General features: G+C 41.1%; 1 non-coding gene across 1 annotated transcript; it reads left to right on the top strand.

Moving 5' to 3' along the window:
• Positions 1 to 37,285: 37,285 nt before the first annotated feature.
• Positions 37,286 to 37,392, top strand: LOC141636958 (small nucleolar RNA R71). The gene has a single exon (XR_012541523.1). It is a non-coding gene; the product is annotated as a small nucleolar RNA R71 (small nucleolar RNA).
• Positions 37,393 to 72,089: the final 34,697 nt, after the last annotated feature.

The following is a 72,089-nucleotide window of genomic DNA, read 5'->3' as shown; positions in this document are numbered from 1 at the left end:
GATTGTTTCCAACCTACCTAGTTTGCTGCCGCCGAAACTATAGTGAACCGATCATCCTTGCACCCTTTTTATTTCTTGATTTTATCCGTTTATTTAGGTTACTGTCTTTATTTGCCTTTACCTATAAACCAAATCAACTCAACCGCCATGCACTGTTACCTTAGACTGAAATTAGAGATCTAATAATTACATCTGCCTCTCTGTGGTTCGACCCTGTTACCACTAGCTTTTGTTAGTCTTAATAGGAAATATAAATTTTATTTTTGGTACTCACAATGACGGGTATCATCTGCAACTGTCGAGGTACATCATCATCCTCCTCCTCCTCATCGGAGTCAACACCCACCACCACCGGATCTAACGGCTCTGTCGGTGGGAGGTGCTCAGGAGCCGGGATCTTCATCCAACTCATACCCCACACCCTCCAAGCTAGGCTGCCATCAGCTAAAGTTCTCAACCATTTCAGGTCGAGGTAGTAGTCTCTGTCCATCGTAGGCACCGGAGTAGATAGAGGCACGTACTCCGAAGAAGCCTCAAAGGAGGCTAGCTTTTCAGCTTGCCGAGTGGCGATAGCACCACAACTCAGGTACCGGGTGGTGGAAGTAGCCATCAAGGCCAGGCTAGCGCAGACCATGGCGGGAGCATTAAAGACCCCCCCTCCCTCTCGGTCCGCTCTGAGTTCAGATAAGACATCAAAAGCAACAGTTCATGATTGTTTAGCTTACTCATATCCGGCCTCTCGTAAAGGAGGTTTGACAAAGAACGAAGGAAGATCCTCAAAGTAACATGTTGAACATCATTAATCAACATGTTGCTAGAGGTGGGAGCTGGCTTTCCGGAAATACAAGGCATGAGTCGGCAGACACCGCACTCGGATGGGATCTCACTGATGGAATCCTTGGGAGGCTTGGCCAACCCAAGGTGAGAAGCAAAATGGTCCATGGTCAACACGAAGCTCGTGTTCATCAAACGAAACTCAATAGTTTGTGCAGCTGGCTCGTAATTAAACGAGCTCATAAACTCTAAAGTCAGAAAAGGGTAAGAATGGTTCCTCAACCGATATAACCCCATAAACCCCAAAGTCTAAAAGATGTGACGGACATCCGTCTCAATTCCCAAGTCCTCAAGAAGTGTGGTATCCACACAACGGTTAGGCCTCATTTTGCGTTTTTGCAACGCCACAAATCGCTCTCTCTATTTAAAGTCTACAAACACCATTGAAGGGTATTCCGGTACCACGGGTACAACGAGTCCACTACCCTCCCCAACTTCGGGCTGTGAAGCCCTCCCCCTTTTGCACTGACGGGTCCCTATGTTCAGTCTCGGCATCTGTTTCAGCATGCGGTTTAAATAAACATGCATAGGTACTTAAACACATACTTTACACAATTGAACATTGAATATACATCTAGGTACACACTTTTACCAACAAATCCCAATTGGATACATAAATTCAGTTTATAGTAACTCAGACGATCTCTATAGCTGTAAAAACTTTAACATAATAAACATAATCTACTCGACCAATTCGGATATCATGGCATGGCTCAAATGCTGCCTCATGTAATTACTTGATAACATGTGAAATATTCATATATGGTCATAGAAAGGCAACTTAAAACATGTCATCATCAACTTTCAACATTAGAAGCAAACAACTCAAGTACACTAGTCAGATGGTCTCTACAGCTGTAACGATTTTGACACATTCCTCAAGAGTTAACATCGCCACTACTAATTTAAGAGTTTAACTCTAGCATATATATTCATATCCAATACAAAACCTTAGTCATAGGAAACGAATTTCAATTTGGGGCACTTTTAAGACGGAGTTTTAAGGCAAATTTTAAGGTGAAAATTACCAAAATCCAACTTCTAACATAACATATGTAACATATAGTACTCAATTTCATCATCCAACATATAGAAAACAATCAAAAATCAATTTTGATTTTGCAAACCCTAGAAAATTCGCCCCCAATTTTGCAATTTCTACTCTACTTTTAGCACAATTAACATCAATAATCATTAAAGGGAAGCATATGAATCACATTACAACGATTACAAGCAATTTTTGTCCATATGAATCGAAATTTTCGAACTATTCTATCATTCTAATAGATTCAAAGTGATAAAACATGTAGATAGGGAAGAAATTCATACCTTGATTAGATGGAAGGTAAAAGAATGCAATTAAACAAGGAAAAACAACCCAAATCAATCACTACCACCACAAGATTATGAGTGTTTTTAAGGAATTTTAGAGCTTAGGATTCGAATAAAGGAGAAAGAATGAGAGGAATAAGAAGAAATAAGGGTTTTAAGAAACCTGTAAGAGCCTCTGTACTGTAGCCTACTCGATCGAGTGCCTAGGGTACTCGATCGAGTGCCCTCTACTTGATCGAAATACAAAATTAATTGAAGATTTCTGCAAAAACAATATCGCGTGTCGATTCCAAACCAAGTTCGGAATTCGTCACTGGTTACCGTACCTACTTCTATATCATCATTATTATTTAAACATATAATACCGACTCATCAGATAAGATTCATATCATATCACGGTACAAAAAATTCACACAACACGGTTTACCTGCTACCGAGTCATTCGTATACACATTTACGTCACCATATCATACCTAGACTCGTCTCACCACATTGCTAGCAAACTTATGCTCACGTCAATATAAAACATATAATTAACGGTGGATATCCTCATGCCATCCAGGTATATTCTACATAAACAAATTAAAGCCTATCATGTTCCAATATCAACATAAAAAATTATTCTACATAAACTGATCATCACGCAGCGGAAAGTTTCAACCATTAAACAATGCATCCACGCATCACCGTTTGCTACTTCTCACATCGTAACTCAACACTTCTTTAACTATCATTACTATAGCTACGGTAGGACTTATAAACTCATATAGGTTCACCATTACTAATAACCTTAAGCAAACACCACATGTTCACTTTTCACACATATCTATTAAATAACCCCTTTTTACGTTTCTCATACTCATCGCATAAGCTCACTAATTCTACCAAGCTTCACCACATATGATCCAATTCAACTATCATACCTATATCAACTTTAACAAAGACTCGACTACAGATAGCTCCAACGAAATCCACATTCACATTAAGCACATACTCACGGACTCCACATTCCCATACCCAGTGACTGATTTAAGTACAATGGGGCCAAGATTTTGAAATGAGGGCGCCTACTCACCCAAAATCTAGCATCAGCTGGGGCTCCCATTACACATACACCAGGTTCACTTTATTAGACTCACTACGTTCATTAGGTTCATTTGTTACAGTTTCCAAAATCGTCGCTCTGATACCACTTTGTAACACCCCCATATTCTGAGGAGCCTTAACTAGGCCTTCCTTAGCATATAAGAGCGTTACCATCTCGGTTGCCCGAGGTAAGTAATCATCAAAAGTCGATAAAAGAACAACTATTGTTATATTACAAGCGTGACAACCAACTTAACAAAATAAAGGTACAACTCATCGGCTGCACTCTATTACTATCAGAACTCGTGAAGACTCATCCCTGCCCGGACTCCAGCTATCAACGACATCAACACCTGCTAAGACAGACTCCTCACCATAAGGGATCACGACAGACACATAAACAAACAAGACAACCACACAAGGTCAGTAACTGGGGCAAGACTCAACATAAACTAATAACAATTATCAATACATTACAAACACAACCAGTCACACGCAATCACACCCACTCCAATCAATCTCCGTCACCAACTGTCCACTGGACCAGCCCTGCCAGTGGGGGACCGTAGCCGTACCCACCAAATATCCGCTCATCATACCGAGCGATAACCTTGTCCCATTAATGTGCACATCCCCTCCCGTGGCGGGTTCCACGGAGGGCGAAACTAGGGTGTGAAGCCACTCCCGCAAGTGACTCCACTCAGCCGAGGCCGCACCTCGAGAACCAGAGACAAACAGTCACAGACAGCTGCAATACAACAACAACCAACAAACTATATACACCAACCGACTACTGCATATACGCTGCCACACAACACAACCACACAACAACAACCAAGACACAATAACCGACACACTAAACCATCCACAGGAAATGAGTAGGCGAACCTACCTTTAAGCTACTGCAACGATTCCACGCTCATACATGCAAAACCCAGCAATCAAGCAACACCTATACACATAACACAACCATATATCACTACCAAGCAAACCCTAACTGCAAAGATAAGGATACGGATGATGATGACGAAGACATACCTACAAGAAGAAACCTGGCAAAGGACCGCTACCCGACTCAAGCTATGCTCTCCTAAGGCACAAGGACCTTCAAAGGCTTCCATGGAGGTTATATGGTGAAGGGAAGGGAAAGAGGCGACCTAAGGATCTGAAGAAATGAGGCGGAAATGATTGCGGATATAACAAAACGCGATTATAAACCCTCGCTGAAAACACAATACTCGATCGAGTGGCCTACCTACTCGATCGAGTGTCCCTTACTCGATCGATTATCAAAGCTACTCGATCGAGTAGCCTCTACTCTATCGAGTACCACCCCTAACTCACAACATAAGATCACTTTAGTACGTACTTCTAAGGACCATTACCACCCCCGAGGTCGGTCAACGCTGGTCGACAGGTCTCTAAAAGAGCGGGTATTACAACGACCTCCCATGTTGCTGGCTGGTTTAGGGAGGTCGTTAATTCACGTCATCTTATAAGTTTTCCAAGACTACCTCATCTTTTCTCGTCAGTTTGCATTTTCTTTCCCTATTTTTGGTACAATATGGGCATTGTACGATTTGGTTTGGGGAGAGAATGCATCCATATCTGTGTCTGCATGTTGTTTTATTTATTGCATTTCAGTTTGCACGTTTATTTTCGCATGCACTGTTGTTTTATTTCAAAAATATCAAAAAAAATTCAAAAATCTCACGTTTACTTTTGCATTTCGGTTGAGTCGGAACCTTGGAACTTTTATGCTACTTTGAGTCTTTCACCCTTGCCTTGCACATTTTTAACATTTTTGTTGTCATGGTAATGTGTGTAATCTACGAGTTTTGGTTTAAACTTATCTGAACGAATAGACTTGACTCTCTTATTGGCAAGTTACATATACTTTCTAAGGTTTAGAGCTTGATAAACTGGTGACATTCATGGCCAGTTTCATATAGGATGTGAGTAGTACTCTCTATAAGACATGTAACATCAATTTGCACGTGCATGACATTCTTTTCTTAGTACCTGTATGCATTCGATTTGCGGTGGTGACACACGTGGAGAGGTAACTTACAATCCTTCTTTCATTACTACCCATTAACTTCACATTAGCCAAATTTGCCTTTTAACTCCCTAACTACATCCAAATTTAGCCTACCCTGTCAAGCTAGTTGCGTGGTTATTATGGGTATGCTATTATCCATGTTAGATTTGGTTTGCTTCAAAAGATTTGAAGTTGGTCGTGAATGAAAAAGAGGAAAAGTGAAATGAGAAAGAAATGAAAAAAAAAATTTAAAGGAATGAAAAAAGAAAGAAAAAGAAAAATCATATGGAAAAAGATCGTTGAATAATAATCCCATGTTTATCATTATTTCTTATGGGGAGTCTTTTGTTGATGTGAGTGATGTTTTTCCACAATGGCATGGTTTTGCGTTTTGTATTGAGTAGTGAAGCGAAATGTGATGATTATTTGGTTTTGGTTGTACTAACTTGGCTTTACCTCCACTTATCCAAATTTATTTTGCCCCTTATTACCCAATTGCCTCACCTCACATTATATGTAAGTCCTCGGCGTATGTCTTGGTCCTGATTGGTTGGAATGCATATGTACAGCCAGTGGAAATCGATTTCATGTTAGTTGCATGCATGTCATTATAGGTCGAGTTAGGTGAGCGTCCTTACTTCTTTCTATCTCATACATTTATACTCACCTTGTGCTTAATATGTGTGATGAGCGACCCGCGAAAGTCCGATATCTTTGAGTCTTGCAAGGTCGATGGTTCAATAGTTTAAAGCATTGATTTAATTCGTTTGCACTTACCTTTCGCCACTTTGTTAGTTGTTGCATTAAATTGATTTTGGTGGACAATTTGTAGCCGATAAGTTAGTCCCATTCCACTGGCTGTCTTTAGCTGCATTCATAGTTTGCTTGGGGACAAGAAAAGGTTTGGTTTTGGGAGGCTTGATGCGTGTATTTTATATAAGGTTTTGACCCTATTTTTACACGCATTTTTATGTTATTTATGTGGCATCTAGCAACAAATATTCTCCGAATAGTCTACTTTGGTCTATCTTGTGTTAATTGCAGAAAGGAGCCACAAGGAGCATAATCGAGCCTAAACTTGCCCCGTTTCCATGCATTTCGGAGAAAGAAGAATCGGAGCCCGGATATTGTTGCCTAAGGATGCGTGAAGTGGTTTCGGAAGATGCTTTAAGTGCGTTTACGCTGATATGGTGCTATTGTTCTTGATCGACCAGAGTGGTTGCCTATACCAGTCGATCGACCAGAGTGGTTGCTTACTCGATCGAGTTGGGTGTTTATTGAGTTCCTCGATCGAGTACTTGTATTACTCGATCGAGAGGTTTGCTTCTTGTTCTTCTTGATCGAGGAGTTTAATTTTACTCAATCGAGAGGTTTAGTCTTATACACAATCTTTCAGCACCTTTTGGATATTTTATTTTGTAACTTAGAATAAATAAGGAATAATAGAAAAACGACAGGACAACTTCTTCTCTTCTCTCGGATTTTCCTTCTCTTAGAACTCTACTCTTAAAAACCTAATTACTCCATTGCTACTCTTTTGTATTCGGTATTTCTAATCCCTATTTCGATTAATTATTATTGCAATTTCATTCTTGTTTTCATCTCTTCTATTGATTTCTCCTTCCCTTGTCTCTTTGTTAATTAGTATGTTTAATTTGTTTGTTGTGCTATTTATTATTTCCCCAATATCTATTATGCATAGCTAATCTTCTATGCTAGGGCATAGGGGAGCCATGGTAATTAGGGAATTATGAATAGGTGACTAGGGTTTGGTGCAAATTAGGTTTGTGTTGTTAATCATTGCATTTAATAGAGATTAGTTGCTTGAGTCGACGCATTTAGCTAATTGAATTGGTACACCTTGACCTAGATCGAGAGTTTGGAAGGGGTAAGACCTGAAATGAACATTAGGGGCATGCTAGTGAGGGCGAAATCTAAGCTAGTATTGTTTTAGGGCGAATTATGGTCACTCCCAATTTTTTCGATACCCTTAATCCCTCCACTAAAATCTCAATTTCTTCCCCTAATTTACCGATCAAATTACCCAAATACATTTCCAAGCATCAATTAAATCATTTACCCTTATTTGCATTATCAATTTTCGACTAATTTGGGGCAATTTTCGAAATTAGGGTCCTAACATTGCTAGTCATTCTGAGCCGACAGCTGATTCTATTCCTAAGGGTTTCAAGTTTGCAACCGATGAGGGGAGTACCTTCGATATTCGTCCCTCCTATATTAATCTGGTGGAGAGAAACCTGTTTAGAGTAGTAGCTGGTGAGGATCCGAGGAAGCATATGGAGGTCTTCACGGATTATTGTTCTACTATCCCTGCTACTAAGGGAGTAACCCAAAAGAAGATTAAGGAAGTCTTGTTTCCTTTTTCTCTTATTGATGGATCCCGAGAGTGGTTGACTGACCTGGATAGGACCGCAGTAGAGATCACCGATTGGAACACCTTGGCTCTTGCTTTTTATAAGAGATACTACCCTCCGCAGAGAAATAATGCATTGCGAGGGCAGATTACAAGTTTTAAACAGAATCCGGCCGAGAACTTGTATGAAGCATGGTGCAGGTTTAAGAAGCTGGTTAGGTCTGTCCCACATCACGGGTTTGGCCAGTGGTTTTTGTGCAACTAGTTCTACAATGGGTTGTATAATGATCACCGTGCTATTTTAGATCCTGCAGCCAATGGAAGATTTCAGAAAAACATTGATGATGATAAGGGCTGGCATATTATAGAGGAGATGGCTACCCATTGTGCTGAATATGGGAATCCAAAGAGTGGCACTAGAACAGTTGCTACAGATAATAGTGTACTTGTGGCTCAACTGGAAGCTATGAATAAAAGGTTTGATAAGTTAGAATTGTAGGCTGTGGGAAATCAACAGACGGTTCACTTATTGTCTAGACAAGAGACCGTCTCATGTGAGAGATGTGGTACTGATGGCCATAATTCAGTGGAGTGTTTAGCTGAGAAGAAGCAAGTATTTGCTTTTCAACAATTCAGGCAAGGAGGTTCTTATTTTAATAACCAAGCTGGAGTTCATCCAAATTTGAGGTGGTCTAGCCAGAATGTGTTGAATCCTACACCTCCACCACAACAACAACAAACTTATGTACCACCTTATCGGAATCAACAACAAGGCTTTCAAAAGCCTCCTTCTTTCCCACCGCCGCATCAGCAAGATGCCTCTTCTAGTGCAAATAATGACATAGCTGAGCTGAAGTCACTAGTGCAAACACTTGCATTTCAGATGCAGAAGATTGAACAAACGAGAGATCCCTCTATTAAAATGCTTGAGTCCTAGTTAGCTCAATCGGCTACCAAGCAATCTTCAAGACAACTGGGCCAATTACCATCATAACATGACAAGAAACAACATAAGACGGTAAATTTGATCAATTTAAGGAGTGCTCTTTCCTATGAAGGACCCAAAATGCTAACTGAGAAGGCTGAATTTCCAGACTCGGGAGTTGAAGTTGCTGTTCATGAAAAGGCGTCTTTTGACGAAAAAGTGATTAATTCACGAGGTGTACTCGATCAACCAGTTTCTGATGGTCGATCGAGTAAATTTCTTTGAGGAAGTATTCGATCGAGGAGAAATAAGTGATCAATCGAGCGGTGCAGAAAATAGGCCTCTTGATCGAGTAACCCAAATGGCTCGATCGAGCAAAAATTATGAGAAAACCTCTCGATCGAGTGGTGATGTTACTCAATTGAGCACTATTGCTGCTGAGGATGATAAATTGTCGTCTAAATCTAATTTTGACGATAATTCTGCTAAAAATGTTAATCCCTATAAGCCCCAAGTTCCATTTCCGGGCGCTACGGAGGACAAAGCGGAACAACAATTCGGCAGATTTTTCGATCTTTTGAAGAGTCTTAAAGTCAACATTCCATTTTCCGAGCTACTCACCCAGGTACCCTCTTACTCAAAATTTATGAAAGAAATTCTTTTACATAAGAGGAATGTAGATGAAACTGAAATGGTGGCTTTGAGTGAGGAGTGCTCCACATTTATCCAGAATAAGACTCCCCCGAAATTGGCTGACCTGGGTAGTTTCTCTATTCCCTGTCATATTGGAACTTATTTAATTGATAATGCGTTGTGTGACCTAGGAGCTAGAGTAAGCGTCCTACCTCTGTCTCGCGCAAAGAGACTTGGTTTGACGAAATTTCAATGCACCAACATGACCGTACAGATGGCCAATCGCTCATTATCACGGCTGTTAGGAGTCTATGAGGACATCCTTGTTAGGATCGGGAAATTCTTTATTCCCGGTTATTTCGTTGTCTTAGACATACCCGAGGACTCATACACTCTCTTTATTTTGGGAAGACCATTTTTGCATACTGCTCATGCAATAATCGAGATGTCGGGGCTAAGACTTTAACCTTTTAGGTGGGTGGGGAGGATTTGACTTTCACCCAGTCCAGTGTTCGCAGGGCAGCCATGCAAGTCATGCCCTGCAACGCTATTCCCTCTATAGACTGCGACATGGATCTTTCGAGTACTGTTATTGAGTCATACCCTACTGTTATCACACCTCCGCCCCAGTCTGGGAGCGAATTGGAAGACCATTCTGTTATTTTTGCTTCTGCGGGACCTGGCGGAATGGATAGTGGAGATCCTGTGAACGAACTTGGTGCATTACAATTAGAGCCTAGCTTTGATGACGCTACAGATCACAGGGATCATAGGAAGAAAAAGTCGGACAAAGAAAAGAGGAAGGATGCAGACTACAAGAAATGATGTTCTCCTTCTGATGGCTCAATTGTTTGGAGACCGAAGACGGAGGTCACTAATGCTGAAGGGACCTCGTCGAGCCAGAAGTCCAGTTTTGGGCTATTTAATTGCTTTGAAAGATGATACGGGACGCTATCCCATTTGTAACATTTTGTAATTTGAATTTTCGTTAGACATTTATTTGCTTGTTAGTTATTGACTATAGTATTAGCTTAGATAGATTTAATTCACTTAGGACTGAATATAGACTGCGTACTGTTATTTTGGTATTTTTGCGGGAAGTATTATTGCGTTTTATGCATGTTTAGGGAGAATTACTGATCATTGGGAAGCGTGCCCAGAAGAAAGCCCTCGATCGAACACTTTATGTGATCGATCGAGCAAATGGCCAAGCAAAAGTCCTCGATCGAGTGGTTTCAACCTCTCGATCGAGCAACCAATTTCAGGGGTTTTCGATCGAGTACTCAGATCACTCGATCGAGCAAATGAAGGGAGAAAGCTCTCCATCGAGCAGTTTCAAACAACTCGATCGAGTAGTTCAAGAGCTTAAACACACGAGGGAGTTCCTTCTTCCTCACTTATTTTCATTTGCTTAATATTTTGTTCTTCCCAAATTTTTTCGATACCCTTAATCCCTCTACTAAAATCTCAATTTCTTCCCCTAATTTACCGATCAAATTACCCAAATACATTTCCAAGCATCAATTAAATCATTTACCCTTATTTGCATTATCAATTTTCGACTAATTTGGGGCAATTTTCGAAATTAGGGTCCTAACATTGCTAGTCATTCTGAGCCGACAGCTGATTCTATTCCTAAGGGTTTCAAGTTTGTAACCGATGAGGGGAGTGCCTTCGATATTCGTCCCTCCTATATTAATCTGGTGGAGAGAAACCTGTTTAGAGCAATAACTGGTGAGGATCCAAGGAAGCATATGGAGGTCTTCACGGATTATTGTTCTACTATCCCTGCTACTAAGGGAGTGACCCAAAAGAAGATTAAGGAAGTCTTGTTTCCTTTTTCTCTTATTGATGGATCCCGAGAGTGGTTGACTGACCTGGGTAGGACCGCAGTAGAAATCACCGATTGGAACACCCTGGCTCTTGCTTTCTACAAGAGATACTACCCTCCGCAGAGAAATAATGCATTGCGAGGGCATATTACAAGTTTTAAACAGAATCCAGCCGAGAACTTGTATGAAGCATGGTGCAGGTTTAAGAAGCTGGTTAGGTCTGTCCCACATCACGGGTTTGGCCAGTGGTTTTTGTGCAACTAGTTCTACAATGGGTTGTATGATGATCACTGTGCTATTTTAGATCCTGCAACCAATGGAAGATTTCAGAAAAACATTGATGATGATAAGGGCTGGCATATTATAGAGGAGATGGCTACCCATTCTGCTGAATATGGGAATCCAAGGAGTGGTACTAGAAAAGTTGCTACAGATAATAGTGCACTTGTGGCTCAACTGGAAGCCATGAATGAAAGATTTGATAAGTTAGAATTGCAGACTGCAGGAATTCAACAGACGGTTCACTTTTTTTCTAGACAAGAGACAGTTTCATGTGAGAGATGTAGTACTGATGGCCATAATGCAGTGGAGTGTTTAACTGAGAAGGAGCAAGTCTTTGCTTTTCAACAATTCAGGCAAGGAGGTTCTAATTTTCATAACCAAGATGGAGTTCATCCAAGTTTGAGGTGGTCTAGCCAGAATGTGTTGAATCCTACACCTCCACCGCAACAACAACAAACTTATGTACCACCTCATCGGAATCAACAATAAGGCTTTTAAAAGCCTCCTTCTTTCCCACCGCCGCATTAGTAAGGTGCCTCTTCTAGTGGAAATAATGGCATTGCTGAGCTGAAGTCACTAGTGCAAACACTTGCACTTTAGATGTAGAAGAATGAACAAATGAGAGATGCCTCTATTAAATTGTTTGAGTCCCAGTTAGCTGAATTGGCTACCAAGCAATCTTCAAGACAACCGGGCCAATTACCATCACAACCTGACAAGAAACCACATGAGATGGTAAATTTGATCAGTTTTAGGATTGGTCTTTCTTATGAAGGACCCAAAATGCCAACTGAGAAGGCTGAATTTCCAGACTTGGGAGTTGAAGTTGTTGTTCATGAAAAGGCGTCTTTTGACGAAAAATTGATTAATTCACGAGATGTACTCGATCGAACGGTTTCTGATGGTCGATTGAGCAAATTTGCTGAGGAAGTACTTGATTGAGGAAAAAGAAATGATCGATCGAGCGGTGCATAAAACAGGCCTCTCGATCGAGTAACCCAAATTGCTCGATCGAGCAAAAATTATGAGAAAACCTCTCGATCGAGTGGTGATGTTACTCGATCGAGCACTATTGCTGCTGAGGATGATAAATTGTCGTCTAAATCTAATATGGATGATAATTCTGCTAATAAGGTTAATCCCTATAAGCCCCAAGTTCCATTTCCAAGGCGGCTACGGAGGACAAAGGCGGAACAACAATTCGACAGATTTGTCGATCTTTTGAAGAGTCTTAAAGTCAACATTCCGTTAGCCGAGCTACTCATCCAGGTACCCTCTTACTCTAAATTTATGAAAGAAATTCTTTTACGTAAGAGGAATGTAGATGAAACTGAAACGGTTGCTTAGATTGAGGAGTTTCTCTATTCCCTTTCATATTGGAACTTATTTAATTGATAATGCGTTGTGTGACCTATGAACTAGTGTAAGCGTCTGATACATGCATTTTATATAGTCTTTTTAAGCCTTTTATGCACGTATTTCTATGCGATTCTCGTAAGTTTTATACTACGAAATGCCTCGAATAGTCTACTTTGGTTCATTTGGCTTTAATTGGAGGAATGGACCTGAAAGTAGCGGAATCATGCCTTTTACTATCCCATTAGCTTGAATTTTTGGAGATGGAAGAATTGGAGCAAGATTGCCTCTCCCTCGGGAAGCGTGAAGTTGTCTCAGAAGCCAAAACAACGAGCTATGTGCAGATTCAGTGCTGGTTCACTCGATCGAAGGCTTTTGTTGGCCTAACTGTTTGATCGAGTGCCGAGGGTGAAGGGAAGACCTCGATCAAAAGGTTTGCTGTCTTCGATCGAGAGGTGCTATTTTGGAGGTCCTCGATCGAGTATATTAAGTACTCGATCGAGAGGTTTTGCTGGAAGAATGTTCGATCGAGGAGTCTAATAGTGATCGATTGAGCACTTTGCTATCTGATGCGAGATTTTCTCGTGTAATCTTATTTACTTAATATCCTATTTTCGTTTTTAGGTTAAATAAGTATCTCGCCTATATAAAGGAGGGACTTAATTAGGTTTAAGTACACTTCATTATCTGATACTTTTACTCTTAATCATTCAGTAGACACATTTCTTCTCTTGTTCGACGTTCATATTTCCGGATCTTAAACTTTTGTAATCTCTCTTTATTTAATTTAATTCCCCTTTGCATACTTTATTTTGTTGTCTTGAATTTCTGCTTTATTAGTGTTGTTATTAGTTTATGCAATTTCTTCTTATTAATCTCTATATCATGTCTTCTATTATTTCATCAATCGTTGTTGTTTCATTTACTGATATGCGTAGCTTAATCCCTTAGTGCTAAGATTAGGGGAGCCATGATAGTAAAACGATGATGTTATAATTAGATTAGAAGGTTTATATGTGAGAATTGAATCATAGCAATTTAATGGTAATTGTTTAGTTGAGTGCACGCTTCTAAATTAATTAATCCGGTTAAATTCAGACCTAGATCGGAAGATTGGAATGAACATACTTGTTATGAACAATAGACTACTCTAATGAGGGCGGAAGCTAAGTTAGTAGTATTTTAGGGCGGATAGCAGAACGGAAGGACCTTTCCTCTACCCTTATCACATTAGACCGATTGACCTTACCTTTAGCAGAATTGTGTGATATCATGGTGAACCGACATCCCGGCATTTCTCTCTTTATTTGATCAATTTCTTTTTTCGTCTTTTCCTTTTTATTATTCTTTCTCTGCTTTATTTTCAATTCAGTAGTTTAGAAATCAAATCAAGCACCCCAATTTGTTACCGTGATGGACTAGAATAACAAGTAGATACAATAGATTCCCTGTGGAGTACGATACCCAACTTACCTTTTCTATATTAGTTAGAGCCGTTTGGTTTATTTTTGATTGGATTGTGACAGCCGTGTCAAATTTTGGCTCCGTTGCCGGGGAGGCAATTAGTTTATTTACTTGTCTTATTTTAGTTTGTCTTAGTCTCAAGGGATTTCTAATTCCTTAAGACAGTTCTTATTTATTTTCTCTTAGTTTTGTTTATGCCCAGGTCAAACAGATCGGAATTAATACCAGCTGATCCTGAACCGGAGCGGACTTTTCGCCGTAGACAGAACTTGTTGAGAAAGATTCGTCAAGAGGAAATCTTGAGTACTCTTGAACCTGTTCTTGAAAACTTTACATTTGCAGAAGATCAGTCTTTAGAGGAAGACACTTCTATTTCTGCAACCAAATCTGCGAATATGCCTAACATTGCTAGTCATTCTAAGCCGACAGTTGATTCTATTCCGAAAGGTTTCAAGCTTTGGACTGATGATGAGGGGAATACCATTGATATTCGGCCCTCCTATATTAATCTGGTGGAGAGAAACCTGTACAGAGTAGTAGCTGGTGAGGATCCGAGGAAGCATATGGAGGTCTTTACAGATTATTGCTCCACCATTCCCGCTACTAAGGGAGTGACACAAGACAAGATAAAGGAAGTTATGTTTCCTTTTTCTCTTACTGATAGTGCCCGAGAGTGGTTAATTGATCTGGATAGGGCTGCAGTTGGGATTACTGATTGGGAGACCTTGGCTCTTGCTTTCTACAAAAGATACTACCCTCCGCAGAGAACTAACGCATTGAGAGGGCAGATTACGAGTTTCAAGCAAACTCCGACTGAGAATTTCTATGATGCATGGGGTAGATTTAAAAAGTTGGTTCGGTCTGTCCCACATCACGGGTTTAACCAGTGGTTTTTGTGCAACCAGTTCTACAATGGGTTGTACGATGACAACCGTGCTATTTTAGATGCTGCAGCCAATGGTAGATTTCAGAAGAACATTGATGATGATAAGGGCTAGGGTATTATAGAAGAGAAGGCTACCCATTGTGCTGAATATGGGAATCCTAGAAGTGGTACTAGAACGGTCTCTACAGATAATAGTGCACTTGTGGCTCAACTGGAAGCCATGAATGCAAGATTTGATAAGTTCGAGTTGCAAGCCGCGGGGAATCAACAAACAGTTCACTTGTTGACTAAACAAGAGGTCGTCTCATGTGAGAGATGTGGTGGTGCTGATGGTCATTCTGCAGTGGAATGCTTAGCTGAGAAGAAGCAAGTCTATGCCTTTTAACAATATAGGCAAGGAGGCTCCTATTATAACAACCAAGCCAGATTCATCCAAATTTGAGGTGGACTAGCCAGAATGTTTTGAATCCTACACCTCCACCGCAGCAACAACAAGCTTATGTACCGCCTCATAAAGCTCAACAACAATTCTTTCAAAAGCCTCCTTCTTTCCCACCACCGCAACAAGGTGCCTCTTCTAGTGGCATAAGTGAAATAGCTGAGTTGAAGTCAATGTTGCAATCACTGATGATTCAATTGCAGAAAAGTGACCAAGCAAAGGATACTTCTATTAAGTAACTTGAATCCCAGATGGCTCAACTAGCTACCAATCAAGCTTCAAGACAACCGGATCATTTACCGTCACAACCTGACAAGAAACCACATGAGACGGTAAATCTGATTCGTCTAAGGAGTGGTCTTTCCTATGAGGGACCCAAAATGGCAAGGGAAGATGCTGAAATTTCTGACTCGGAGACTGAATCTACTGCTCAAGAAAAGGCGTCTTTTGACGAAAGTACGACCGTATCACGTGAAGTACTCGATCGAGGGATTTCTGGTGTTCGATCGATTACATATGCTGAAAAAGTGATCGATCGAGGGAATGAAAGTGCTCGATCAAGCACTGAGGAAAAGAGAGATCTCGATCGAGTGGATCAACATGCTCGATCGAGCACTATTGCTGAGAAAAGTTCTCAATCGAGAGGTACTGTTGCTCGATCAAGTGATTCTAATGCTGAACGCGACAATTCGTTATCGAAGAAAAATGAAGGCCTAGCTATTCCAATTCGGTCCCATTTCCAGGAAGATTGCAGGACAAGAAGATTGAGCAACCATTCGGTAAGTTCGCCGAAATTTTGAAAAGTCTTCATGTTACCGTACCATTTGCTGAGTTACTAACCCAGGTACCCTCCTATATGAAATTTATGAAAGACATTTTAGCACGTAGGAGGCATATAAATGACCATGACACGGTGGCTTTGACTGAAGCAGACTCTGCTCGTTTTCAAAATAAGACCGCACCTAAGTTGTCTGACCCGAGTAGTTTCTCTATACCATGTCACATTGGGACCCATTTAATTGATAATGCTTTATGCGACTTGGGAGCTAGCGTGAGTGTTTTACCATTGTCTCTTACTAAGAGGCTTGGTTTAACCAAATTTGACTGTACTAATATGTCCGTACAGATGGCCGATCGTACTGTATCACGGCCTTTAGGTGAATTAGAGAACATACCTGTCAAGATCGGGAAGTTCTTTATTCCCGTCGACTTCGTAGTCTTAGATATCCCCGAAGACTCATATACTCCTATTATTTTAGGACGACCATTTCTATATACCGCTCGTGCAGTAATAGATGTCGGGGGTAGACTTTGACTTTTCAGGTAGGTGATGAGGAACTAACCTTTTGCCAGTCTAATGTTCGTAGGGCCCATATGCAAGTCAAGCCCTGCAATGCTATTCCCTCTAAAGACCCTGATACGGAATCTTCAACTGCTAATGTTGAAACATGTGATGTTATGTTAACACCTCCGCCCCAGATTGGGGGCAATATGAATGTAACACCCCCATACTCCAAGTGTCTTACCAGGACCACTTAAGGCATGAGAGTGCTACCATCTCGGTTACCCGAGGCAATGATAATCAAATAGACAATAACGAAACGTACTTTAATAATAATAAAGTTTAAAGCGATACAACCAAAACCGAAACTGATAAAAGAAAATACAAAGGATCTCAAAAGCTAAACCAACTAGCTAAAGAACAACGTTTGACACAACGGAAGACTTCTAAAACAGCTCGTGATGACTCAACCCAGCTATCCCGTGCACATTAATCATACCTGCTCAATAACTGCTCACCACACCCGAATGGATCACCACAGTTTTTAAAACATTTAAATGGGGTCAGTACTAATTACACGAAATCAACAGCTGCAATGAAACGATAATACAAACAACTCAAATCCACACATCTCAGTCACCACATCTCCACCCTATCTCCATATATCTGACTACACACTGAAGTGTGTAGTCCTGCCAGAGTACCCGTCGCAACAAGTACGCCTCACTGCCAGTGGGGGACCGCAGCCGTTCCCACCTAAGCCCTGCTCATCTTATCCGAGCGATAAACCCAAGTCCATTAATGTGCACACCCTTCTGTGCCGGGTTCCACAGAAGGCGAATCAAGGGCGTGAAGCCACTCCCGTAAGTGACTCCACTCAGCCAGGGATGCACATTGAAGATCACAGACAGTTATACGATAATCACAATACATCTAACAACAAACACCAAATCAGAATCCAATACGATAATTACTCAACAACAACAACATTAACACCAACAAAGCCATGTAACTAATACTGAGTAGGGAAACCCTACCTGAAATGCAAAAACCACAGACGGTCTTAGCAGCTAATCAGAATCTTTCCTCAACGAAACCTCCTCCTATAACATACATACATACATACAATTACTACCACATACATACAAATCACCCCGAAACCCCCAAAATCACCCAATTAGGGTTTTAATGAAACTCAACCAAACGCTATAAAAATTATACAAAGAACTTACCCTTGACACGATGATCACAACGGCGTAAAGAACGAGATGATCCGACGAACCTAAGCTTGGGGATTTGCCAACAACGCAACGAGAGAGAACTACGTAACTTCTTCTTGTTTTGAAAGGTTTAGAAAGGTGAAAAAGTGATTAAAGAAAATGACGGAAACCTTTTATATTAATCTCGCGTTATTAGCAAAACCCGTCAAAACAACCCCGTAAAACACACTTACTTGATCGAGTAAGTGACTTACTCGATCGAGTGACTCTTACTCGATAGAGTCCCCAACTTCGCTCGATCGAGTACCCTACAGGCAGACTACTGTTTTGCGTAAAAAGCTACTTACTCGACAGAGTAAGCCCCACTCGATAGAGTACCCAGAGACACATAAAACCGTAGTATTACAGTCTTCCCTCCTTAAAAAGAACTTCGTTCCCGAAATTCAACCCATAAAGAAACAAAACCACACTAACACCACTCCGACACAACAACATAACCAAAATTCAAAACAAAACTCCAACCTACAGATCATGAACTCGTAACACCATTTCCACCAACTGTTCCTGCCTCCACAACATGGCTCACGATATCGTACCAACTACATTATATCTCTCTCGACAATAACTCCATACACTACCAATTACCGTCCACAAACGCTGCTAGCTCCATAACAATATAATCCACTAGAAAATCCAATATCAAGACACTCATAAACATCAAACGGAATGTTACAATGGAGGACCATCCTGTCATTTCTGTTGTTACAGGTCTTGGTGGATTGGAAATTGGAGATCCTGGTGATAAGAGTACATTGGGATTTGAGCTCGTTGCTAAAGACGATGTCAAAGGCGAGAAAGGCACGAAAGAAAAAGAGAAGGATAGGCCCGATAAAGTAAAAAAGGGAGTGAAGGCATATGTGGATGCAGGCTACTCTCCTTTGATCAATTCAAGTACATAGAGGCCTAAAGGGACGGTCCGCGATGCTGAAGGGACCTCCTCCAGTCATAAGCCCTCTTTCGGGCTTTTCAAGTGTTTTGGAAGATGAGTCGTAGTGCTATTCGGCTTGGAAAAACAATTTGTATTTTGGATTTGTTAGACTTCTTTATTGCGTTTAGACAATAGTAATAGCTTAGCTAGTTTTAGCTTAAGACAGAATATAGACTGCATACAGTGGATTTGGTATTTTTGCGGCTAGTATTTTTGCGTTTTATGCAGGTTTTGGGAAGATAATGATCATTGCGTACAGTGGATTTGCTATTCGTCCTCGACGTTTACTCCCACTCATAACATCATCATCCAACTGTCAACATTATCGAACTCATAAACATCCTCACCCAACTGTCAACACTATCTTACTCATAAACATCCTCACCCAACTGTCAACACTATCGAAGAATTCTCACACTCATGGACATCACACTACTACAAGCACGGCCATGGCCTTTTAACAATATCAACCACAATACAAATCAATCCTTTATTCTTCACTAAGACTCGAACTTCCAAATCTACTACAACATCAACAACCATCAAACTCTCTTTGCCTCATCCTACTCCTCTTAAGATAAATGTTACGTCCTCGTATCTCACTAATACTATATCCTTGGACATATCTTCTCATTATCCTTATCACCACCGCATGTCAAAGATGACCGCCTATAATCTAAACACTCACCATTCCTATATCCAAGGCTCTCTTACTTAAACAGCTCTCGTACCTCAATTCATTCTGCACTCCATCTAACCAATACCACAAAATGCTTATCATAACCAATACTCCAACTCTTCCACATTACCGAAACACGACATACCTCTCTATATAAACTATATAAAACTCCTATCGCCAAAAGCATAACTCACAATCCACACTTGTTAAGTACACTCACACTAGATCCTCAAGTTCTTTTCTTTCATTACCACAAAACTCATACATGACTTAACATGACACCACTTCCCAACACCCTACACTCACTGTCTCAACAAAAGATTAAGAACCACCTACAGCTTTTAGATCATTACAACACATGTTCCACGAATCACTCGCCGTGACTATGACTACCGATGCCTCATCTTAAATCAAGATCAAACTTACTGTAACAACCTCTCACAACTGTGTCCCATCAACAGAATATCGCTATACCATGCCGGCAACAGAAACATACACAACTCTCTTCCATATCATACTCTACCCTCACTCCCAAGCTGAAACTCACAGGAAACAACAGCAAACAAAACAACAACTATGTATAACTGATATGTACTTTCGAGACTCAAATCGTAATCATTGATAAGTAGCATTTTAGTCGTATTTTGCCCCGCATTTAGACTTTATTCCGATTCGATTTTGTGTGCTTAATTGTCTAATAAGCTCATTTAATTACTAATTTATAATAATTAGTCGTATTAGTTATATTTAATAATTAGTCGGTTTTATATTATATTAGTATTATTTTAATATTATTATATTAATTTAATGTGTAGGTGAAACGGGAAAGCCAGGCGGAATAATAAGAATCAAGACGAGTCAAAGTGACGGGTCAAAGCTACAAGTCATAAAGGAGGGAAATTAAGGTCAAACTTTGACCTCCAATTACCAAAGTCAACCCCTTGCAACTCTTCTTCAACCTCCATTCATACCACCACTTCATCCCCATTTTCGACATCACCATCAAACTCATCCTCCATTCACCATTCATTCACTCACTTCACCTATTTTCTCCTTTATTCACCACCATCAACCACCACAACCTCCTTTTGCCTTGTCGGAGTTCCGAGCAGCCAACAATCGAACCCATTTCGAGAACACCAGCAGCTTCAACCTGCATTTCACCTCCATTTCCTCCGTCATCATCACTACCCCTCACACATTCAGTCACCATAAACTCTATCCTCAACCATTAACAACCTCCATCTTCACCAAGCAACCAACAAACCCGACACCAACCTGCAACAACAATACAACCACCATCATACCCGCTACTTCCATTAACTAACCTCTATTCCGACCACCATATCACATACAAACCACCACGAGCTCGCTGCACCTTCACTCCACCTGCGACAGACCACTTGCATTACCGGCAGCCTTAACAGCCACCCCACAGCACCGCCCAAGCTCCACCAATTCTACCCCATCAATCACCAATTCAATTCAACAAATATGAAGCAGATGTACTCCATACCGGTTCACCGGCATCCGACCCGTCGACCGGCAGGCACACACACTCAATTTTACTCCAATTAATTGTGTGCTCGCTACCGGTCATGACCCCGGCAGCCGCCTCACCGGCACACAACACCTCCCTCACTCAAATCGTGTAAACCCACGATTGTAATTAATTCCCTACCGGTGGCCCTTCTTGTAGGGTAATATCCGTATAAAACCCCTTAAAACTAAGGACTATAACGTAATTTATCATGTGATTAATGGTCATAAACGAAAAACAAGAGAAACGATAAAAGAATAAGAATCAACCTCGGGTCCTGTGTAAAATCGGCCTAAGAACAGAAATCAACGCAGATTTCCTCCTAATCGTTGCACCCAAGATCGTCTGAGACTATGCCCCTTGTGCTAGAAATTGCTCTCTGATTGCCTTGCAATATTGAGAGAGCTTTTGTGAGTTTTTCTGATGTGAGATCTAGAATTTCAGAGAAAAAGGCTCCAAAACCCTAATTTTTCTTCAAAATGAGAATGATTAGGTCAAAAGGAGAGAAGGACTCTTCTTTTGTTCTATTCGGTCGACCGAATGCTAAGGGACGGAGTGGGCTTTCCACTTTCTCCTTATTTAACTCGTGGTCCGACTCGTTTTGCTAAATGTATATGACGGATTTTAATCATAAATCGTTATCCGTTATCGGATATTAAAATATCGACTCATAACATGAATCAGTCGACATGTTAATACTTGTCCGACAATGACAATATTGTATAATTAATTAATTCAATATACATTAATTAAATATAATCGTTTATATTCAATTTCCGAATTAACCGCTTAATTCACCTTAGCCAGTATTATTTAATCCGTATTAAATAATTATCTCAACATCGCGTTTGACTAATTATTAGTCAATAACTCCGACTAACCGCTTAGTCAAATTAGGCATCAACATGACTGTATTTTCATACCGTCACATCTCTCAAACGTATCCTATAGGTGTGATGTTAGGGACCAGGTTGATCACCGCCATCCGTATGACAATAACGTCAAACTTATCTAGCAAGCCAACCGTTATTGATAAACGTGGACCAACTGATAATAATACAAAAGTATACCCTTTAATCCTTTTAGAGATTTAAATGTCATTGCACTAACTGTGGAGGACACCAGCCCCAACAAGCTCCCACTTGTCCGTACAAGTGTACGTTCAATAACGTTATCCGCACTAACTGGAGGACACCGGCTCCAACAAACTCCCACTTGTCCGTACAAGTGTATGTGCGATAACCGATTCTCATATCCATTTAAAATTTCTCCCACTCAATGTAAAACAATTTGTAGATCCGTATCCGCAAAGGTCGTATTTTACAATCGATCTGTATCAAGAGTGGTTTCCCCGACTAGAGAGTAACTTAATTGATAAAACGAATCCGTATTCGAGCATGGCCATGCATTTCGATTCTGACTCCTCGAGTGGCCCCGAGAAATATCGAGTACGATAAAGGCTGAATATTTCCTTCAACTCGACTCCTGCCGATCTAAGCACAGTATGAAATGACCCAGAAAAAATCTACTTGGCCCCCTGTTACGGATGACCGTGAGAAAGAAACCAAAGTCACCCAAAATCTGCCTTAATCTCAAGAGACAGTCGATAGTCAAAAGAATCAACTCTTAGGATCACCATGGAGGTCCTATCGACGACCTGGCACCGAATGTTATAAAACATTTAGGACTCCACGTCGTTGTCACAATTGTGTCCTACGAGATATCCGTATAACTCGCCTCTGTGATTGGTCAGTCAACCGTTTGACTTATGGCTCGTTGAACCCACCATCAACCAACGTCACAAAATAATTGCCAGGGTTATCAGCTCACTTGGGCAATTAAGGACCAAAAATATAATGTTTGTTCAGTTCACTTTGTGGTGTTCAAGATTGTCGTACAACTCCACATGAAAAACAGAATATATAAATATCAAAACGATGATGTCGTATAGAGTACACGAGAAAATGAATCTAATCCATAAAAGAGTACTACAACTCAGGAACATGTTTAATTCCCATGGAAATAACATGCCCTTCATGCTTATCTTGTCGTAATGGTTTAGTGAGAGGATCTGCTATATTATCATGTGTAGCAATCTTTTCTATCACTACCTCCTTTTTCTCCACGTAATCTCGGATTAGATGAGCTTTCCGTTGTACATGTCTAGACTTGTTGCTAGACTTAGGCTCCTTAGCTTGGAAGATGGCACCTCTATTGTCGCAATAGATGGTGATCGGGTCATTCGAACTAGGCACTACAGATAGTCCTTGTAAGAATTGACGCATCCATATCGCTTCCTTTGCAGCTTCAGACGCGGCATAGTACTCGGACTCAGTCGTAGAATCTGCTGTAACACATTGTTTGGAACTCTTCCAGCCAACTGCAGCGCCATTAAGAGTAAAAACGAATCCAGACTGAGATTTCGAGTCATCTCGATCCGTTTGGAAGCTAGCATCTGCGTAACCGGTTGCGCATAGCTTTTGACGCCTCCATAAGTCAATGGCCAATCTTTAGTCCTCCGTAGGTACTTAAGAATGTTCTTGATAGCCATCCAATGTGATTCACCTGGATGCTGTTGGAATCGACTTGTCATACTCAATGCATATGCTACGTCCGGACGTGTGCATATCATGGCATACATGATTGATCCTATAGCCGAAGCATAAGGAATCCGGGTCATGCGCTCTATCTCTTCCGGTGTCTTTGGTGCCTGAGACTTGCTCAAATGCGCCCCTGGAGCCATAGGAAGAAACCCCTTTTTGGAGTTAGTCATGCTGAATCTCTCTAGAATCTTGTCTATATAAGACTTCTAACTGAGAGATAACATCCGACGTGATCTATCTCGATAGATACGGATGCCCTAAATTCTTTGTGCCTCACCCAGATCTTTCATCTGGAAATGGTTCTTCAACCATACTTTTACCGAAGTTAAGAGAGGTATGTCATTCCCAATCAGGAGTATATCATCAACATACAATATTAGGAAGACAATCTTGCTCCCACTCGACTTGATATATAGACATGGTTCCTCGACCGATCGAGTAAATCCATTTTCTTTTATCACTTGGTCGAAACGATGATTCCAACTCCGAGAAGCTTGCTTAAGTCCATAAATGGAACTCTTAAGCTTGCAAACTTTCTTAGGATGTTCAGGATCGATAAAACCTTCGGGTTGTACCATGTACAACTCTTCCTCAAAATAACCGTTTAAGAAGGCGGTTTTCACATCCATCTGCCAAATTTCATAATCATGAAAAGCGGCAATCGCTAAGATAATCCAAATGGAACGCAGCATGACTACGGGTACAAAAATTTCATCGTAGTGCAAACCTGGCACTTGGGTGAAACCTTTAGCAACTAGTCGTGCTTTATTGATATCTTGTTGACCTTCCACAGAATGCTTTATCTTGTAAAGCCATTTGCATTGAAGGGGAAGAACCTTAGCAGGCAAGTCAACAAGATCCCATACGTTGTTCTCATACATGGAGTCCATCCCGGATTGCATGGCCTCAAGCCATAGCTTTGAGTCGGAACTAGTCATGGCACCTTTATAGGTTGCGGGTTCACTGCTCGTTAAGAGCAGAATGTCATCTATGTCATGTTCCTCGACCATACCAATGTATCTGTCCTGAGGAATAGAGACTCTACCCGACCTCCTAGGTTCCTCAGGAATACTAACCGCAGCCGGGATTGAAGGAACTGGTTCCTCCAATGGTTGCTCGGCATTTGGTTCTGGAATCTCTGACAGCTCGAAGGTTCTATTACTCCTCGCGTTCTCGAGAAACTCCTTCTCTAAGAATGTCGCACTAGCCGCAACAAATACACGTTGTACGGTTGGCGAATAGAAGTAATGACCAAATGTTCCTTTAGGATAACCTATAAAGTATGTCTTGACCAATCGCGGGCCGAGCTTATCCTCGTGTCTCCACTTGACATAAGCCTCGCAGCCCCATACCCGTATAAAGGACAAGTTGGGGACCGTTCTCTTCCATAGTTCATATGGAGTCTTGTCTACAGCTTTAGACGGACTTCGGTTAAGTATTAGAGCAGCTGACAGAAGAGCATAACCCCACAATGAATCAGGCAATACGGTGTGACTCATCATGGATCGAACCATATCAAGTAGTGTTCGATTTCTCCGTTCGGACACACCATTCAACTGAGGTGTTCCAGGTGGAGTTAACTGTAAGACAATCCCACAGTCCTTAAGGTGTTGATCAAACTCGTGTGAAAGATACTCGCCACCACGGTCTGATCGTAGTGCTTTAATCTTTCTACCCAGTTGGTTCTGTACCCGATTCTGGTATTCTTTGAATTTCTCAAAGGACTCACTTTTATGCTTCATCAAGTAGACATAGCCATATCTACTTAAATCGTCCGTGAAAGTGATGAAATACCTATAGCCTTCTCGTGCGGTGATTGACATAGGTCCACACACATCCGTATGTATGAGTCCTAATAGGTCAGCAGCGCGCATTCCAACACCTTTGAAGGAAATTCGAGTCATCTTACCATTGAGACATGATTCACACGTGCCAAATGATTCAAAATCAAAGGCCGAGATAGCTCCATTCTGTATGAGCTGTTTAACGCGTTTCTCATTAATGTGTCCCATACGGCAGTGCCATAGATAAGTTTGATCTTTGTCACCAACCTTTAACCTTTTATTCATTACGTGCAATATTTCAGTGGTCTGATCTAAAACATAAATTCCATTCATCCTTGCACGTGATTGTTTCCGACCTACCTAGTTTGCTGCCGCCGAAACTATAGTGAACCGATCATCCTTGCACCCTTTTTATTTCTTGATTTTATCCGTTTATTTAGGTTACTGTCTTTATTTGCCTTTAGCTATAGACCAAATCAACTCAACCCCCATGCACTGTTACCTTAGACTGAAATTAGAGATCTAATAATTACATCTGCCTCTCTGTGGTTCGACCCTGTTACCACTAGCTTTTGTTAGTCTTAATAGGAAATATAAATTTTATTTTTGATACTCACAATGACGGGTATCATCTGCAACTATCGAGGTACATCATCATCCTCCTCCTCCTCACCGGAGTCAACAGCCACCACCACCGGATCTAACGGCTCTGTCGGTGGGAGGTGCTCAGGAGCCGGGATCTTCATCCAGCTCATACCCCACACCCTCCAAGCTAGGCTGCCATCAGCTAAAGTTCTCAACCATTTCAGGTCGAGGTAGTAGTCTCTGTCCATCGTAGGCACCGGAGTAGATAGAGGCACGTACTCCGAAGAAGCCTCAAAGGAGGCTAGCTTTTCAGCTTGCCGAGTGGCGATAGCACCACAACTCAGGTACCGGGTGGTGGAAGTAGCCATCAAGGCCAGGCTAGCGCAGACCATGGCGGGAGCATTAAAGACCCCCCTCCCTCTCGGTCCGCTCTGAGTTCAGATAAGACATCAAAAGCAACAGTTCATGATTGTTTAGCTTACTCATATCCGGCCTCTCGTAAAGGAGGTTTGACAAAGAACGAAGGAAGATCCTCAAAGTAACATGTTGAACATCATTAATCAACATGTTGCTAGAGGTGAGAGCTGGCTTTCCGGAAATACAAGGCATGAGTCGGCAGACACCGCACTCGGATGGGATCTCACTGATGGAATCCTTGGGAGGCTTGGCCAACCCAAGGTGAGAAGCAAAAAGGTCCATGGTCAACACGAAGCTCGTGTTCATCAAACGAAACTCAATAGTTTGTGCAGCTGGCTCGTAATTAAACGAGCTCATAAACTCTAAAGTCAGAAAAGGGTAAGAATGCTTCCTCAACCGATATAACCCCATAAACCCCAAAGTCTAAAAGATGTGACGGACATCCGTCTCAATTCCCAAGTCCTCAAGAAGTGTGGTATCCACACAACGGTTAGGCCTCATTTTGCGTTTTTGCAACGCCACAAATCGCTCTCTCTATTTAAAGTCTACAAACACCACTGAAGGGTATTCCGGTACCACGGGTACAACGAGTCCACTACCCTCCCCAACTTCGGGCTGTGAAGCCCTCCCCCTTTTGCACTGATGGGTCCCTATGTTCAGTCTCGGCATCTGTTTCAGCATGCGGTTTAAATAAACTTGCATCGGTACTTAAACACATACTTTACACAATTGAACATTGAATATACATCTAGGTACACACTTTTACCAACAAATCCCAATTGGATACATAAATTCAGTTTATAGTAACTCAGACGATCTCTATAGCTGTAAAAACTTTAACATAATAAACATAATCTACTCGACCAATTCGGATATCATGACATGGCTCAAATGCTGCCTCATGTAATTACTTGATAACATGTGAAATATTCATATATGGTCATAGAAAAGCAACTTAAAACATGTCATCATCAACTTTCAACATTAGAAGCAAACAACTCAATTACACTAGTCAGACGGTCTCTACAGCTGTAACGATTTTGACACATTCCTCAAGAGTTAACATCGCCACTACTAATTTAAGAGTTTAACTCTAGCATATATATTCATATCCAATACAAAACCTTAGTCATAGGAAACGAATTTCAATTTGGGGCACTTTTAAGACGGAGTTTTAAGGCAAATTTTAAGGTGAAAATTACCAAAATCCAACTTCTAACATAACATATGTAACATATAGTACTCAATTTCATCATCCAACATATAGAAAACAATCAAAAATCAATTTTGATTTTGCAAACCCTAGAAAATTCGCCCCCAATTTTGCAATTTCTACTCTACCTTTAGCACAATTAACATCAATAATCATTAAAGGGAAGCATATGAATCACATTACAACGATTACAAGCAATTTTTGTCCATATGAATCGAAATTTTCGAACTATTCTATCATTCTAATAGATTCAAAGTGATAAAACATGTAGATAGGGAAGAAATTCATACCTTGATTAGATGGAAGGTAAAAGAATGCAATTAAACAAGGAAAAACAACCCAAATCAATCACTACCACCACAAGATTATGAGAGTTTTTGAGGAATTTTAGAGCTTAGGATTTGAATAAAGGAGAAAGAATGAGAGGAATAAGAAGAAATAAGGGTTTTAAGAAACCCGTAAGAGCCTCTGTACTGTAGCCTACTCGATCGAGTGCCTAGGGTACTCGATCGAGTGCCCTCTACTTGATCGAAATACAAAATTAATTGAAGATTTCTGCAAAAACAATATCGCGTGTCGATTCCAAACCAAGTTCGGAATTCGTCACTGGTTACCGTACCTACTTCTATATCATCATTATTATTTAAACATATAATACCGACTCATCAGATAAGATTCATATCATATCACGGTACAACAAATTCACACAACACGGTTTACCTGCTACCGAGTCATTCGTATACACATTTACGTCACCATATCATACCTAGACTCGTCTCACCACATTGCTAGCAAACTTATGCTCACGTCAATATAAAACATATAATTAACGGTGGATATCCTCATGCCATCCAGGTATATTCTACATAAACAAATTAAAGCCTATCATGTTCCAATATCAACATAAAAAATTATTCTACATAAACTGATCATCACGCAGCGGAAAGTTTCAACCATTAAACAATGCATCCATGCATCACCGTTTGCTACTTCTCACATCGTAACTCAACACTTCTTTAACTATTGATCGAGGCCATTTCGTGTTCACAATTAAGCATATGTGGTCGTTGGTCAATGGTCGATACAAAACACAATTTATACTCCACAAACAACTCTACAATTAGTAAAGAGGCAAGTAAAGGTCGGATCCCAAGGGACGGGTATTGAAATGAGAATTCTATTGTAACTAGTAGTGTCTAGGGGTGTCACAAATTGAGTTGGTGTAGAAGGTCACTAAACTAAAATAGCAATGAAAATAAACTAGCAAGATGAATAGAATAAGGGGTGTAAACAATTGATTAAAGGCACTAGGGTGTTATGGGTTCATAGGGAAATCATGGGATATGATCATACAAACATGTTATCAAATTATAAGCAAGCAATTATTGTTGTGATGGATTGAGTTGGGTTATATCTTACAATCCTAGGAAATTTTGGGTCCCGGAGCCGAATCGATTAGATTGTACAACACCTACAAGTCGACTTAATCTTTCCTACTCAACACATGCATGGTCTAACAAGACTCGAGTTGGGTTATGTCTTACAAGTCAAGTTGAAAAGATAGAAGATGATAGTAAATGCAAGGATTCATAGGCTTAGCATTTCATCAAATATAACATGTGCATGTATTAAGATCAAAACAAGCAAGCAAATAAGATATGAAAGCATATTGATTTAAGCATGAATCATTCCCCATGTTGGTTTCCCCTAATCACCCATTAAACCCTAGCTAAGAGACTACTCACTCATTATCATGTTGATCATGCTAGAAAGGTTGTCAATCATACTAACATAATGAAACATGATGAATAAATAAAAGTAATTAACAATAATTAAAAAGGGATTAAGAGATTATACCTACTAATGATTCCAATAATAAAGCAAGAATAATAGAAGTACTTGAATCCTAGATTGAGAGGTTGTCAATCTCCCAATAATAACCCAAATAATCTTCAATTACCCAAAATAAAGGAAGAACAAGAGAGAGATTAAAGAACTAAAACTTGGATTAAAACTTGATTAATACTTGATTACAATATTGAAGAGAGATTTGATTGATATTAACTACACTAATTATTGATAAGAAGAACATGCTCCTCTAATTAGCTTAATGGGGTATTTATAGTGAAAATTAGGGAGGATGCATTAGGGTTAACTAAGGGCTAAACTAGTAATTACACTTTTTAAGTTGAGCAAGGAGGACCCGGTATTTTCTGAGAGAAGGGCTTCTCTTTTCGTAGCTTGAAGAATGAAATCCGTGCTGTACTGAAATCCGTGCGGATTAGAGTCGGGACGGCCGGAATTGGGCTGGGCAATCCGAGCGGATTCAGGAGAGGGACGCTCGGATTATTGAGGGGGAATCCGAGCGGATTCCAAGGAGGGACGCTCGGATTGTTGAGGCTGGACGAACGGATTGTCTGCAATCCGTTCGGATTGTTGGTCAGCGTCAATTCTTCTTCTTTTCTTCCCTTTTCTTCATAAATTCCTTGGGGATTTCCTTGGGGACGCAAGGATCCTTTCTCAACATTGCTCTTCTACTATAATATGTACAAAGGCCTTCTAGTCTTGTCTCTTCTTGATGCTTGGTCATTGAATACAATCAATTTAGCCTCGTTTTGCCATGAAAATGCAAGATTCTTACTCCTTTCTTACCAAGGGATCAAAATCTCAAAGAATATGCAAAACAAAGAACTAAAGATAAGAAATGACCCAAATAGGCACTAAAAAGCCTGGAAACAATGGTAATTCGGGGGCTAAATATGCGCCAATTATGGTCACATCAAATATCCCCAAACCGAACCTTTGCTCGTCCCGAGTAAAGAGGTGACAAAGACTAGGACCAAAACTAACCTATCCTAATAATAATAGCCGATATGAGACAATTAGCGGGTCTCACTCCGCCCCTTCAACTCACAACAAGACAACCATGAGGTAGGATGCCTTCTTGCAAGGCAAGGTGGGTCTTGCCAAAATGGCGACACATCCAAACATTAAAGCACATAAAATCACATAATGGATGCATCTACAAAAAGAATAGCCACTTTCCTCATCTAAGTGGCGGAAATTATCTACAGGGGAAGCAATTCAAGGGTACACAATCCTTCATAGATGCAATTTGTTCAAACTACTAAGCCTAGAAGGATACCAATAAATCACCTCCAAGTTGTGTCAAGCTGGGGTACCTTTGTCCTCAATCGTTAAATGCTTTTGTCAAGAGTAGACTCCCTATGGTGTTAGAAACACTGGAGGATCGCGGAATTCCCCCTCTTGCCTAGACAAGAAGAAGGGTCGTCCCCTCTCTACCATGCACAAAAATGGATACGATAAATAAAGGGCTCAATAGATATTTGAGTTTCATTTTGGGAGTTTGCTTTTGTTTTTGTTTTTTTCCCCCCCAATTTCATTTGGCATTTGACATTTGAGAACACTTTCTTGCCATTTCTTTTTGATTTTTGGCTTTTCAATACTTGACAACTTTTTTGCATTTCTTTTTTTGAACATTTTCAAAGTCACCCCAATTAGTAACGAGGGTGCCTTGTATTTGAAGCTTAGGAGTTCTATTTTTGCTCCTCTTTTCATTTGATGCATTTTTGCAAACTTTCTTTCACTTTTCATTTCATTGAACTCAAATTGATTTCTTTTTGTGCCCATTCCCTTTGATGACAAAAATGTGGTAGAACATGGATGAATGATAGATGTATGCATGGTTTCAAGGGTCACCTTGGAATAAACGGTAGCCAAGGAGTTATCACACCACAAGGTACTATTGACTAGGCCTTAAACCAAGGGTCAAAGGATACTAGCATGACACATCCTAGGGTGTTTTACAAGCATTCTAACAAGCAAAGTCTTAAGAATAAAAAGCATCTACTAGGGCCTATATATATACTTGTCAAGCTTCCCAAATAGACGGTTTCGCAAAATTTTTCTAACATGCAACTACATGCCATGATGCAACTAACATATACACATCCTAATTCAAATGATTCTACCAACTAATATGCCATATAAACTAAATGCAATCCTAAATTCACATTGTTTTTACCGCATCAATCAAAATAAAGCCACATAGTCATTAACATAAAGAGGAAAAAGGAGATTGGAAAGATCATACCATGCGGTCTTCAATATCCTCATGTCTCGGATGTGGCGTAGTCAATCAAAGTGAACAAGGATAAACAAACACAATATATACAAGACAATATATACTAAGGAAATGAACTTGTTTTTGGTTTTTCAATTTTTTCAATTTTTATGATTTTTGAAATTTTTCAATTTTTATGGGTTTTTTGAATAAAAGTTAAGTGTTAGAATTCCCATCCCCACACTAATATGGGCATTGTCCTCAATGGCCAAAATGATGGAAATTATGCAAAGATGATGCATGATTTCTATACTAAATGCAATTCTACACTAAGCTATACTACATGATGCATGGTTTTTGTTATGACGGAGAGGATAATTTAGATTACCTCCCGTTGTGTATGCATTAACTTCCCCAAACCAAATAAGACACTATTGCTAATGTCAAGGATGGGTATAGTTCATGCACACACTATGCTATGCATGAAACTAGATTGTTATTTTGGATTTTACAAATGGGAACAATAAAGAACACCTCAATGGTACCGAGGTGTGAGTCCTTTGATGTTGCTAGACTAAACCAACAATGATCAAAATGAAATAAAATACAAAGAGATATAGACAAACTATGGGAGTGTAGGAGTCTCCAAGGCTAGTCTTCCATCATGCTATCATCATCATCACTTCCCTCATGAGAAGTGGTCACATTGCCACTTTCCTTGGCACTTTCTTCATCACTTTCTTCATTATCTTGCTCATCATCATCTTCACCATCTCTTTCTCCATCTCCACTTGCTTCTTCCTCAATATTATCATCAATTTCTTCACCATTTCCAATAACCTCATTGTCTTCCACCACGTCCCTAGATGCACCCGGAAACAAGGCTTCTTTATCCGCCCAACTAGGCAAAGGACAAGATGGATCAAGGAGTCCTTGCCTAGCTAAATGTAAGAGGGGAGGATATTGAGCCAAATAAGCATTCTTCCGATCTTCATAAGCTTGCTTGTGCATGGCTTGCATAAGAAGAGTGACATAGTCTTTCCCAATTTCAACTCCTTGCGGTTTGAACTCTTCATACACAAAGGGGTAAGGCGGTATAACAATGGAAGAGGAGGGAGTTTCATGATCACCCTTTTGTTGTTGAATGATGTACTCGGCTTCTTCGGATAGGGAAGTAAATAGTTGGTCCGGTGGACACTTAGACGACAAATCTTTGCGGGTAAAGTGAATGATCGAGCCTCACTAGTAAGCCATCCACACTTGGTGTCAAGGGGGTTTTGAGCAACCCACTTGAACTTGTTAATCATGATAGGCATATCAATAAGATGGCCACCTTCCTTTGCCTTGTACTTGCTATCCTTATTGAAATTAGGATCAAAGTGCTTGGCTAGGACCGTGACTAGGCCGCCATTAACAATAACGGTTGTACCCTTCTTCCCACTATCAACATGGAGCCATCTATCAACCAATAGCCTCAAAGAATTGAAAGGCTTGGTATGGATTCTTCCGATATTCAAAGCCGATTCAAGGAGAATAAAATCAAGTCTTGTGAAATGATTGGTGTCTTTCCTAGCAATTATGGTATTTCCCACAACTATGTGCCATACTCTTATGCCCGGATGATGGACCAAAAGAGCACGACAGGCATGAAAATCATCAAATTTCTTCCCGGAGATTGCCTCCCAAAGAGGCTCGGGGTCATATTTTCCATAATGCTTAAAATATCTCGATTCATCGCTAAGACCCAAAATTTCACCCAATTCCTTAAAGGTAATGCGTCTACTAATGTTAGCTAGACTAAACTCAAGATTTTCCCTATTCTCAACTTTGGTGACTTTTAAAGAACTTAAGAATTCCAAGACAAGGGAAGGGTATGTCAATTCCTTTGTTTCAAACAATTTCTTCAAACCCATGGCATTGAAAAAGGCTTTTGTTTGTTCAAGAACACCCAATTTCTCCAAAGCATCTTTACATATGAATTTGGTGGATTGAATTGATTTCATAGCAAACTTGGCAAATGTCTTTCTATGGGTATCGAAAATAAAAGTTACCTCCAGATAATGCAAGAGTTGATCGATTACCGGAGTAGAAGGTGATGCTCCCATAGAAGTTTCTTGTTGTTGTTGTTGCACTTCCAAATTTGGTGTTGATACCACCATTGCCAAAGCTTTCTTTGTTTGGAGAGCTTTTTGCCTTTGAGAGAGAGCCTTTGCCTCTGGTGCCTTTGTTGCACCCTTTGTCCTTGCCATTTGATGAACTAACCAAGAAAAGAATCAAAAATCTTCAATTTGTAGAATGCCCAAATCGATTTGAAGGTGAAAGGCTTTGCCTTTATGAAAACAAAAATCGACTCAAAGGTTGAAGATTTTGTTCTTGCTTTTGATTTTTATTGAAGATGGAGTGATTGATTTGTTGTTTGAAGGATGGTTTGATTTGATTTTGGTGGATTTTGTTGAGGGTTTTTGTTTTTGTGATGGAGAGGATGAGGGTTTTGATGTTTAGGGTAGTGTTTATGAATGAATGATTGAAGGAATGAAGGTGGGAGGGTATTTAAAAGAGTCGAAATTTTCAAAACGCGGGGGCAATCCGTGCGGATTAGGCACAATCCGTGCGGATTCGCAGACTTCAAAATTTTCGAAGCTCGCCTAAAGACGGGCGGATTCTCGGGGAATCCGCTCGATTCTTTGTGTAGGGACGGGCGGATTTCTTTGCGGGACGGACGGATTTGAGTCGAGAGAAATTTCTTTGTTTTCTTCACAAAGACAGGCGTCTTGTTCACAAGACGGACGGATTCGTGAGACGGGCGTCTTCCCGTAAATCCGCTCGGATTCTTTAACGATCAAGAAATTTTCAATTTCAGCTCGGCTCAGGACGGGCGTCTTTTGGTCGGGACGCTCGGATTGTTAAGACGGGCGGATTTTGGGAATCCGCTCGGATTACGGTCCTTTGTACCGGATTCACTTCATTCGTGCACAATGCATTTCCCTTTACCATTCTTCCATTCTTCTTTATTTCTTGTGTTCTTCATTGTGGGGGCACTACTAAGGCATGAATAGCCTAGGCAATTCCCATCCCCACACTAAGGTAAAGCACTACACATCAATTGAAATCGTTAGTCCCTCCCTCACTTCTCTCTTACATGACAATTATTTTGATCAAAGTAAATAAAAATCCAAAAATGACAAAAAAATGCAATACAAGAATTGAAATGTAAGTTAGGGAGTTAGAAATATTTACAAGTGGTGGTTTAGGGAGGACTCCACCAAACTCTCATTCTTGATGAGATGTCAAGGGGGCATGTTCAAGGTGTTGTTGATGTTGCTCAACACCTTGAAGAAGTAATCAAAAGCTTGTTCATTGTTATGGTAGAGGTCCTCAATAGACCGTGGCCCTTGTTGTTGATCATGATCGATGGCATGCCCAATGTAGGGATTAAAGATCCCTTCAAATTCGTCGTCCCAAAGACCACAAACTTCATTGAGTTGATCATTGAAAATCTCTTGCTTAGATGGAGACAACTCTCCCAATTTCTTTTCTTGGCCAATGAGGCCATCTTCTTCTTCCTTGGTTGATTTTGATGAGCTTTGCAAGCTCTCCTTGTTACAATTCACTTGCTCTTTGAATGGAGCATCTTCAATTTTCTTCCTCCATTGGAGTTCCGATTTCTTCCTTTCATCTTTTCGGCTATAATGATGAATCATGAAACATGGCTCATGCAAACGAGGAGCTCTCATGGTCTTGTCAAGATTAAAAGTTATGCTTTCATATCCCACTTCTAGAGTGAGCTCTCCATGTTTCACATCAATCACCGCACCCGCGGTGTGTAGGAAAGGTCTTCCTAAGATGATTGGAATGTTGGAATCTTCCTCCATATCAACAATGACAAAGTCCACCGGGATGAAAAACTTCCCAATTCGCACGGGGACATCTTCCCATATCCCTAATGGTGTCTTCGTCGATCTATCGGCCATTTGAAGTGTGATATTGGTGCATTTAAGCTCTCCCATTCCCAACCTTTTACTCACCGAGTACGGCATGACACTCACACTAGCCCCTAGATCACATAAGGCTTTGTTGATCGTCGTGTCGCCAATGGTACACGGTATTGAGAAGCTTCCCGGATCCTTTAACTTTGGAGGTGAACTCCCTTGAAGTATTGCACTACTCACCTTAGTGAAGGCGATAGTCTCAAGTTTCCGGATCGACTTCTTCTTTGTGAGGATATCTTTCATGTACTTTGCATAGGCCGGTACGTGATTGATTAATTCCGTGAAAGGAATTGAGACTTCTAAGTTCTTCACAATCTCCATGAACTTTCCAAGTTGATCATCAAATTTGGGCTTGGCTTGACGACTTGGAAAAGGAAGTCTAATCACAATGGGTTCCTTTTCTTTGGCTTTGTCTTCATTTTTCTTTGAACTTTCTTCTTTTGATGATTCCCCTTCTTTGGGGCTTTGCACAATTTCTTCCTTTTCACTAGCTTTCACAACTTCATCCTCAACTTGCTCCTTCGGTGCTTCATATCTTGTACCACTTCTCAAGTGAATGGCACTAACCGTTTCATGTCTAGGGGGATTACTTTGAGGTGGTAATTGCCCCTTTTGTCTTTGTGAGCTTGAAGATGCTAGTTGAGTCAATTGTGTTTCCAACATCTTGGTATGAGCTAGAATGTTGTTGATGGTGGTGTCTTTTGCTTGGCTATCTTTTTTCATTTGAGTGAAAAATTCTTGTTGATTCTTTTGCATTTGGAGGATCGCTTTTTGGACATCAAAACCTTGGCCATTTTGGTGATTGTATGGATTTTGATTTTGGTAACCTTGGTTTTGATTGTAAAAGGGTCTTTGATTTTGGTTCCTCATGGGTGGTGGAGTGTATGTTGTTTGAGGGTTTTGAACATTTTGGCTTTTGTATGAGAGATTTGGATGGAACTTGGTGTTTTCATTGTAAAAATTTGAATAAGGGGTACCACTTTTGTAAGCTTGGAAAGCATTAACTTGTTCGGTTGTTCCCCTACACTCACTTTGGTCATGTCCCAAAGTTCCACAATTCTCACATATCCCACTTGGGATTGATGAGGATGCCGTCATGGCATTGACATGATGCTTTGATGTTTTTGAGTTTTCCTCAAGTCTAGCCATAGCTTGTTCAAACTTCAAGTTGATTGTGTCAATGTGAGCACTAAGTTGAGCACCCAATTGAGTAACGGAGTCCACTTCATGCTTTCCTCCTCTAGTAGCCTTGCGAGGTCTACTATATTGTGAATTATGGACCGCCATTTCCTCAATCTTGTTCCATGTTTGATTGTCATCATCTTCGGTGAACATTCCATTTGATCCCATATTGAGAATGTTCCTAGAATCTTCATATAAACCATTCCAAAATTATTGCACTAAAAACCATTCGCTAAGTCCATGGTGAGGACATGAGCGACAAATACCTTTGAACCGCTCCCAAGCTTCATACAAAGATTCTTCATCCCTTTGCTTAAAACCCGTAATTTGAGCTCTTAGCATGTTAGTCTTTTTAAATTGGGTAGAATTTTTGTAGAAAGCTAGAGCTAACTTCTTCCAAGAATCTATTCCAAGGGTGGCCTTATCAAGGCCCTTCAACCATTGCTTTGCGGTGCCGATTAACGAAAAAGGAAATAAGACCCATCTTATTTGGTCTGGAGTCACGCCCGTTTGAGAGATAACATCACAATAATCGCAAAAGGTTTCCATATGAGAATGAGGGTCCTCACTAGGCATTCCCCCGAATTGGCTCCTCTCAACTAGTTGGATGAAGGCGGACTTGGCAATAAAATTACCGGTGAGATGTTGCGGTGTAGGAGTACCATTTGGTAGATTCTCCTCGGTGGGTATAGAGTGTGACGAGAATTTAGGCATTGTAGGTGGATTTTGTGGGATATTGTGTAATGGGTTTTCTTCTCCTTCTATTGCGAAAGGATTGACAAACTCACTAGTGGGTTGAACAACTTCACCAACACCTCTCAAATTCCTCCTAACAAGTCTCCTATTATTCGTCAAGGTTCTTTCGATTTCACGGTCAAAAGGTAACAAATCACCTTGTGACCTTCTAGACATGCAAAATATCAAACAACTAGAAAACAATTAGAACAAGCCTTGAGGAGTTTTACTTCCCCAAGGTGAAAAAGACACAACTAATAACAATAAAAGAAATCTTGAATCAATTAAACACCGTCCCAAGAACGGCGCCATTTTTGATCGAGGCCATTTCGTGTTCACAATTAAGCATATGTGGTCGTTGGTCAATGGTCGATACAAAACACAATTTATACTCCACAAACAACTCTACAATTAGTAAAGAGGCAAGTAAAGGTCGGATCCCAAGGGACGGGTATTGAAATGAGAATTCTATTGTAACTAGTAGTGTCTAGGGGTGTCACAAATTGAGTTGGTGTAGAAGGTCACTAAACTAAAATAGCAATGAAAATAAACTAGCAAGATGAATAGAATAAGGGGTGTAAACAATTGATTAAAGGCACTAGGGTGTTATGGGTTCATAGGGAAATCATGGGATATGATCATACAAACATGTTCTCAAATTATAAGCAAGCAATTATTGTTGTGATGGATTGAGTTGGGTTATATCTTACAATCCTAGGAAAGTTTGGGTCCCGGAGCCGAATCGATTAGATTGTACAACACCTACAAGTCGACTTAATCTTTCCTACTCAACACATGCACGGTCTAACAAGACTCGAGTTGGGTTATGTCTTACAAGTCAAGTTGAAAAGATAGAAGATGATAGTAAATGCAAGGATTCATAGGCTTAGCATTTCATCAAATATAACATGTGCATGTATTAAGATCAAAACAAGCAAGCAAATAAGATATGAAAGCATATTGATTTAAGCATGAATCATTCCCCATGTTGGTTTCCCCTAATCACCCATTAAACCCTAGCTAAGAGACTACTCACTCATTATCATGTTGATCATGCTAGAAAGGTTGTCAATCATACTAACATAATGAAACATGATGAATAAATAAAAGTAATTAACAATAATTAAAAAGGGATTAAGAGATTATACCTACTAATGATTCCAATAATAAAGCAAGAATAATAGAAGTACTTGAATCCTAGATTGAGAGGTTGTCAATCTCCCAATAATAACCCAAATAATCTTCAATTACCCAAAATAAAGGAAGAACAAGAGAGAGATTAAAGAACTAAAACTTGGATTAAAACTTGATTAATACTTGATTACAATATTGAAGAGAGATTTGATTGATATTAACTACACTAATTATTGATAAGAAGAACATGCTCCTCTAATTAGCTTAATGGGGTATTTATAGTGAAAATTAGGGAGGATGCATTAGGGTTAACTAAGGGCTAAACTAGTAATTACACTTTTTAAGTTGAGCAAGGAGGACCCGGTATTTTCCGAGAGAAGGGCTTCTCTTTTCGTAGCTTGAAGAATGAAATCCGTCTTTGCATCTTGAAATCCGTGCGGATTAGAGTCGGGGACGGCCGGAATTGGGCTGGGCAATCCGAGCGGATTCAGGAGAGGGACGCTCGGATTGTTGAGGGGGAATCCGAGCGGATTCCAAGGAGGGACGCTCGGATTGTTGAGGCTGGACGGACGGATTGTCTGCAATCCGTTCGGATTGTTGGTCAGCGTCAATTCTTCTTCTTTTCTTCCCTTTTCTTCATAAATTCCTTGGGGATTTCCTTGGGGACGCAAGGATCCTTTCTCAACATTGCTCTTCTACTATAATATGTACAAAGGCCTTCTAGTCTTGTCTCTTCTTGATGCTTGGTCATTGAATACAATCAATTTAGCCTCGTTTTGCCATGAAAATGCAAGATTCTTACTCCTTTCCTACCAAGGGATCAAAATCTCAAAGAATATGCAAAACAATGAACTAAAGATAAGAAATGACCCAAATAGGCACTAAAAAGCATGGAAACAATGGTAATTCGGGGGCTCAATATGCGCCAATTATGGTCACATCAACTATCATTACTATAGCTACGGTAGGACTTATAAACTCATATAGGTTCACCATTACTAATAACCTTAAGCAAACACCACATGTTCACTTTTCACACATATCTATTAAATAACCCCTTTTTACGTTTCTCATACTCATCGCATAAGCTCACTAATTCTACCAAACTTCACCACATATGATCCAATTCAACTATCATACCTATATCAACTTTAACAAAGACTCGACTACAGATAGCTCCAATGAAATCCACATTCACATTAAGCACATACTCACGGACTCCACATTCCCATACCCAGTGACTGATTTAAGTACAATGGGGCCAAGATTTTGAAATGAGGGCGCCTACTCACCCAAAATCTAGCATCAGCTGGGGCTCCCATTACACATACACCAGGTTCACTTTATTAGACTCACTACGTTCATTAGGTTCATTTGTTACAGGTTCCAAAATCGTCGCTCTGATACCACTTTGTAACACCCCCATATTCTGAGGAGCCTTAACTAGGCCTTCCTTAGCATATAAGAGCGTTACCATCTCGGTTGCCCGAGGTAAGTAATCATCAAAAGTCGATAAAAGAACAACTATAGTTATATTACAAGCGTGACAACCAACTTAACAAAATAAAGGTACAACTCATCGGCTACACTCTATTACTATCAGAACTCGTGAAGACTCATCCCTGCCCGGACTCCGGCTATCAACGACATCAACACCTGCTAAGATAGACTGCTCACCATAAGGGATCACGGCAGACACATAAACAAACAAGACAACCACACAAGGTCAGTAACTGGGGCAAGACTCAACATAAACTAATAACAATTATCAATACATTACAAACACAACCAGTCACACGCAATCACACCCACTCCAATCAATCTCCGTCACCAACTGTCCACTGGACCAGCCCTGCCAGTGGGGGACCGTAGCCGTACCCACCAAATCTCCGCTCATCATACGGAGCGATAACCTTGTCCCATTAATGTGCACATCCCCTCCTGTGGCGGGTTCCACGGAGGGCGAAACTAGGGTGTGAAGCCACTCCTGCAAGTGACTCCACTCAGCCGAGGACGCACCTCGAGAACCAGAGACAAACAGTCACAGACAGCTGCAATACAACAACAACCAACAAACTATATACACCAACCGACTACTGCATATACGCTGCCACACAACACAACCACACAACAACAACCAAGACACAATAACCGACACACTAAACCATCCACAGGAAATGAGTAGGCGAACCTACCTTTAAGCTACTGCAACGATTCCACGCTCATACATGAAAAACCCAGCAATCAAGCAACACCTATACACATAACACAACCATATATCACTACCAAGCAAACCCTAACTGCAAAGATAAGGATACGGATGATGATGACGAAGACATACCTACAAGAAGAAACCTGGCAAAGGACCGCTACCCGACTCAAGCTATGCTCTCCTAAGGCACAAGGACCTTCAAAGGCTTCCATGGAGGTTATATGGTGAAGGGAAGGGAAAGAGGCGACCTAAGGATCTGAAGAAATGAGGCGGAAATGATTGCGGATATAACAAAACGCGATTATAAACCGTCGCTGAAAACACAATACTCGATCGAGTGGCCTACCTACTCGATCGAGTGTCCCTTACTCGATCGATTATCAAAGCTACTCGATCGAGTAGCCTCTACTCTATCGAGTACCACCCCTAACTCACAACATAAGATCACTTTAGTACGTACTTCTAAGGACCATTACCACCCCCGAGGTCGGTCAACGCTGGTCGACAGGTCTCTAAAAGAGCGGGTATTACAACGACCTCCCATCTTGCTGGCTGGTTTAGGGAGGTCGTTAATTCACGTCATCTTGTAAGTTTTCCAAGACTACCTCATCTTTTCTCGTCAGTTTGCATTTTCTTTCCCTATTTTTGGTACAATATGGGCATTGTACGATTTGGTTTGGGGAGAGTATGCATCAATATCTGTGTCTGCATGTTGTTTTATTTATTGCATTTCAGTTTGCACGTTTATTTTCGCATGCACTGTTGTTTTATTTCAAAAATATCAAAAAAAATTCAAAAATCTCACGTTTACTTTTGCATTTCGGTTGAGTCGGAACGTTGGAACTTTTATGCTACTTTGAGTCTTTCACCCTTGCCTTGCACATTTTTAACATTTTTGTTGTCATGGTAATGTGTGTAATCTACGAGTTTTGGTTTAAACTTATCTGAACGAATAGACTTGACTCTCTTATTGGCAAGTTACATATACTTTCTAAGGTTTAGAGCTTGATAAAGGGTGACATTCATGGCCGAGTTTCATATAGGATGTGAGTAGTACTCTCTATAAGACATGTAACATCAATTTGCACGTGCATGACATTCTTTTCTTAGTACCTGTATGCATTCGGTTTGCGGTGGTGACACACGTGGAGAGGTAACTTACAATCCTTCTTTCATTACTACCCATTAACTTCACATTAGCCAAATTTGCCTTTTAACTCCCTAACTACATCCAAATTTAGCCTACCCTGTCAAGCTAGTTGCGTGGTTATTATGGGTATGCTATTATCCATGTTAGATTTGGTTTGCTTCAAAAGATTTGAAGTTGGTCGTGAATGAAAAAGAGGAAAAGTGAAATGAGAAAGAAATGAAAAAAAAATTTGAAGGAACGAAAAAAGAAAGAAAAAGAAAAATCATATGGAAAAAGATCGTTGAATAATACTCCCATGCTTATCATTATTTCTTATGGGGAGTCTTTTGTTGATGTGAGTGATGTTTTTCCACAATGGCATGGTTTTGCGTTTTGTATTGAGTAGTGAAGCGAAATGTGATGATTATTTGGTTTTGGTTGTACTAACTTGGCTTTACCTCCACTTATCCAAATTTATTTTGCCCCTTATTACCCAATTGCCTCACCTCACATTATATGTAAGTCCTCGGCGTATGTCTTGGTCCTGATTGGTTGGAATACATATGTACAGCCAGTGGAAATCGATTTTATGTTAGTTGCATGCATGTTCTTATAGGTCGAGTTAGGTGAGCGTCCTTACTTCTTTCTATCTCATACATTTATACTCACCTTGTGCTTAATATGTGTGATGAGCGACCTGCGAAAGTCCGATATCTTTGAGTCTTACAAGGTCGATGGTTCAATAGTTTAAAGCATTGATTTAATTCGTTTGCACTTACCTTTCGCCACTTTGTTAGTTGTTGCATTAAATTGATTTTGGTGGACAATTTGTAGCCGATAAGTTAGTCCCATTCCACTGGCTGTCTTTAGCTGCATTCATAGTTTGCTGGGGGACAAGAAAAGGTTTGGTTTTGGGAGGCTTGATGCGTGTATTTTATATAAGGTTTTGACCCTATTTTTACACGCATTTTTATGTTATTTATGTGGCATCTAGCAACAAATATTCTCCGAATAGTCTACTTTGGTCTATCTTGTGTTAATTGCAGAAAGGAGCCACAAGGAGCATAATCGAGCCTAAACTTGCCCCGTTCGCATGCATTTCGGAGAAAGAAGAATCGGAGCCCGGATATTGTTGCCTAAGGATGCGTGAAGTGGTTTCGGAAGATGCTTTAAGTGCGTTTACGCTGATATGATGCTATTGTTCTCGATCGACCAGAGTGGTTGCCTATACCAGTCGATCGACCAGAGTGGTTGCTTACTCGATCGAGTTGGGTGTTTATTGAGTTCCTCGATCGAGTACTTGTATTACTCGATCGAGAGGTTTGCTTCTTGTTCTTCTCGATCGAGGAGTTTAATTTTACTCAATCGAGAGGTTTAGTCTTATACACAATCTTTCAGCACCTTTTGGATATTTTATTTTGTAACTTAGAATAAATAAGGAATAATAGAAAAACGACGGGACTACTTCTTCTCTTCTCTCGGATTTTCCTTCTCTTAGAACTCTACTCTTAAAAACCTAATTACTCCATTGCTACTCTCTTGTATTCGGTATTTCTAATCCCTATTTCGATTAATTATTATTGCAATTTCATTCTTGTTTTCATCTCTTCTATTGATTTCTCCTTCCCTTGTCTCTTTGTTAATTAGTATGTTTAATTTGTTTGTTGTGCTATTTATTATTTCCCCAATATCTATTATGCATAGCTAATATTCTATGCTAGGGCATAGGGGAGCCATGGTAATTAGGGAATTATGAATAGGTGATTAGGGTTTGGTGCAAATTAGGTTTGTGTTGTTAATCATTGCATTTAATAGAGATTAGTTGTTTGAGTCGACACATTTAGCTAATTGAATTGGTACACCTTGACCTAGATCGAGAGTTTGGAAGGGGTAAGACCTGCAATGAACATTAGGGGCCTGCTAGTGAGGGCGAAATCTAAGCTAGTATTGTTTTAGGGCGAATTATGGTCACTCCCAATTTTTTCGATACCCTTAATCCCTCCACTAAAATCTCAATTTCTTCCCCTAATTTACCGATCAAATTACCCAAATACATTTCCAAGCATCAATTAAATCATTTACCCTTATTTGCATTATCAATTTTCGACTAATTTGGGGCAATTTTCGAAATTAGGGTCCTAACATTGCTAGTCATTCTGAGCCAACAGCTGATTCTATTCCTAAGGGTTTCAAGTTTGCAACCGATGAGGGGAGTGCCTTCGATATTCGTCCCTCCTATATTAATCTGGTGGAGAGAAACCTGTTTAGAGTAGTAGCTGGTGAGGATCCGAGGAAGCATATGGAGGTCTTCACGGATTATTGTTCTACTATCCCTGCTACTAAGGGAGTGACCCAAAAGAAGATTAAGGAAGTCTTGTTTCCTTTTTCTCTTATTGATGGATCCCGAGAGTGGTTGACTGACCTGGATAGGACCACAGTAGAGATCACCGATTGGAACACCTTGGCTCTTGCTTTCTATAAGAGATACTACCCTCCGCAGAGAAATAATGCATTGCGAGGGCAGATTACAAGTTTTAAAAGAATCCGGCCGAGAACTTGTATGAAGCATGGTGCGGAGTTTAAGAAGTGGTTAGGTCTGTCCCACATCACGGGTTTGGCCAGTGGTTTTTGTGCAACTAGTTCTACAATGGGTTGTATAATGATCACCGTGCTATTTTAGATCCCTGACCAATGGAAGATTTGAAGAAAAACATTGATGATGATAAGGGCTGGCATATTATAGAGGAGATGGCTACCCATTGTGCTGAATATGGGAATCCAAAGAGTGGCACTAGAACAGTTGCTACAGATAATAGTGTACTTATGGCTCAACTGGAAGCTATGAATAAAAGGTTTGATAAGTTAGAATTGCAGGCTGTGGGAAATCAACGGGACGGTTCACTTATTGTCTAGACAAGAGACCGTCTCATGTGAGAGATGTGGTACTGATGGCCATAATTCAGTGGAGTGTTTAGCTGAGAAGAAGCAAGTATTTGCTTTTCAACAATTCAGGCAAGGAGGTTCTTATTTTAATAACCAAGCTGGAGTTCATCCAAATTTGAGGTGGTCTAGCGAGAATGTGTTGAATCCTACACCTCCACCGCAACAACAACAAACTTATGTACCACCTTATCGGAATCAACAACAAGGCTTTCAAAAGCCTCCTTCTTTCCCACCGCCGCATCAGCAAGATGCCTCTTCTAGTGCAAATAATGACATAGCTGAGCTGAAGTCACTAGTGAAAACACTTGCACTTCAGATGCAGAAGATTGAACAAACGAGAGATCCCTCTATTAAAATGCTTGAGTCCTAGTTAGCTCAATCGGCTACCAAGCAATCTTCAAGACAACTGGGCCAATTACCATCATAACATGACAAGAAACAACATAAGACGGTAAATTTGATCAATTTAAGGAGTGCTCTTTCCTATGAAGGACCCAAAATGCTAACTGAGAAGGCTGAATTTCCAGACTCGGGAGTTGAAGTTGCTGTTCATGAAAAGGCGTCTTTTGACGAAAAAGTGATTAATTCACGAGGTGTACTCGATCAACCAGTTTCTGATGGTCGATCGAGTAAATTTGCTGAGGAAGTATTCGATCGAGGAGAAATAAGTGATCGATCGAGCGGTGCAGAAAATAGGCCTCTTGATCGAGTAACCCAAATGGCTCGATCGAGCAAAAATTATGAGAAAACCTCTCGATCGAGTGGTGATGTTACTCAATTGAGCACTATTGCTGCTGAGGATGATAAATTGTCGTCTAAATCTAATTTTGACGATAATTCTGCTAAAAATGTTAATCCCTATAAGCCCCAAGTTCCATTTCCAGGGCGGCTACGGAGGACAAAGCTGGAACAACAATTCGGCAGATTTTTCGATCTTTTGAAGAGTCTTAAAGTCAACATTCCATTTTCCGAGCTACTCACCCAGGTACCCTCTTACTCAAAATTTATGAAAGAAATTCTTTTACATAAGAGGAATGTAGATGAAACTGAAATGGTGGCTTTGAGTGAGGAGTGCTCCACATTTATCCAGAATAAGACTCCCCCGAAATTGGCTGACCTGGGTAGTTTCTCTATTCCCTGTCATATTGGAACTTATTTAATTGATAATGCGTTGTGTGACCTAGGAGCTAGAGTAAGCGTCCTACCTCTGTCTCGCGCAAAGAGACTTGGTTTGACGAAATTTCAATGCACCAACATGACCGTACAGATGGCCAATCGCTCATTATCACGGTCGTTAGGAGTCTATGAGGACATCCTTGTTAGGATCGGGAAATTCTTTATTCCCGTTGATTTCGTTGTCTTAGACATACCCGAGGACTCATACACTCTCTTTATTTTGGGAAGACGATTTTTGCATACTGCTCATGCAATAATCGAGATGTCGGGGCTAAGACTTTAATCTTTTAGGTGGGTGGGGAGGATTTGACTTTCACCCAGTCCAGTGTTCGCAGGGCAGCCATGCAAGTCATGCCCTGCAACGCTATTTCCTCTATAGACTGCGACATGGATCTTTCGAGTACTGTTATTGAGTCATACCCTATTGTTATCACACCTCCGCCCCAGTCTGGGAGCGAATTGGAAGACCATTCTGTTATTTTTACTTCTGCGGGACCTGGCGGAATGGATAGTGGAGATCCTGTGAACGAACTTGGTGCATTACAATTAGAGCCTAGCTTTGATGACGCTACAGATCACAGGGATCATAGGAAGAAAAAGTCGGAGAAAGAAAAGAGGAAGGATGCAGACTACAAGAAATGATGTTCTCCTTCTGATGGCTCAATTGTTTGGAGACCGAAGACGGAGGTCACTAATGCTGAAGGGACCTCGTCGAGCCAGAAGTCCAGTTTTGGGCTATTTAATTGGTTTGAAAGATGATACGGGACGCTATCCCATTTGTAACATTTTGTAATTTGAATTTTCGTTAGACATTTATTTGCTTGTTAGTTATTGACTATAGTATTAGCTTAGATAGATTTAATTCACTTAGGACTGAATATAGACTGTGTACTGTTATTTTGGTATTTTTGCGGGAAGTATTATTGCGTTTTATGCATGTTTAGGGAGAATTACTGATCATTGGGAAGCGTGCCCAGAAGAAAGCCCTCGATCGAACACTTTATGTGATCGATCGAGCAAATGGCCAAGCAAAAGTCCTCGATCGAGTGGTTTCAACCTCTTGATCGAGCAACCAATTTCAGGGGTTCTCGATCGAGTACTCAGATCACTCGATCGAGCAAATGAAAGGAGAAAGCTCTCCATCGAGCACTTTCAAACCACTCGATCGAGTAGTTCAAGAGCTTAAACACACGAGGGAGTCCCTTCTTCCTCACTTATTTTCATTTGCTTAATATTTTGTTCTTCCCAAAATTTTTCGATACCCTTAATCCCTCCACTAAAATCTCAATTTCTTCCCCTAATTTACCGATCAAATTACCCAAATACATTTCCAAGCATCAATTAAATCATTTACCCTTATTTGCATTATCAATTTTCGACTAATTTGGGGCAATTTTCGAAATTAGGGTCCTAACATTGCTAGTCATTCTGAGACGACAGCTGATTCTATTCCTAAGGGTTTCAAGTTTGTAACCGATGAGGGGAGTGCCTTCGATATTCGTCCCTCCTATATTAATCTGGTGGAGAAAAACCTGTTTAGAGCAATAGCTGGTGAGGATCCAAGGAAGCATATGGAGGTCTTCACGGATTATTGTTCTACTATCCCTGCTACTAAGGGAGTGACCCAAAAGAAGATTAAGGAAGTCTTGTTTCCTTTTTCTCTTATTGATGGATCCCGAGAGTGGTTGACTGACCTGGGCAGGACCGCAGTAGAAATCACCGATTGGAACACCCTGGCTCTTGCTTTCTACAAGAGATACTACCCTCCGCAGAGAAATAATGCATTACGAGGGCATATTACAAGTTTTAAACAGAATCCGGCCGAGAACTTGTATGAAGCATGGTGCAGGTTTAAGAAGCTGGTTAGGTCTGTCCCACATCACGGGTTTGGCCAGTGGTTTTTGTGCAACTAGTTCTACAATGGGTTGTATGATGATCACCGTGCTATTTTAGATCCTGCAACCAATGGAAGATTTCAGAAAAACATTGATGATGATAAGGGCTGGCATATTATAGAGGAGATGGCTACCCATTCTGCTGAATATGGGAATCCAAGGAGTGGTACTAGAAAAGTTGCTACAGATAATAGTGCACTTGTGGCTCAACTAGAAGCCATGAATGAAAGATTTGATAAGTTAGAATTGCAGACTGCAGGAATTCAACAGACGGTTCACTTTTTTTCTAGACAAGAGACAGTTTCATGTGAGAGATGTAGTACTGATGGCCATAATGCAGTGGAGTGTTTAGCTGAGAAGGAGCAAGTCTTTGCTTTTCAACAATTCAGGCAAGGAGGTTCTTATTTTCATAACCAAGATGGAGTTCATCCAAGTTTGAGGTGGTCTAGCCAGAATGTGTTGAATCCTACACCTCCACCGCAACAACAACAAACTTATGTACCACCTCATCGGAATCAACAATAAGGCTTTTAAAAGCCTCCTTCTTTCCCACCGCCGCATTAGTAAGGTGCCTCTTCTAGTGGAAATAATGGCATTGCTGAGCTGAAGTCACTAGTGCAAACACTTGCACTTCAGATGTAGAAGAATGAACAAATGAGAGATGCCTCTATTAAATTGTTTGAGTCCCAGTTAGCTGAATTGGCTACCAAGCAATCTTCAAGACAACCGGGCAATTACCATCACAACCTGACAAGAAACCACATGAGATGGTAAATTTGATCAGTTTAAGGATTGGTCTTTCTTATGAAGGACCCAAAATGCCAACTGAGAAGGCTGAATTTCCAGACTTGGGAGTTGAAGTTGTTGTTCATGAAAAGGCGTCTTTTGACGAAAAATTGATTGATTCACGAGATGTACTCGATCGAACGGTTTCTGATGGTCGATTGAGCAAATTTGCTGAGGAAGTACTTGATTGAGGAGAAAGAAATGATCGATCGAGCGGTGCATAAAACAGGCCTCTCGATCGAGTAACCCAAATTGCTCGATCGAGCAAAAATTATGAGAAAACCTCTCGATCGAGTGGTGATGTTACTCGATCGAGCACTATTGCTGCTGAGGATGATAAATTGTCGTCTAAATCTAATATGGATGATAATTCTGCTAATAAGGTTAATCCCTATAAGCCCCAAGTTCCATTTCCAAGGCGGCTACGGAGGACAAAGGCGGAACAACAATTCGACAGATTTGTCGATCTTTTGAAGAGTCTTAAAGTCAACATTCCGTTAGCCGAGCTACTCATCCAGGTACCCTCTTACTCTAAATTTATGAAAGAAATTCTTTTACGTAAGAGGAATGTAGATGAAACTGAAACGGTTGCTTTGATTGAGGAGTGCTCCGCACTTCTTCAGAATAAAACTCCATCGAAATTGGCTGACCCGAGTAGTTTCTCTATTCCCTGTCATATTGGAACTTATTTAATTGATAATGCGTTGTGTGACCTATGAGCTAGTGTAAGCGTCTGATACATGCATTTTATATAGTCTTTTTAAGCCTTTTATGCACGTATTTCTATGCGATTCTCGTAAGTTTTATACTACGAAATGCCTCGAATAGTCTACTTTGGTTCATTTGGCTTTAATTGGAGGAATGGACTTGAAAGTAGCGGAATCATGCCTTTTACTATCCCATTAGCTTGCATTTTTGGAGATGGAAGAATTGGAGCAAGATTGCCTCTCCCTCGGGAAGCGTGAAGTGTAACACCCCCATACTCCAAGTGCCTTACCAGGACCACTCAGGTATGAAGACATCACCATCTCGGTCGCCCGAGGTATGATAATCAAATAGACAAAATAGAAACAACATTTATTATAAATAGTTTAATGAATAAATACAATCCTCAAAACCAAACCAAAGTACGATACAAGATTCTCAAATGACTGTTCTAACTGAAATGTAAAATAAACTAAGGCTACAGCGGAAGACTCCTATCGTCATGTCGTGGCATCCCAGCTATCCCAGTACTCATCTCAATACCTGCTCAATATCTGCTCACCATCCCCGAATGGATCACCGCAGGTTTACAAAACAACACCGGGGTCAGTACTAATCACACAATCAATATAGATAACAACAATAAGATAACAGACAGCTGAACTGCCACACACACACACACACACACCACCAACTCCCATCATCTCAATACGTTGTCCACCTTTGGACCACCCGCGATGGGGGACGCGCACCGTTCCCACCTAAGCCCCGCTCATCGTACGAGCGATAATCCTGTCCATTAATGTGCACATCCCCTTCCGTGGCGGGTTCCACGAAGGGCGAAACTAGGGCGTGAGATCACTCCCGCAAGTGACCCCACTCAGCCGAGAACGCATCTCGAGAACCATCAACAAACACAACCACAATCACAACACAGTCATTATATCAAACAACCAAATACAACACATCACCAATATCCCATTATGGGACTAATACTGAGTAGGAAATCCTACCTGGAAGCACAACAAGCAGACGGTATCTACAGCTGTATCAAAACGCCTCTTCTACGAATCCTCCTCCTAACACATAACACATAAAGACTACCAATCACTTACTACTCATAAAACCCCCAATCTCTAAATTAGGGTTTAATCAATCCCAACAAAACACTATAAAAATTATGTTAAAAGCTTACCCTCGACGCAAGGAATCCAACGACACGAAAAACAACAAGAACCGACCGTCTGAACTCCGGGAATTGCTAAGAATGCGATTAGGAAGATGAAGTGGTGGCTTTCTCTCTTAAACAGGGTTTTAGGTTTTGTAAAAGTGAATTAAAACAATGACGAATATGTTTAAATACCTTAATCGCATAATTAACAAAACCCGAGAAAACTCCCCGTAAAACCGGACACTCGATCGAGTACCCAAGGTACTCGATCGAGTACCCCCTTACTCGATCGAGTACCCCAGCTACTCGATCGAGTACCCAACAGGTCAGAAACTATTTTATTTCGCAACTTGCCCATACTCGACAGAGTAAGGGCTACTCGATAGAGTACCCCAAGACATATAAATACGGAGTATTACAGTCTTCCCTCCTTAAAAGGAACTTCGTCCCCGAAGTTCAAACCACTACTAAACAAAGGTACTCCCATAAGCCGCCCGACTCGAAGGTCAAACAAAACACAACGTAAAGCATGATACTAACCCAACTTATCCCGACAAACATACCGACACAACATATAAAAGGTGTATAAAACTCTCTTAAAAACTCTCGCGATCATCTCCTACCCCCTAAAAGAAACAAGGTTACGTCCCCGTAACCATACATACCTGATCAAAAAGGAAAGGGTAACGCTCTTTCATGATATCCTCCGCCTCCCATGTAGCTTCCTCAGTCTCGTGGTTAGACCAAAGGATCTTAAGCAAAACTGTCTCACCACTCCTAGTCTTTCTAACCTTTCGGTCTAGGATCTGCTTAGGCACCTCAAGGTATGATAAAGACTCATCCAGTTCTAAGCTCTCTGCCTCCAACACATGTGACGGGTCACTCACATACTTCGCACTGCGATACATGAAACACATTATGCACTCTCTCTAACGCAACTGGTAATGCCAGACGATAAACAACTTCCCCAACTCGCTCTAAGATCTCATAAGGCCCTATAAACTTCTGACTTAGCTTGCCTTTCTTCCCAAATCTCATAACTCCACGCATCGGAGACACTTTCAGAAGAACCTTGTCCCCAACCTGAAACTCTATGTCCCGACGATGTAGATCTGCATAACTCTTCTGTCGATCCTGGGCTGCTCTCATCCGTTCCCTGATCATCTTAATCTGTTCCACCATCTCATGCACCATCTCTGGTCCTAAAACCACTGCCTCGGCACTATCGTCCCAACAGATTGGACTCCTGCATCTCCTCCCATACAAAGCCTCAAACGGTGCCATACCAATACTGGTGTGATAGCTGTTGTTGTAAGAAAACTCTTATCAAGTCCAGCCTTTGCTCCCAGCTACCGCCAAAATCCATCACACAAGCTCGCAACATATCCTCAAGAGTCTTGATTGTTCTCTCAGTCTGCCCATCTGTCGCAGGATGAAATGCTGTACTCATCTTCAAAGCTGTTCCCAACGATTCCTGCAACTCTTTCATAAACCTTGATATAAACCTCGCATCTCTGTCAGAAACTATGTCCTTAGGGACTCCATGTAACTTAAGCACGTTCTTTCGATAGGCCATAGCCAATTGTGCCTTAGTCCATGTATCTTTCATTGGAACAAAGTGAGCTGACTTGGTCAGACGATCCACTATCACCCAAATCATGTTGTTACCTTGTTGACTCTTAGGCAAACCCACAATGAAATCCATGGAAATGGATTCCGACTTCCACTCAGGCACCCTCTAAAGACTGAATCTTACCTTGTGGTCTTCTCTGTTCCCCTTTAACTCTCTGGCATGTCAAACAACGGGACACAAACTCATTGTCTCTTTCTTCATCCCAGTGCCACCAAAACGGTTTCTTCAAATCCTTGTATAACTTGTCTCCACCTGGATGAACTGAATATGGTGTGCAATGAGCCTCTGTCATGATCGTCTTTTTCAACTCCTCATCATTAGGAACACACCACCTACCATCAAACCTCAAACTACCATCTGTATGAATAGAAAAGCGGGACACTGTCCCTTTCTCTACTCCAGCTCTCCACTCAACTATCTTAGGATCCAAAGCCTGCTTATCCCGAATATCATCATAAAACTCAAGTCAGATCTTGTCATATCACCCATGGCATCTCCTTTTTCGCATCATGTGTATCCCAAAGCTCGCTACCTCATCCCTCAGCCTCATCAAAGATAGAGCTGTACACAAGGAATGTACACTCTTCCTACTCAAAGCATCAGCAACAACATTGGCCTTCCCTTCATGGTAGATAATCTCCATGTCGTAATCGCCAATCAACTCCATCCACCTCCTCTGTCTCATGTTCAACTCCTTCTGCGTGAAGATATACTTAAGACTCTTGTGATCAGAAAATACCTTAAAGATTGCTCCATAAAGGTAATGTCTCCAAATCTTGAGAGCAAACACCACTGCACCCAACTCCAGATCATGAGTAGGGTAGTTCTCCTCATAAGGCTTCAATTGCCTAGAAGCATAGGCAATCACTTTACCATTCTCGCATTAACACACATCCCAACCCATTCTTCGAGGCATCTGTATAAACCTCGAAATTCTCGCTCCCTTCAGGCAATGCTAGGACAGAGCGTGGTCAAACGTTCCTTTAATGTTTGGAACGCCGTCTCACAACTCTCATCCCAACAAAACCTGTTCTCTTTCCTCATCAACGCTGTCATCGGTCTAGCTATCTTGGAGAAATCTTTCACGAACCGTCTGTAGTATCCAGCTAAACCCAAGAAACTCCTAACCTCAGCAACATTCTTTGGTGCTTCCCACTTTGTCACTGCTTCAATCTTCGCCGGATCCACAGCTACCCCATCTTTAGAGATTACATGCCCCAGAAAAGCAACTTTCTCTAACCAGAACTCACACTTGGACAGCTTAGCATACAACTCATGATCTCTCAAAGTCTGCAACACGATCCTCAGATGCTCTTCATGCTCCTCCTTAGTCTTAGAGTAGACTAAGATATCATCGATAAACACCACTACAAACTGGTCCAAGAACTGTCTGAAGATTCTATTCATCAAATCCATAAACACTGCCGGCGCATTAGACAACCCAAACGGCATCACCACATACTCATAATGGCCATACCTTGACGTAAAAGCTGTCTTTGCTATGTCCACCTCTCTAATCTTCACCCGATGGTACCCCGACCTCAAATCAATCTTAGAAAAGACTGTTGCACCACTCAACTGATCAAACAGGTCATCTATCCTTGGCAAAGGATACTTGTTCTTTATCGTCACACGGTTGACTCCGGTAATCTATGCATGACCTCAAGCTCCCATCTTTCTTCTTCACGAAAAGAACGGTGCTCCCCCAAGGCGATACACTTGGTCTAATGTATCCCTTCTCTATCAAATCATCCAACTGCTTCCTAAGCTCCTCCATCTCCTTAGGACCCATACGGTACGGTGCCTTAGAGATTGGCCGCGTCCCTGGCTTAAACTCAACGGTGAAATCTATCTCCCTCTTCGGTGGCAACCCCGGAATCTCCTCCGGGAAAACATCTGCAAACTCTCCCACCACTGGTATCTCATCAACTGCTGGACTTTCTATCCGGTCATCTCTCACATGGCATAAGATCAAAGGACATCCCTTCCTCAGATACGACTTCAAAGTAACAATTTGCAATCAACTTAACTTTGGGTTTGACTAGAAACCCACGATAAGACACACTAACACCCTTAGGACCTCTTAGGGACACTTTCTTTTGATGTGATCTATCTTAGCTTTATACTTTCCTAACCAATCCATTCCAACTATCATCTCAAAACCATTAAAAGGAAACTCTAGCAAGTCTACAGGGAAATCGACTTGCCCAACTATCAAAGATACATCTCTAAACAACCTCCCACACGATACAGACTCACCCGAAGGTATGAAAACTTGCTCCCTAACGGACTCATATACTCTCAAACCCAACTGTTTTACATGACTCGAAGACACAAACGATTGAGAAGCCCCCGAATCAAACAAAACAAACGTAGGAATACCATTAACAAGGAATGTACCGGTGATAACGTGCGCATCTTCCTCTTGCCTTCTTCTCCATCATGAATAACTTGCCACATCGGTCTTCCGCCCACCTCCCCGGACAAGATCTTTGGCTGATGCGGTCGGCTTAGCACCCGACCCTTGATTGTTGTTGTTGTTGTTCATCGGTGTCTTCTGATAAGAATTACCGCCGTTGCGGTTGCCTCCACTGTAACTCGACTTCCGGTTTGGCCATGATCCGGCCCGGTCTGTTGCTCGCGAAGCTCGCGAGCAGTCTCCGAAAAGATCCGGTGCACTCGTGCACTCATGTCTCTTGTGGCCTACGCCACCACAACCAAAGCAGTCACTCCCCAACTATTACTCACACTCCCACGGCCACGCCCAAAGGAAGCCCAAAGACTAAACCGGACCTTAAGAAAATCCCTTACACCGATTGTGGTTGCCTTTCTTGTAATTAGATTGGCCACCACCCTCGCTCTCGGACTTCCTCTTCTCTCCACGGACCTCTCCGAGCCATCTCCACCAACCTCTCAGCTCTTCCAGCCCTCTCATAAGCTTCCTTAACATCGGTAAGGATTCCCACGGGTAACTTATCCATAATCTTGGTAGTCAACCCACTCTCAAACCTCAACGCCAGGTCTCCTCACTCAAACCCATATCCTCAAAGATACTGGACTTCTCATTGAACTGTCTCGTAGTACTCGGCTACCGACATCTCAGCGGTCATCTTAAACTTATCAAACTCCTCCCTCAACCTACTCCTCACATGCTCCGGTACGAACTCCTTCCTCACAGCCCTACGAAACTCCCCCCAAGGTATAGCAGGTAAGCCTTGGGTGGTGTATATCTCCTTAGCACTCACTTTTACTGAATCCCACCACTTGCCTGCTGCCTCCCTCAAATAGAACGCAGCCTGTTCCACTCTCATCTCATCAGGACAATGAACCAAGTCTATGATGTTCTCCATCTCTCTCAGCCAACTATCAAGCAGATTAGGTTCCCCAACCCCCGTGTACTCTTTCGGGTTAAACCTCGCAATGTAAAGGCTGATTTTCGAATGATCAACCTTCTTCTCCTTATTCTTGTCCTTGTCCTCATTCACTCTCTTCAGGGTCTCAGTAAGAGCATCCTGGTGCTCTAACATCTTAACGATGTCATCCGTGGTCATAAGCTCAGCTCTCGCGTACAAAGCAGTTCTCTTAGGCGGCATCTTGAAGCTATATAAGAAAGGGTAAACATAAACACACGTACTAAACCTCAAAACACGAAAACACGATGCCCAGAACCCACTCGATTGAGTTCCCAAACACACTCGATCGAGTAACGGGCTACTCGATCGAGTGCCCCACGTACTCGATCGAGTACCCAAACTCCAGAACTAAACAGACCTTCTGATCTCTTACCTACTCGATCGAGTATCTAGGCTACTCGATCGAGTGACCCCTACTCGATCGAGTACCCCTAGTTACTCGATCGAGTGCCCCAAAACTCGATTCTGGACTCAAAATCGCCAAAAACCCACCCGATCGAGTCAGTCTCACTCGATCGAGTAACACTAACTCGTAAGAGCTACCCGCATGTTACGTCATATACTAACATGCTAAACTTTATAAAACCATATTACATCATAATAAATATGCTACGCATCTATGCTACTATCAACAAGATCAATTCATCATGCTATTAAAGCCACATTGTAAACATCCAACATGTTATTCCAACATCAAGTCTACACATATATTACTTTTCTTTCACATTCTCAACTTCTCCTTCAACATCCAACAATACACACTTCATCACATTGTTAACAAGTTAACCAAGCACACATATGATTCGACAATCACTTTCCCCATGTGACCGGTTTAAAGTTGTAGGGCGACCCCCGCGACTTTAGGACGTCTCCCAAGCCTTTGCACTAGCTCCTACAACTTTTACCCCGGGTTCATTTTAATTGACTCCCTATGTTTATTAAGTTCATTGGTTACAGGTTTCAGGATCGTCGCTCTGATACCATTTGTAACACCCCCATACTCCAAGTGCCTTACCAGGACCACTCAGGTATGAAGACATCACCATCTCGGTCGCCCGAGGTATGATAATCAAATAGACAAAACAGAAACAACATTTATTATAAATAGTTTAATGAATAAATACAATCCTCAAAACCAAACCAAAGTACGATACAAGATTCTCAAATGACTGTTCTAACTGAAATGTAAAATAAACTAAGGCTACAGCGGAAGACTCCTATCGTCATGTCGTGGCATCCCAGCTATCCCAGTACTCATCTCAATACCTGCTCAATATCTGCTCACCATCCCCGAATGGATCACCGCAGGTTTACAAAACAACACCGGGGTCAGTACTAATCACACAATCAATATAGATAACAACAATAAGATAACAGATAGCTGAACTGTCACACACACACACACACACCACCACCAACTCCCATCATCTCAATACTGACTGTCCACTGGACCAGCCCTGCCATTGGGGGACCGCAGCCGTTCCCACCTAAGCCCCGCTCATCGTACGAGCGATAACCCTGTCCATTAATGTGCACCGTGGCGGGTTCCACGAAGGGCGAAACTAGGGCGTGAGATCACTCCCGCAAGTGACCCCACTCAGCCGAGAACGCATCTCGAGAACCATCAACAAACACAACCACAATCACAACACAGTCATTATATCAAACAACCAAATACAACACATCACCAATATCCCATTATGGGACTAATACTGAGTAGGAAATCCTACCTGGAAGCACAACAAGCAGACGGTATCTACAGCTGTATCAAAACGCCTCTTCTACGAATCCTCCTCCTAACACATAACACATAAAGACTACCAATCACTTACTACTCATAAAACCCCCAATCTCTAAATTAGGGTTTAATCAATCCCAACAAAACACTATAAAAATTATGTTAAAAGCTTACCCTCGACGCAAGGAATCCAACGACACGAAAAACAACAAGAACCGACCGTCTGAACTCCGGGAATTGCTAAGAATGCGATTAGGAAGATGAAGTGGCTGCTTTCTCTCTTAAACAGGGTTTTAGGTTTTGTAAAAGTGAATTAAAACAATGACGAATATGTTTAAATACCTTAATCGCATAATTAACAAAACCCGAGAAAACTCCCCGTAAAACCGGACACTCGATCGAGTACCCAAGGTACTCGATCGAGTACCCCCTTACTCGATCGAGTACCCCAGCTACTCGATCGAGTACCCAACAGGTCAGAAACTATTTTATTTCGCAACTTGCCCATACTCGACAGAGTAAGGGCTACTCGATAGAGTACCCCAAGACATATAAATACGGAGTATTACATGAAGTTGTCTCAGAAGCCAAATCAACGAGCTATGTGCAGATTCAGTGCTGGTTCACTCGATCGAAGGCTTTTGTTGGCCTAACTGTTTGATCGAGTGCCGAGGGTGAAGGGAAGACCTCGATCAAAAGGTTTGCTGTCTTCGATCGAGAGGTGCTATTTTGGAGGTCCTCGATCGAGTATATTAAGTACTCGATCGAGAGGTTTTGCTGGAAGAATATTCGATCGAGGAGTCTAATAGTGATCGATTGAGCACTTTGCTATCTGATGCGAGATTTTCTCGTGTAATCTTATTTACTTAATATCCTATTTTCGTTTTTAGGTTAAATAAGTATCTCGCCTATATAAAGGAGGGACTTAATTAGGTTTAAGTACACTTCATTATCTGATACTTTTACTCTTAATCATTCAGTAGACACATTTCTTCTCTTGTTCGACGTTCATATTTCCGGATCTTAAACTTTTGTAATCTCTCTTTATTTAATTTAATTCCCCTTTGCATACTTTATTTTGTTGTCTTGAATTTCTGCTTTATTAGTATTGTTATTAGTTTATACAATTTCTTCTTATTAATCTCTATATCATGTCTTCTATTATTTCATCAATCGTTGTTGTTTCATTTACTGATATGCGTAGCTTAATCCCTTAGTGCTAGGATTAGGGGAGCCATGATAGTAAAACGATGATGTTATAATTAGATTAGAAGGTTTATATGTGAGAATTGAATCATAGCAATTTAATGGTAATTGTTTAGTTGAGTGCACGCTTCTAAATTAATTAATCCGGTTAAATTCAGACCTAGATCGGAAGATTGGAATGAACATACTTGTTATGAACAATAGACTACTCTAATGAGGGCGGAAGCTAAGTTAGTAGTATTTTAGGGCGGATAGCAGAACGGAAGGACCTTTCCTCTACCCTTATCACATTAGACCGATTGACCTTACCTTTAGCAGAATTGTGTGATATCATGGTGAACCGACATCCTGGCATTTCTCTCTTTATTTGATCAATTTCTTTTTTCGTCTTTTCCTTTTTATTATTCTTTCTCTGCTTTATTTTCAATTCAGTAGTTTAGAAATCAAATCAAACACCCCAATTTGTTACCGTGATGGACTAGAATAACAAGTAGATACAATAGATTCCCTGTGGAGTACGATACCCAACTTACCTTTTCTATATTAGTTAGAGCCGTTTGGTTTATTTTTGATTGGATTGTGACAGCCGTGTCAAATTTTGGCTCCGTTGCCGGGGAGGCAATTAGTTTATTTACTTGTCTTATTTTAGTTTGTCTTAGTCTCAAGGGATTTCTAATTCCTTAAGACAGTTCTTATTTATTTTCTCTTAGTTTTGTTTATGCCCAGGTCAAACAGGTCGGAATTAATACCAGCTGATCCTGAACCGGAGCGGACTTTTCGCCGTAGACAGAACTTGTTGAGAAAGATTCGTCAAGAGGAAATCTTGAGTACTCTTGAACCTGTTCTTGAAAACTTTACATTTGCAGAAGATCAGTCTTTAGAGGAAGACACTTCTATTTCTGCAACCAAATCTGCGAATATGCCTAACATTGCTAGTCATTCTAAGCCGACAGTTGATTCTATTCCGAAAGGTTTCAAGCTTTGATCGATGATGAGGGGAATACCATTGATATTCGGCCCTCCTATATTAATCTGGTGGAGAGAAACCCGTACTGAGTAGTAGTGGTGAGGATCCGAGGAAGCATATGGAGGTCTTTACAGATTATTGCTCCACCATTCCCGCTACTAAGGGAGTGACACAAGACAAGATAAAGGAAGTTATGTTTCCTTTTTCTCTTACTGATAGTGCCCGAGAGTGGTTAATTGATCTGGATAGGGCTGCAGTTGGGATTACTGATTGGGAGACCTTGGCTCTTGCTTTCTACAAAAGATACTACCCTCCGCAGAGAACTAACGCATTGAGAGGGCAGATTACGAGTTTCAAGCAAACTCCGACTGAGAATTTCTATGATGCATGGGGTAGATTTAAAAAGTTGGTTCGGTCTGTCCCACATCACGGGTTTAACCAGTGGTTTTTGTGCAACCAGTTCTACAATGGGTTGTACGATGACAACCGTGCTATTTTAGATGCTGCAGCCAATGGTAGATTTCAGAAGAACATTGATGATGATAAGGGCTAGGGTATTATAGAAGAGAAGGCTACCCATTGTGCTGAATATGGGAATCCTAGAAGTGGTACTAGAACGGTCTCTACAGATAATAGTGCACTTGTGGCTGTTGGAAGCCATGAATGCAAGATTTGATAAGTTCGAGTTGCAAGCCGCGGGGAATCAACAGACAGTTCACTTGTTGACTAAACAAGAGGTCGTCTCATGTGAGAGATGTGGTGGTGCTGATGGTCATTCTGCAGTGGAATGCTTAGCTGAGAAGAAGCAAGTCTATGCCTTTTAACAATATAGGCAAGGAGGCTCCTATTATAACAACCAAGCCAGATTCATCCAAATTTGAGGTGGACTAGCCAGAATGTTTTGAATCCTACACCTCCACCGCAGCAACAACAAGCTTATGTACCGCCTCATAAAGCTCAACAACAATGCTTTCAAAAGCCTCCTTCTTTCCCACCACCGCAACAAGGTGCCTCTTCTAGTGGCATAAGTGAAATAGCTGAGTTGAAGTCAATGTTGCAATCACTGATGATTCAATTGCAGAAAAGTGACCAAGCAAAGGATGCTTCTATTAAGTAACTTGAATCCCAGATGGCTCAACTAGCTACCAATCAAGCTTCAAGACAACCGGATCATTTACCGTCACAACCTGACAAGAAACCACATGAGACGGTAAATCTGATTCGTCTAAGGAGTGGTCTTTCCTATGAGGGACCCAAAATGGCAAGGGAAGATGCTGAAATTTCTGACTCGGAGACTGAATCTACTGCTCAAGAAAAGGCGTCTTTTGACGAAAGTACGACCGTATCACGTGAAGTACTCGATCGAGGGATTTCTGGTGTTCGATCGATTACATATGCTGAAAAAGTGATCGATCGAGGGAATGAAAGTGCTCGATCAAGCACTGAGGAAAAGAGAGATCTCGATCGAGTGGATCAACATGCTCGATCGAGCACTATTGCTGAGAAAAGTTCTCAATCGAGAGATACTGTTGCTCGATCAAGTGATTCTAATGCTGAACGCGACAATTCGTTATCGAAGAAAAATGAAGGCCTAGCTATTCCAATTCGGTCCCATTTCCAGGAAGATTGCAGGACAAGAAGATTGAGCAACCATTCGGTAAGTTCGCCGAAATTTTGAAAAGTCTTCATGTTACCGTACCATTTGCTGAGTTACTAACCCAGGTACCCTCCTATATGAAATTTATGAAAGACATTTTAGCACGTAGGAGGCATATAAATGACCATGACACGGTGGCTTTGACTGAAGCAGACTCTGCTCGTTTTCAAAATAAGACCGCACCTAAGTTGTCTGACCCGAGTAGTTTCTCTATACCATGTCACATTGGGACCCATTTAATTGTTAATGTTTTATGCGACTTGGGAGCTAGCGTGAGTGTTTTACCATTGTCTCTTACTAAGAGGCTTGGTTTAACCAAATTTGACTGTACTAATATGACCGTACAGATGGCCGATCGTACTGTATCACGGCCTTTAGGTGAATTAGAGAACATACCTGTCAAGATCGGGAAGTTCTTTATTCCCGTCGACTTCGTAGTCTTAGATATCCCCGAAGACTCATATACTCCTATTATTTTAGGACGACCATTTCTATATACCGCTCGTGCAGTAATAGATGTCGGGGGTAGACTTTGACTTTTCAGGTAGGTGATGAGGAACTAACCTTTTGCCAGTCTAATGTTCGTAGGGCCCATATGCAAGTCAAGCCCTGCAATGCTATTCCCTCTAAAGACCCTGATACGGAATCTTCAACTGCTAATGTTGAAACATGTGATGTTATGTTAACACCTCCGCCCCAGATTGGGAGCAATATGAATGTAACACCCCCATACTCCAAGTGTCTTACCAGGACCACTTAAGGCATGAGAGTGCTACCATCTCGGTTACCCGAGGCAATGATAATCAAATAGACAATAACGAAACGTACTTTAATAATAATAAAGTTTAAAGCGATACAACCAAAACCGAAACTGATAAAAGAAAATACAAAGGTTCTCAAAAGCTAAATCAACTAGCTAAAGAACAACGTTTGACACAACGGAAGACTTCTAAAACAGCTCGTGATGACTCAACCCAGCTATCCCGTGCACATTAATCATACCTGCTCAATAACTGCTCACCACACCCGAATGGATCACCACAGTTTTTAAAACATTTAAATGGGGTCAGTACTAATTACACGAAATCAACAGCTGCAATGAAACGATAATACAAACAACTCAAATCCACACATCTCAGTCACCACATCTCCACCCTATCTCCATATATCTGACTACACACTGAAGTGTGTAGTCTTGCCAGAGTACCCGTCGCAACAAGTACGCCTCACTGCCAGTGGGGGACCGCAGCCGTTCCCACCTAAGCCCTGCTCATCTTATCCGAGCGATAAACCCAAGTCCATTAATGTGCACACCCTTCTGTGCCGGGTTCCACAGAAGGCGAATCAAGGGCGTGAAGCCACTCCCGTAAGTGACTCCACTCAGCCAGGGATGCACATTGAAGATCACAGACAGTTATACGATAATCACAATACATCTAACAACAAACACCAAATCAGAATCCAATACGATAATTACTCAACAACAACAACATTAACACCAACAAAGCCATGTAACTAATACTGAGTAGGGAAACCCTACCTGAAATGCAAACACCACAGACGGTCTTAGCAGCTAATCAGAATCTTTCTTCAACGAAACCTCCTCCTATAACATACATACATACAATTACTACCACATACATACAAATCACCCCGAAACCCCCAAAATCACCCAATTAGGGTTTTAAAGAAACTCAACCAAACGCTATAAAAATTATACAAAGAACTTACCCTTGACACGATGATCACAACGGCGTAAAGAACGAGATGATCCGACGAACCTAAGCTTGGGGATTTGCCAACAACGCAACTAGAGAGAACTACGTAACTTCTTCTTGTTTTGAAAGGTTTAGAAAGGTGAAAAAGTGATTAAAGAAAATGACGGAAACCTTTTATATTAATCTCGCGTTATTAGCAAAACCCGTCAAAACAACCCCGTAAAACACACTTACTTGATCGAGTAAGTGACTTACTCGATCGAGTGACTCTTACTCGATAGAGTCCCCAACTTCGCTCGATCGAGTACCCTACAGGCAGACTACTATTTTGCGTAAAAAGCTACTTACTCGACAGAGTAAGCCCCACTCGATAGAGTACCCAGAGACACATAAAACCGTAGTATTACAGTCTTCCCTCCTTAAAAAGAACTTCGTTCCCGAAATTCAACCCATAAAGAAACAAAACCACACTAACACCACTCCGACACAACAACATAACCAAAATTCAAAACAAAACTCCAACCTACAGATCATGAACTCGTAACACCATTTCTACCAACTATTCCTGCCTCCACAACATGGCTCACGATATCGTACCAACTACATTATATCTCTCTCGACAATAACTCCATACACTACCAATTACCGTCCACAAACGCTGCTAGCTCCATAACAATATAATCCACTAGAAAATCCAATATCAAGACACTCATAAACATCAAACGGAATGTTACAATGGAGGACCATCCTGTCATTTCTGTTGTTTCAGGTCTTGGTGGATTGGAAATTGGAGATCCTGGTGATAAGAGTACATTGGGATTTGAGCTCGTTGCTAAAGACGATGTCAAAGGCGAGAAAGGCACGAAAGAAAAAGAGAAGGATAGGCCCGATAAAGTAAAAAAGGGAGTGAAGGCATATGTGGATGCAGGCTACTCTCCTTTGATCAATTCAAGTACATAGAGGCCTAAAGGGACGGTCCGCGATGCTGAAGGGACCTCCTCCAGTCATAAGCCCTCTTTCGGGCTTTTCAAGTGTTTTGGAAGATGAGTCGTAGTGCTATTCGGCTTGGAAAAACAATTTGTATTTTGGATTTGTTAGACTTCTTTATTGCGTTTAGACAATAGTAATAGCTTAGCTAGTTTTAGCCTAAGACAGAATATAGACTGCATATAGTGGATTTGGTATTTTTGCGGCTAGTATTTTTGCGTTTTATGCAGGTTTTGGGAAGATAATGATCATTGCGTACAGTGGATTTGCTATTCGTCCTCGACGTTTACTCCCACTCATAACATCATCATCCAACTGTCAACATTATCGAACTCATAAACATCCTCACCCAACTGTCAACACTATCTTACTCATAAACATCCTCACCCAACTGTCAACACTATCGAAGAATTCTCACACTCATGGACATCACACTACTACAAGCACGGCCATGGCCTTTTAACAATATCAACCACAATACAAATCGATCCTTTATTCTTCACTAAGACTCGAACTTCCAAATCTACTACAACATCAACAACCATCAAACTCTCTTTGCCTCATCCTACTCCTCTTAAGATAAATGTTACGTCCTCGTATCTCACTAATACTATATCCTTGGACATATCTTCTCATTATCCTTATCACCACCGCATGTCAAAGATGACCGCCTATAATCTAAACACTCACCATTCCTATATCCAAGGCTCTCTTACTTAAACAGCTCTCGTACCTCAATTCATTCTGCACTCCATCTAACCAATACCATAAAATCCTTATCATAACCAATACTCCAACTCTTCCACATTACCGAAACACGACATACCTCTCTATATAAACTATATAAAACTCCTATCGCCAAAAGCATAACTCACAATCCACACTTGTTAAGTACACTCACACTAGATCCTCAAGTTCTTTTCTTTTATTACCACAAAACTCATACATGACTTAACATGACACCACTTCCCAACACCCTACACTCACTGTCTCAACGAAAGATTAAGAACCACCTACAGCTTTTAGATCATTACAACACATGTTCCACGAATCACTCGCCGTGACTATGACTATCGATGCCTCATCTTAAATCAAGATCAAACTTACTGTAACAACCTCTCACAACTGTGTCCCATCAACAGAATATCGCTATACCATGCCGGCAACAGAAACATACACAACTCTCTTCCATATCATACTCTACCCTCACTCCCAAGCTGAAACTCACAGGAAACAACAGCAAACAAAACAACAACTATGTATAACTGATATGTACTTTCGAGACTCAAATCGTAATCATTGATAAGTAGCATTTTAGTCGTATTTTGCCCCGCATTTATACTTTCTTCCGATTCGATTTTGTGTGCTTAATTGTCTAATAAGCTCATTTAATTACTAATTTATAATAATTAGTCGTATTAGTTATATTTAATAATTAGTCGGTTTTATATTATATTAGTATTATTTTAATATTATTATATTAATTTAATGTGTAGGTGAAACGGGAAAGCCAGGCGGAATAATAAGAATCAAGACGAGTCAAAGTGACGGGTCAAAGCTACAAGTCATAAAGGAGGGAAATTAAGGTCAAACTTTGACCTCCAATTACTAAAGTCAACCCCTTGCAACTCTTCTTCAACCTCCATTCATACCACCACTTCATCCCCATTTTCGACATCACCATCAAACTCATCCTCCATTCACCATTCATTCACTCACTTCACCTATTTTCTCCTTTATTCACCACCATCAACCACCACAACCTCCTTTTGCCTTGTCGGAGTTCCGAGCAGCCAACAATCGAACCCATTTCGAGAACACCAGCAGCTTCAACCTGTATTTCACCTCCATTTCCTCCGTCATCATCACTACCCCTCACACATTCAGTCACCATAAACTCTATCCTCAACCATTAACAACCTCCATCTTCACCAAGCAACCAACAAACCCGACACCAACCTGCAACAACAATACAACCACCATCATACCCGCTACTTCCATTAACTAACCTCTATTCCTACCACCATATCACATGCAAACCACCACGAGCTCGCTGCACCTTCACTCCACCTGCGACAGACCACTTGCATTACCGGCAGCCTTAACAGCCACCCCACAGCACCGCCCAAGCTCCACCAATTCTACCCCATCAATCACCAATTCAATTCAACAAATATGAAGCAGATGTACTCCATACCGGTTCACCGGCATCCGACCCGTCGACCGGCAGGCACACACACTCAATTTATTCCAATTAATTGTGTGCTCGCTACCGGTCATGACCCCGGCAGCCGCCTCACCGGCACACAACACCTCCCTCACTCAAATCGTGTAAACCCACGATTGTAATTAATTCCTTACCGGTGGCCCTTCTTGTAGGGTAATATCCGTATAAAACCCCTTAAAACTAAGGACTATAACGTAATTTATCATGTGATTAATGGTCATAAACGAAAAACAAGAGAAACGATAAAAGAATAAGAATCAACCTCGGGTCCTGTGTAAAATCGGCCTAAGAACAGAAATCAACGCAGATTTCCTTCTAATCGTTGCACCCAAGATCGTCTGAGACTATGCCCCTTGTGCTAGAAATTGCTCTCTGATTGCCTTGCAATATTGAGAGAGCTTTTGTGAGTTTTTCTGATGTGAGATCTAGAATTTCAGAGAAAAAGGCTCAAAAACCCTAATTTTTCTTCAAAATGAGAATGATTAGGTTAAAAGGAGAGAAGGACTCTCCTTTTGTTCTATTCGGTCGACCGAATGCTAAGGGACGGAGTGGGCTTTCCACTTTCTCCTTATTTAACTCGTGGTCCGACTCGTTTTGCTAAATGTATATGACGGGTTTTAATCATAAATCGTTATCCGTTATCGGATATTAAAATATCGACTAATAACATGAATCAGTCGACATGTTAATACTTGTCCGACAATGACAATATTGTATAATTAATTAATTCAATATACATTAATTAAATATAATCGTTTATATTCAATTTCCGAATTAACCGCTTAATTCACCTTAGCCAGTATTATTTAATCCGTATTAAATAATTATCTCAACATCGCGTTTGACTAATTATTAGTCAATAACTCCGACTAACCGCTTAGTCAAATTAGGCATCAACATGACTGTATTTTCATACCGTCACATCTCTCAAACGTATCCTATAGGTGTGACTTTTAGGGACCAGTTGATCACCGCCATCTGTATGACAATAACGTCAAACTTATCTAGCAAGCCAACCGTTATTGATAAACGTGGACCAACTGATAATAATACAAAAGTATACCCTTTAATCCTTTTAGAGATTTAAATGTCATTGCACTAACTGTGGAGGACACCAACCCCAACAAGCTCCCACTTGTCCGTACAAGTGTACGTGCAATAACGTTATCCGCACTAACTGGAGGACACCGGCTCCAACAAACTCCCACTTGTCCGTACAAGTGTATGTGCGATAACCGATTCTCATATCCATTTAAAATTTCTCCCACTCAATGTAAAACAATTTGTAGATCCGTATCCGCAAAGGTCGTATTTTACAATCGATCTGTATCAAGAGTGGTTTCCCCGACTAGAGAGTAACTTAATTGATAAAACGAATCCGTATTCGAGCATGGCCATGCATTTCGATTCTGACTCCTCGAGTGGCCCCGAGAAATATCGAGTACCGATAAAGGCTGAATATTTCCTTCAACTCGACTCCTGCCGATCTAAGCAAGTATGAAATGACCGGAAAAAATCTACTTGGCCCCTCATTACGGATGACCGTGAGAAAGAAACCAAAGTCACCCAAAATCTGCCTTAATCTCAAGAGACAGTCGATAGTCAAAAGAATCGACTCTTAGGATCATCATGGAGGTCCTATCCACGACCTGGCACCGAATGTTATAAAACATTTAGGACTCCACGTCGTTGTCACAATTGTGTCCTACGAGATATCCGTATAACTCGCCTCTGTGATTGGTCAGTCAACCGTTTGACTTATGGCTCGTTGAACCCACCATCAACCAACGTCACAAAATAATTGCCAGAGTTATCAGCTCACTTGGGCAATTAAGGACCAAAAATATAATGTTTGTTCAGTTCACTTTGTGGTGTTCAAGATTGTCGTACAACTCCACATGAAAAACAGAATATATAAATATCAAAACGATGATGTCGTATAGAGTACACGAGAAAATGAATCTAATCCATAAAAGAGTACTACAACTAAGGAACATGTTTAATTCCCATGGAAATAACATGCCCTTCATGCTTATCTTGTCGTAATGGTTTAGTGAGAGGATCTGCTATATTATCATGTGTAGCAATCTTTTCTATCACTACCTCCTTTTGCTCCACGTAATCTCGGATTAGATGAGCTTTTCGTTGTACATGTCTAGACTTGTTGCTAGACTTAGGCTCCTTAGCCTGGAAGATGGCACCTCTATTGTTGCAATAGATGGTGATCGGGTCATTCGAACTAGGCACTACAGATAGTCCTTGTAAGAATTGACGCATCCATATCGCTTCCTTTGCAGCTTCAGACGCGGCATAGTACTCGGACTCAATCGTAGAATCTGCTGTAACACATTGTTTGGAACTCTTCCAGCCAACTGCAGCGCCATTAAGAGTAAAAACGAATCCAGACTGAGATTTCGAGTCATCTCGATCCGTTTGGAAGCTAGCATCTGCGTAACCGGTTGCGCATAGCTTTTGACGCCTCCATAAGTCAATGCCCAATCTTTAGTCCTCCGTAGGTACTTAAGAATGTTCTTGATAGCCATCCAATGTGATTCACCTGGATGCTGTTGGAATCGACTTGTCATACTCAATGCATATGCTACGTCCGGACGTGTGCATATCATGGCATACATGATTGATCCTATAGCCGAAGCATAAGGAATCCGGGTCATGCGCTCTATCTCTTCCGGTGTCTTTGGTGCCTGAGACTTGCTCAAATGCGCCCCTGGAGCCATAGGAAGAAACCCCTTTTTGGAGTTAGTCATGCTGAATCTCTCTAGAATCTTGTCTATATAAGACTTCTAACTGAGAGATAACATCCGACGTGATCTATCTCGATAGATACGGATGCCCTAAATTATTTGTGCCTCACCCAGATCTTTCATCTGGAAATGGTTCTTCAACCATACTTTTACCGAAGTTAAGAGAGGTATGTCATTCCCAATCAGGAGTATATCATCAACATACAATATTAGGAAGACAATCTTGCTCCCACTCGACTTGATATATAGACATGGTTCCTCGACCGATCGAGTAAATCCATTTTCTTTTATCACTTGGTCGAAACGATGATTCTAACTCCGAGAAGCTTGCTTAAGTCCATAAATGGAACGCTTAAGCTTGCAAACTTTCTTAGGATGTTCAGGATCGATAAAACCTTCGGGTTGTACCATGTACAACTCTTCCTCAAAATAACCGTTTAAGAAGGCGGTTTTCACATCCATCTGCCAAATTTCATAATCATGAAAAGCGGCAATCGCTAAGATAATCCGAATGGAACGCAGCATGACTACGGGTGCAAAAATTTCATCGTAGTACAAACCTGGCACTTAGGTGAAACCTTTAGCAACTAGTCGTGCTTTATTGATATCTTGTTGACCTTCCACAGAATGCTTTATCTTGTAAAGCCATTTGCATTGAAGGGGACGAACCTTAGCAGGCAAGTCAACAAGATCCCATACGTTGTTCTCATACATGGAGTCCATCTCGGATTGCATGGCCTCAAGCCATAGCTTTGAGTCGGAACTAGTCATGGCACCTTTATAGGTTGCGGGTTCACTGCTCGTTAAGAGCAGAATGTCATCTATGTCATGTTCCTCGACCATACCAATGTATCTGTCCTGAGGAATAGAGACTCTACCCGACCTCCTAGGTTCCTCAGGAATACTAACCGCAGCCGGGATTGAAGGAACTGGTTCCTCCAATGGTTGCTCGGCATTTGGTTCTGGAATCTCTGACAGCTCGAAGGTTCTATTACTCCTCGCGTTCTCGAGAAACTCCTTCTCTAAGAATGTCACACTAGCCGCAACAAATACACGTTGTATGGTTGGCGAATAGAAGTAATGACCAAATGTTCCTTTAGGATAACCTATAATGTATGTCTTGACCGATCGCGGGCCGAGCTTATCCTCGTGTCTCCACTTGACATAAGCCTCGCAGCCCCATACCCGTATAAAGGACAAGTTGGGGACCGTTCCCTTCCATAGTTCATATGGAGTCTTGTCTACAGCTTTAGACGGACTTCGGTTAAGTATTAGAGCAGCTGACAGAAGAGCATAACCCCACAATGAATCAGGCAATACGGTGTGACTCATCATGGATCGAACCATATCAAGTAGTGTTCCATTTCTCCGTTCGGACACACTATTCAACTGAGGTGTTCCAGGTGGAGTTTGTGGGGTAATATCCGTATAATGCCCTTTAATTATAGGATTATAACGCAAAATTTACATGTGAATATTGTCATAAAACGATAAACATAAAGAAACGACAAAGATGTAGGAATAACCTTCGGTCCTAGTGCAATAAGGCAATGAGAGATTAAAGCAAATCTCCTCCTAAACGATGCACCCAAGATGTCCGAGTAATGCCCTTGTGCTAGAGACAATCCCCTAATTGACTTGCAATATCGAGGGGATTAGTTTTTGTGAATTTGTGTTGGATGAGAGATCCGGAATTTAGGAGGCACAATTCCCAAAAACCCTAATTATTTTTGTCAAAAGAAATTAGGTTAGACAAAGAGGAGAGAACTCCCCTTATGTCTTGTGATGGCTCGGCCAAACCGTGGAGAGGGAGCCTCATGGGCTTTCTAATTTCCTCTTCACTTAAACTTGTGGTCCGGTCCATAGCTTACTAAGTGTGTACGACGCGGTTTCATTATAAACTGTTATCGGTTATCGGAAATTAAGGCATCAACTAATAATACGGGTCAGTTGAATTCTTAATACATGTCCGACAAAACAGTATTGTATAATTATATTCAATACACATTTAATTAAATATAAAACGTTTATATTCAATTTTACGAATTAACGATTAATTCGCGCTTTAGCCCATGATATTTAATCCGTATTAAATATAAGATCTCAACATCACATTTTGACTAATTTATTAGTCAAATAACTCAGACTAACTGGTTAGTCAAATTTGGCATCTACATGACTGTATTTTCATACCGTCACATCACTCAAGACGTATCCTATAGGTGTGACTTTTAGGGACCAGTTGATCACCGCCATCAGTATGACAATAACGTCAAACTTATCTAGCAAGCCAACCGTTATTGATAAACGGGGATCAACTGATTATGATACAAAGAATACCCTTTGATCCTTTTAGAGGTTTATAAGTCCTTGCACTAACTGTTAAGGACACTAACCCCAACAAGCTCCCACTTGTCCGTACAAGTGTATGTGCAATGACGTTATCCGCACTAACTGGAGGACACAAGCTCCAACAAACTCCCACTTGTCCGTACAAGTGTATGTGCGATAACCGATTCTCATATTCATTTAAAATTTCTCCCACTCAATGTAAAACAATTTGCAGATCTGGATCCGCAAAGGTCGTATTTTACAATCGATCTGTATCTAGAGTGGTTTCCCCGACTAGAGAGTAACTTAACTGATAAAACGAATCCGTATCCGAGCATGGCCATGCATTTCGATTCTGACTCCTCGAGTGGCCCTGAGAAATATCGAGTACCTGATAAAGGCTGAATATTTCCTTCAACTCGAACTCCTTCCGATCTAAGCACAGCATGAAATGACCCAGAAAAAATCTACTTGGCCCCCTGTTACGGATGACCGTGAGAAAGAAACCAAAGTC

This window comes from Silene latifolia, chromosome Y, assembly GCF_048544455.1.
Source record: "Silene latifolia isolate original U9 population chromosome Y, ASM4854445v1, whole genome shotgun sequence".
NCBI classification, from domain to species: domain Eukaryota; kingdom Viridiplantae; phylum Streptophyta; class Magnoliopsida; order Caryophyllales; family Caryophyllaceae; genus Silene; species Silene latifolia.
The sequence above is the reverse complement of the archived record's forward strand: the minus strand, read 5'-3'. Positions and strand labels throughout refer to the sequence as shown.